At 38.9% G+C, this 60,948-nt stretch overlaps 2 protein-coding genes across 6 annotated transcripts in view; one reads left to right on the top strand and one right to left on the bottom strand.

Annotated features, from left to right (window-relative positions):
• Positions 1 to 380: 380 nt before the first annotated feature.
• Positions 381 to 25,807, bottom strand: LOC129438244 (NXPE family member 3). Of its 4 annotated transcripts, none has more exons than XM_073863115.1 (10): positions 25,006 to 25,807; positions 20,230 to 20,496; positions 20,077 to 20,126; positions 18,694 to 18,761; positions 17,666 to 18,088; positions 17,140 to 17,555; positions 16,932 to 17,008; positions 9,078 to 9,281; positions 8,529 to 8,866; positions 381 to 2,205 (listed from the first exon to the last, which is right to left on the bottom strand). In XM_073863115.1, exons 3-10 carry the CDS (start codon positions 20,123 to 20,125, stop codon positions 2,011 to 2,013), a joined length of 1,770 nt encoding a protein of 589 aa, XP_073719216.1. In that variant the 5' UTR covers position 20,126; positions 20,230 to 20,496; positions 25,006 to 25,807; the 3' UTR covers positions 381 to 2,010. The 4 variants fall into 4 exon arrangements, with proteins under 4 accessions (XP_073719216.1, XP_073719217.1, XP_073719215.1 ...); XM_073863116.1 differs by having other exon boundaries at positions 25,538 to 25,807; XM_073863114.1 differs by having other exon boundaries at positions 25,573 to 25,807.
• Positions 25,808 to 42,336: 16,529 nt separating this feature from the next.
• c4 (complement component 4) overlaps positions 42,337 to 60,948 on the top strand; it is an 86,798-nt gene continuing 68,186 nt past the window's right edge. Inside the window, exons 1-25 of one of the 2 annotated variants that reach the window (XM_073863110.1) lie at positions 42,337 to 42,599; positions 42,759 to 42,945; positions 43,052 to 43,223; positions 43,333 to 43,403; positions 45,737 to 45,822; positions 46,101 to 46,183; positions 46,331 to 46,418; positions 46,502 to 46,607; positions 46,682 to 46,808; positions 49,015 to 49,130; positions 49,278 to 49,457; positions 49,700 to 49,897; positions 50,011 to 50,196; positions 54,092 to 54,235; positions 54,393 to 54,522; positions 54,624 to 54,692; positions 54,773 to 54,973; positions 55,424 to 55,541; positions 55,656 to 55,726; positions 57,519 to 57,658; positions 57,737 to 57,940; positions 58,108 to 58,159; positions 58,241 to 58,321; positions 59,359 to 59,562; positions 60,388 to 60,463. In XM_073863110.1, coding sequence (XP_073719211.1) covers positions 42,517 to 42,599; positions 42,759 to 42,945; positions 43,052 to 43,223; positions 43,333 to 43,403; positions 45,737 to 45,822; positions 46,101 to 46,183; positions 46,331 to 46,418; positions 46,502 to 46,607; positions 46,682 to 46,808; positions 49,015 to 49,130; positions 49,278 to 49,457; positions 49,700 to 49,897; positions 50,011 to 50,196; positions 54,092 to 54,235; positions 54,393 to 54,522; positions 54,624 to 54,692; positions 54,773 to 54,973; positions 55,424 to 55,541; positions 55,656 to 55,726; positions 57,519 to 57,658; positions 57,737 to 57,940; positions 58,108 to 58,159; positions 58,241 to 58,321; positions 59,359 to 59,562; positions 60,388 to 60,463 — 3,173 coding nt within the window. In that variant the 5' untranslated portion in view covers positions 42,337 to 42,516. Of the gene's footprint in view, positions 42,600 to 42,758; positions 42,946 to 43,045; positions 43,224 to 43,332; positions 43,404 to 45,736; positions 45,823 to 46,100; positions 46,184 to 46,330; positions 46,419 to 46,501; positions 46,608 to 46,681; positions 46,809 to 49,014; positions 49,131 to 49,277; positions 49,458 to 49,699; positions 49,898 to 50,010; positions 50,197 to 54,091; positions 54,236 to 54,392; positions 54,523 to 54,623; positions 54,693 to 54,772; positions 54,974 to 55,423; positions 55,542 to 55,655; positions 55,727 to 57,518; positions 57,659 to 57,736; positions 57,941 to 58,107; positions 58,160 to 58,240; positions 58,322 to 59,358; positions 59,563 to 60,387; positions 60,464 to 60,948 lie in introns of those variants that run through there. The other variant, XM_073863109.1, reaches the window with a different exon arrangement.

The raw sequence follows: 60,948 nt of genomic DNA, 5'->3' as shown, positions 1-60,948 counted from the left end.
TACGCGCGGAGCGCCCGCTGATTATCTGGAGATCCCATCGCCACAAAACTCGAAGGAAATGTTTAAATAGGCGATATCTTTATGAACCTACTGCAGATTCTTGTTTAAAAAACATACATTCTCGACTGAAATGCTTTCAAAACTTTGAATTTTGGCACAATAACAGAAATATTTCCTAAATCCGTCTGCTCAGCGCTCACGACCTGCAATACAACCCGGAATGGTTTTTGATTTAAAACAGCTGATTAATATTACGTTGGGTTTATTCAGTATTCGCTACATGCGCAGATACACAATGATAGCTAAATCCTTCATAAAAACAATAAGTTGTTTTTATTCCAGTCATTTTTAAAGAATTTTAACACAAAAAAATTACAAACTACATGAAATTAATTTTATTAAATAAAGTTTACATATTCAATTTCATAAAATCTACAAACCTGCAGAATGACTTTTTACAGTGTATGAGACTGAGATGTTTAGCATGTCTAGCACTTTTTGTATGTTCGTGAATGCGGGTAGACTACCATTATTCAACAAAGACAAGGTAAAAAAAAAATTATTCTCTGTCCCCTTTAAATAATATATTTGTTTAAAATTTTAAACCGATAAAGCAACATAATTTCAGTTTGGTAAATATCAGTTTCCAGCATAAATATTCAACAGTTCATTAATCTATAACATCACAAAACATGAAGGAAGTGCAATATGAAAAATCAAATAAAAAAACGGTACAGGTTCAATATATCAAAATACTTTGTCAATTTATAACACTTTCAGTGCTAAAATAATCATCAACATTTCAAAACTGCTAATCCAGTAAATGACTAACAATTTAACATAACACTTAAAATAAGCATTGAAAGAAATCAAACTCTTAAAATAATTCAGACTCAAAAACAACACAAATATTGCTCACTGTTCTGGAGATGGTCTTAATTCTGATCATCAATTAATCTTTGCTCAACAGTTTTATGAAGAACTTCCAAAGCATCCACAGCCAAACTCATTAAATGTCCTTGCACGTTTGCTTTGTTTCATCGCTGTGCAGTTCGTGAACTTGTACTGTAGTATTACATTTTCTAAAAACACAACTCTGAAAATAAATTACAATCCACTAATCAGGCTCCTTCCAGAATGTTTGAAACATTTCTTTAATTAACACACTAACAAACTGATTAACTTTCTGAAATTTCTTATTTTCACTAATTCTCAGCTGTGCAAATTGAAATAAAATTAATAATTGAAAAATTCTAATGCAGGTAAACATTATAAATATCACAATTAAATGTCAAAAATAGTGCATTTTTATTTAAAAATTTTATACTGATTAAATCATATCTGTTATATTATTTTCTCTTTGTTTAAAAGTGTCAATCAACCAAAAGTTATTATTTTAAATGTATAAAGATGTATTTCAAGCATAAAATTATTTTGCCCACATAGATGCCATGAGGGAAACCCACATGGGACCCACATATATTGCCCATGTGAAGCCCATGTCCACATGTAACCCATGCTGTCCAGATGGGACCCACGTGGGGCCCACATATCAATGTTGGCTGGGATTAAATGCTGTTGGAGACTTGCTATTGGCTGTTGTATTTGAATGAATAAATAATGTGGTGAGTCTAAGAAAGGATAAGGGGCTTTTTTGGGCATGTTTTACTATAAAAAAAAGTTTCATTTTAATATGTGTTGTGTTATTACGTTTATGTAATACTAAATTCCATTGTGTCTGATATATATTTTAAAGATGCGGTTTTTTGAGCTACCGTCATAGAGAACAGTAGTACTTTTCCTGTGAGTTAAATACTGATGAAAAGACCTCCAAGGCTTGAATAAGCTAATCAGACAAAAGTAGGTGGGAGTTGTAAACTCTAGCGTTTGCCAACAGAAGATCTTTTTTGAAAGACTCCGTTTTTTTATGGTTGGCTGGACATTTTGGGGGGGCAGAAGGAAAATCTGAACCCAGCATGACTGTTGCTTTTACCTCTTGATATGACAAAATCATTCAGGGCAAATAAAAGAAAGGGAAATGTCCATCTCATTTTTGATAATGACAGGACCTGGATGAATCTCCTCTTTGTTGTAGTGACAGGCTGTCATTTGCCAAACATCCAAAATATAAACACCAACATCCTGAAAAGCCCACCGTAGGATTCTGTCCAACTGCAGAGAATACCAGTCACTGCCAAACACATCCTGTTGGAAAGACAGAAATACACCTTAGGCACAATATACACAAACATGCATACATGTCTATATAGGTCTATATATATTTGGACACTGACACAGGTTTTGTTGTTTCGGCTGTTTGCCAAAACACGTTCAAAAACAGTTATATAGTTGATGTGGGCTTAAAGTACAGACTCTCTGTAATGTGAGTGTATTCACATCAAAATTGGATGACGGGTTTGGGATTTTAACAGGTGTTTAATATGTAGCTTCCCCTTTAAAAGAGGTCAAAAGTAATGGGAAAATTTACATACAAGCTAATGGATATAGGTATTTTCTATTTGTTAAATAATTTCCTCATAAACAAAGCATGTTTAAGGTCTGGAGTTGATTGAAGTGTGGCATTTGCATTTGGTAGCTGTGGCTGTAACCCACATCATGTGGTTCAGGGAGATCTCCATGCAAGTTATGCAGCTTTCAAAAACATAACAAATACATCAGTCAGATAGGAGGAAAATTAGTAGTGATCAGTTCAACATTTGGTACATTCGGGCTTCGGAGGCAGCATTCCAAGGCAGGAAGGCATAAAGGCATGTCTGAATCTAATGTTTGGTTTACTTTCTAAATCCTGGGATTCCTTCATCGTCTTGTCCCACAATTCGTTGTGTGGGCGTGTGCGAGGAATGTTATTGGTCGAGCCCGGTCGAGTTCGAAAAAAATTAATGGCGGCCAAGAAACTGGAGCACAAATTTAGTGTAAATAAAGTTTTATTTTCACTTTTTACACCTTTTTATTGAATTTCTAGTGAGTTTTGTAGTTTTTAAATATGCGATTAGTTATCACAAAGTCTCTGGTAGTGTTGTAGTCAAGACCACCTAAACCGAGACCAAGTCATGACCAAGACCAAGACAGGCCGAGACCGAGACAAGACCAAGACTTTAAAGGGTCGAGACCGAGTCAAGACCAAAACAGGCCGAGACCAAGACCAGTGCAAGTCACTGAATTAACACACTTTTGATAAAATGTGATAAATTAATATGATTTGTCACTTTTTGTGTGTTTGTGTGTGTGTGTGTGTGTGTGTGTGTGTGTGTGTGTGTGTGTGTGTGTGTGTGTGTGTGTGTGTGTGTGTGTGTGTTTGTGTGTGTGTGTGTGTGTGTGTGTGCGAGTTTGTGTGACAACAGAGAAGTTGATAAAATAATCAAGGGCATTGCAGATATGTGGGAATTTATCTTTGTCTATAAGCAAATAAAAGTGAACAAACACTAAAGAGCTGAAATCAACTTAACCATTTATTCTGAACTGTATTTCCATAGCTTGCCATCCACTTAACACAATGCAGGTGTTTTTAGTAATAGAATTAGAAAAACTGTCATTGGGAGAAACTTAAACAATGCCAACATCATATGCCAAACATGAATAAACTGCATAAAATTAATGATAAAAAAATACATTTGTGATCAGTTGTGGTCTTGACCGGTCTTGAAATAAAATTCCGAATCCTCTTTGTCTGAGACCGAGACGAGACCGAGTAAAAATGCGGTCGATTCCAAAACGAGACCAAGACCTTTAAAAAGTGGTCTTGAGACCGAAACCGGTCTCGAGAACTACAACACTAGTCTCTGGTTATATTTCAAACTGAATTCCATTACGCTGCCTATGAAGGGAATGCGTTTCCCTTTAGCTGTCTTCATGCTGCCGAAATCATTGCCTCATGAGGCAACGAGGCAAAAGGTGACTAACCTGCCTAAACTTTCAGATGCAGCCTCCGAAAAAAGAAACACTCTGGTGAGCTCAGCAACAAAAAAAGTCCCGGATATCCATATAGGATAACAATGGTGGATTATCAAATTATCCTCTCCGTAATAAAGAAAAACCCCTTCACAATATCCAGAGAAGTGAACAAATTATCTGAATGCTTCTGTCTTCGATTATATCACCAAAAAGCACCAGCGACCCAGTGCCTCAGGAAACCATGCATGGAAATGCAATCACACTGCCTGAACACTATTTTATGTTGTCTGCTCGTATCATAACTGTGCTTTCACACCGCCACCGGCGAAAGCGTTAAAGCGTAACTAAACCCCTGGTCAGAGCCTGACTCCACCCACTGGCAATATTTGAAAAATGCAAGAAAAGTAGGCAGATCCCAACAGAGATAGAGGGGACGAACTAAGCTCGTACCAAGTGTGTGGTGAGATCGTAACAAGGGCGTGGTGAGCTTGAACCTGCTTACGTCACGAGTCATTTTTTGGACCCAACATCCAATAGGAAAATTCAACTCAGACGTTTTTACACCATATATTGTAGTATTGGAACACTTTATATACAAATGTCAAAAAACTTACTAAAATCAATGAACAGCACTAATAAACCATCATTCTTACAGATCAGTAACTAAAAAAAGTTGGATTAGGGTTTAGTTACTCTTTAAAGTGACCGAAAGTCATTCATTTTCAATGGGAACGGGCGGTGAGCTCGGGCGAGCAGCGGAGCGGCGCGTCATGTACTGTGTTAGTGTCGAGGAGAGTTGAAATCAGCTCAACTTTATGGTAATGAGCTAACCAATCGGAAGGCGGAAACCTCTGCTTGAAAGGAGTTCAGAGAATGCATTCGAGCATCAGAGCATCCACTACACCAGGGCTATTCAATTGGCGGCACGCGGGCCAAACCCGGCCCCCAGGGTAATTTTATCCGGCCCTTTATGTAGTCTGTAAAAAAGACATCTCTAGAATAAATGTAGTAAGTTAGACAACGGGCCCTACAGTTACGAGTTGATGCGCGTGCGTCTGTTTCATACAGCATGAGCTGCAGAGCGCGAGTCACGTGACTGGTGCTAGCAGCGGTGTCACGTGTTTATATTCGCGTTTTGGTCCACAAGTTCAACGCGATCGCCTCCCCCGCTCGCGCCCGCATCTCTAGACACGTTCGCTGACAATGGTGAGTTAAGAGACCAGACTCTATGGCTATTTTAACTTTATTTGTTGCATTTCCAGCTTAAAACACTGCCTCTTCCGACAATTGTTGTCTGATATGTTTATGCTTATCCACAATGGCATTAACGTTAGATGTCTTAATAAAGGAAACTCGTTGAAACGGTTTTGTGAACTAGACAAAAAGATCCTGCCGTTTCTCCAAAATTCAAAGCAGACAAAGGCTCAAATATTATGCGAGTCATCGTTCTCACACAAGAATGCAATTAAAACGAGTAAGTCGCCCATCGCTCACAGCCCAGCACCTGCCCCACTGTATGCGTGACAATCATACACCTGATTTTACTGCTCTTGCGCAATCTAAAAACATATTCTGTCTTATTAGAGCCTAATGTTTGCCAGTTATTAAGATGGCTGTTGTAGTTTAAATAGGGCTACTGTAATAATTAGCTTTGACAAAAAACAGCATAAAACAATTATGTTCCATATTATAAACTTTTTTGTTATGTGTACTGAAGTGAGTAAATGAGTTAAATTCTCAATCTGTGTGATATGGCTCTTATTTACTTATTTAAATGTAGAATAAAGCTTACTTGGGCATCTTACAATGTACTTATGTTGTTATGCAATTTTAAAATACAACATACGAACATGTCTGGATGTAGAAAAAGCCTACTTTGACATCTAACAATGCACTAATGTTGTTGAATGCAGTTTCAAAATACATGTTTGTAGAAAATGCCTGTTGTACAATGCATTGATTTTGTTTTTATGCAGTTTCAAAATATAACATTTAGTATGTTTAAATGTAAGAAAATGTATTCATCATCACTGTTATATCTCCGGCCCCTCAATTGTGAGATGCTTTTTATGAACTGGCCCTGAACTACACCTTTTCTATAGCGTCGTTGGCAGGGCAGCCAGAGCTAAGAGAAAACGCGGTAGATTAGCTCCACGGAAAAAACACGCATAGGGAACCTCAAGGGGGCGCTATACGGGGACCTAGCCAAACACAGGTTTTCTGGAATGCAGCTAGTGAGAGCCTGAGTGCCGATGCTCTGCAACATCAGCCCTCAAGGCAGAGGAGGAGAACAAAAACAGTTTTGCAACGTTTTTGCTCTAATGGCCTTTTATAGTGGTGCAAATGTGCAGCACCAAAACAGAGGTTGCAAGCCGACACACAAGCCAACCTTCTGTGTTCTCACTGCTTTGAAGAAAGAACCCGAGAGGTAGGGGGGTGCAAATTCACATTTGAATCGCGATTCAAGCTTTGCCGATTCTGAATTGATTCATAGAATTCCAAAAATCGATTCATAAATTTTTTTTGTAATGCCGTTTTACTATTGTCCTGAAATGAGTTTATCTCAGTATTCCCATCGATGGCGCTGTGTCGTATTCACTCTGATGCCTGCACACTCTTGTCACAGTGTTTCCCACACATTAACTATACTTGGGTGCGCTGCCCAGTTATATTAACAAGTGCCCAAGTATTTCTGGCATCAAATTTTGTCTTTTTTGTTTTTCTGTGATGATGACACTCTTTAATAATGACATTTTGTGTGCGACATGATGAGTTCGGTGTGCGATAACAACTGGCTCTTTTCTATCATTATTAATAAACCATATCTTTTCCAAAATCTATTGCACTGAACAAGCAAAGCTCAAGCTGACTCAAGATTTACAAAACGCAAAGCTGTAATGTAAAGTCCCCTGTCACTAGGACAGCAGGTAGACTTTTGAATCTGAAATAATGAGAAAATAGAGAGAAATAGAGAAATGAGAGAAATAGAAAGAGAGGCACTTTCCTTGCTTCTGCTCTATCTAATAGAAATAATAACCATTATAACGCCAGTCACATTTATAATCTATAGAACTGCACTGTCTATCATTAATATACTATATTATTGTATTTAATAGAGTTTGATAAAAGGGGTCATCTAATTGCTTCATATCAGTTTTTATTTTTGTATAAAGACAAAGTAATATCAAACTACATTTAATTTGTTGTGTTTCTTTTCTTTAAAATTGTATATCTACTACAATCAGTCACATAGGAAGAAGTAAACTACATTTACATACTGTAAATCGTTTTTTAAAATCAAGAATCGTTTTTGAATCGAAAATCAATTTTGAATCGAATCTTGAGCATAAAAATCAGAATCGAATCGTGAAATTTTCTGAATCGTGCACCCCTACCGTGAGTAAATCTCATGAGAATTCAGAGAAACAGGAAGTGTCTAATATCTAAGGCAAAAAATTTCTTATTGTGATGACACGTTGGGTGTTTGTTTGGCCAAAGATTCTGATCGCATCGATGTGCCTACAGGCGACAGGAAGTGTGTCAGTCACAAAGGTGGATTTTTTTAAAAGTTCCATCCGATGTTCTTTTAAATACTCCTTCTAGGATATTCATGCGATGGACACCAGAAGTGGTCAACATTGTGCCGAGACATTGTAGATGCCAAATTGCGAAGGGATTTTTGATATCTCAAACTCTGTTTCCATGGCAACGTGTCAAACTTTACCTTAATTTTTACACATATTTAAGACTGACAGTTACATGCTGTGAACTTTTAAATACTTCTCCTTTAGGATTCATGCGATTGACAACAAACATGGTCAACATTATGTTGAGACATTGTAGATGCTAAATTGCGAAGGAATATTTGATATCTCGAACGCTGTTCCCATGGCAACACGTCAAACTTCACTTTTTTTTCAAGCATATTAAGGCTCTTGGCGTGCTTAGATTAACTTCAAATTGGCACACACATCAGAGTTGTCGGCTGTTAAGTGTTGACAAAAAGGTCAGATAAAGGCGTGTCTATTTAGTGGCACTAGCACCCCCGTTTGTCTAAAATGTGGGGTTTGTTTTACCTGCAGTACCCAAATGGGTCAGTAACAACATTAAATAGCCCACTGATATTTACCCACTTGATGCACTTGCCCACCATGCATCGTTTTCTCTGAGGCACCGTATAGCAATAAAAAAAAACGTGCGAGGGCCCGCCATCGCTGCTTGCAGCTATATTTTTCTTTGTTTCCATTTAAAAGAACAAGACAGACTTGTACATTTTGTTAATGCTTTGATTTGTAATTGAATGTTTAATGTTTTCAATACATTTGAAATAAGAAAACAAACTCCATTTATAAAATGTTTGCACTTTATTCACTTTTATTAGTACACTGCTGTTTTTTTAACACCACTGTATTAAGCGCCTGTAACTCCTGAAATTCATGTAATTTTGATGTGAGAAGAGAGTCTGTACTTTTAGCCAAATATTGGTTATGTAACTGTATTTTGAATATGTTTTGGTAAACAGCTAAAATAAAAAAACATGTGTCAGTGTGCAAATATATATGTACCTAAATGTATGCAATGTATCCTGTTTATGATTGATATTATTAACTTTTTGCCTTATAGCCGGTGTTTACGGTCTTGATTATGATGGTAGTGTCTGGTGCCCGCTGTAACAAATCTAGAACAGCTTTGCGGATCCTCAACACTCTGTGGGTGAAGAAATCCAGAGGATATGTTGTGAAGTGTGGTCCCAGATTAAAAACAATAACTGTGTGAGGTCCTCCAGTCAGATCATCAATCTCATTACTGACGTAGTGCAGATTAGAAACTTCAGTTTTCAGACAGCGCAGAGGAAGACCGTGAGCCCTCCAGTGTAAGACAATGTTGTTCTCCACATCCACTGCTAGAAGAGGACCTGCCTGATATTCAACATGCAGGTTCATCTGCTTCAAGGCTGCAGTGAGAAACACCAACAACGATGATCCCAATGTGAAGCGTCTGAGGCATTACAGACCCAAACAAAAAATTTTTTGTCTACATGTCACATCACAGAACAAGGATAAATACTCCGTTTAATCATTCTATGTCACCTTTAAGCTAAAATTGTACTGAACCAGTAAACATTCAATGCTTTTTGATTTATATGGAGAAACTATCTATCTCACTTGGTACTGCTTTCAGCAAGAACTCAAACCATTGTCTCATGGTCGAGTCTCCCATCATGTAGATGTGTTTGTCTTTCAGGCACTGTGTTGTTGTTTGGGTAGTAAACTGACGGGTGCTACACACAAATGATGTCCAAACATCATTCAGGTAAAACCCAGCTGGAACTGGTGTGTGCAAACCAGGATGACATTTCTGTGTCACATCTGCAGGAAAAAGTGAAACAGTGACTCTAAGTTGAAATTGTAATTTAAAAATGTCAAAAGTAATTCAATGGGTTCTGTAAATAAAATGCATTTTTTACAAATCACAATTGAAACTGATTATGTGAAGCTTTTGTACAAGCCTGAGGTGTTTTTTTTTTTTAATGACGCTTTTACGCCAGGCATTTTACGTGTCGGTGTGCACACTCACATTGGTGCCCTTTGTTTAGTCACGAAGTGTTAAACGTCGGCAATAATCGCAAGATAATTGTAGTGGAGGACTTTTATTATGCTTTTATTTTCATATTATTATGTTTTATTTTTCATCCTATTTTTCATTTTTAATTATAATCATAAGCTCATAAATTGTGATTCATATGGAGATCATGTTTTTCTGCTAACGTACAGAATTATGCTCTTTCTGTCTTTTCAGCAAGATACAATGTCCAAGGACTTAAACATCATGTACCATCATGTGCTGTCCTATATGATGTTTAACTGTTTATGTTCTTAATCACTGACAAACTGAAGGTTATCTTCTAGATGACGTAGAAACGGATGATTGTACGTGTTTCAGCATCTTACTATAAATGTGTGTTCAACCTTGTAATCGGGGCTCTTGGGTTTAGATTTCTAGCACCAGGGGGTGAGAGCCTATTCTGCAGAATATACTAAATTCAGACAAAGAAAATTCTGTCCACAGTGTGTCTGTGTGATCCTTGACTTTCACTCTTAGTGAGTATTATTTGATGCGGCTAAAATTCCACGACAATAATGGCGATGAGGATGCGGATTCCACAGCTGAAGACTCCAGAAGGTTTGGGAGAGACTGACTGATCACCCCTGAGACAAGAGGTCTCGGGCTCTGTACCCAGGCCTAAGGGAAGGGAGAGTCTCAAACATTTCTGAAGTCAAAGCTGACGGAATCTGGAAAAGAACCGTTGTGGTGGCATCTGAATAGATAATACGGTAAGCGTTTTTCGTTCGTGACCATGGGTCAGGGTAATTCGAAAGAGAGTACAAAGTCAATGGATCTGGAAAATGGTGTGTATGCTCGAGTGATCAAATCAAAGGGCACGGGGGCGTTGGAAAGCGTAAAATCTGGGAGAAAAGGTATGATTTTCCTCCGTAAAGGAACACTGAGTGTAAAAGCACTCACTTTATTAAGGGAAAAAATCATTGCGGATGGCAGAGAAATGAGAGCACAGAGTAAGATAAAGACCAAGGACGAACTGACTCAGACTAAGTCAGAGCTAAACATTAAACATAATGTTTTCCTACATCAGATTCATTACATGATGAACCTAACTTTCTGTTTTTTCCTCCTCCATATGCACCTGCACGTACCCCACCTGGCGTACATTTCTCTTATACAAAGGTACCTCTTCTAGACGATGATCTCCAACCCCCTCCAAGAAGACTTCCACAACCACCCGCACAAGAACTACCACCTGAGCTAAACTCACCAATCCTCCTCAACAGCACTTTGGAAGAGGAAGAGGAGGAAGTCCAGATAAAAACATCAACACAGGAGAGGTAACATCCTGGGAATCCTACCTAAAGCAAATGTTCCTCGGGGGACTTCAACCTGAAATTCCAACGAAGGTGAAGCAAACCTGCATCGGATGGGAATCAGGAAAGCTGAGTGAGGTCATTACACATTCTCTACATGCTGAATGCCTGCATGACGAAGAAAAACGAAAGAAGCAGAGAAAGGCCGATCAACAACTATCTTCAGCTTTTGTCAAGATAGGCGAATGGGGCCAGCAACGGCGCTATCAGCACAGTTTCCTTTCACAAGGACAACGTTTTCCAGGAGAACTGGCAGCAGAAAGAACGAGAGAAGAGGAGAGGAAAGCAGTGGCCGGAAAATCCAAAAGAAAAAGTTTGCTGGTATTGCGGACAGAAAGGACACTTGAAAAACCAATGTTTCCAATTCCTGAAATCTCAAGCGACACCGGAATCCCAAGCAGACGCGGGAAACTTTGCGGGGTGTAAAGAAAAAGGGGACTGAAGCCAGGAGGGGGAAAGAGAGAATCAGACGGAAGGGGGTAAGTCCAATCTTGTTTTTTCTGCGGTTCAAATGCCATATTATCTGCTTGCTAATTCTGTTTTTTCTGATGTGTGTGATAGGGAAAGAAATGCTCTATGCAATGAAGGACTTGCTTTGCTTGATATTGATCGAGAGGCATACTCTAAACTGCCTCTCGAAGAAATAATGGTTGAGGGACAGGTATTGTTGTTTATGGTAGACTCTGGATGCAACTCACTCTGTCATACGCAAAGATGAATTCCCATTTGTCACCTTGAGTGGGCAGTTTAACTCATCTATGAGTGCTACGGGGCATATAGTGAGGGAAGAATTTACTGCTCCACTCTGTTGTATGCATGACGGTAATGAGTTTATGCATATGTTCCTTTTGTCTGACGCGTGTCCGGTAAACCTCATGGGGAGGGATTTGATGTGTAAAATGAATGCTAGCATCTTATGTAACAACCAAGGCCTGAGTATTTCTTGTTGGGATCCCAGAATGTTGTCTATGTGTGTGTCTCTGTTATATGTGTATGAATGGGCCTTTCAGAGTGAAGAGTTGCATGCTGAAGGGAAGATAAGATTGCCACAAGCCAGCAAGGTCATTCCAGCTGATAACATGCATGACACAGCTCATGTTTGTTGACATAACAAAGAGAGAGCGGGAAGAGAATTGGTTTTTCTGTAAAAACAGAGGGTTTGACTGTAACCCATATATGCTGGAATGACTCATGGTGTGTGGCACTCGTTAAATTGACAGAAAAGCAAGAACAAATTTTTGATGTTGAAAATTCGGTACCCCATGTTTCTATTGCAAAAAATACCAGTGAGCCATGGGAAAAAGCAGGTGAATTTGCAAAGGCCTGCAGCGAGGCTGTTGATTGGGAAATGTTGTCAGATAACGTGCAGTTCTCAGAGCAGATAACAGCACACCGGAGAAGTTGTGTTTCTTTTTCATTGCTGAGAGAGAGAGAGTTGTAATACAGAAAGCTGTTTCTGCAGACTCAAATACACAAAACATTTTGCCAGCGCACATGATGTGTGCTAGCATTGATTTACCGCAAGAGGTTCTTGACAAAGTACCTGATTACCTGTGGGCTAAAGATAAATATGATGTGGGTTTGATTAAAGGGTGTGAACCAGTAGTTATCACCCCAAAGAGTGATTACAGACCATGCAAACCTCAATACCCTCTGAAAAGGGAGGCGCTTGAGGGAATAAGGCCAGTATTTGAGGCCTTATTGGAGAAAGGGATAATTGTTCCCTGCCCACACTCACCTGTAAGAACACCCATTTTTCCTGTACAAGGTCAACCCCAAGGACACGAAATTACACCAATGGGTAAGTCTCTCTCCAAAGAGAATAGAGGCAATAGCTAACATACCAAAACCCATTACCAAGAAACAAGTAATGTCATTTTTGGGTATGACATCTTATTGCAGGACTTTTATTGCTAACTATTCTGAGATGCAACAACCATTGCATGACATGATTTATGAAAAACCTTTAGCACCATCAGAGAAGATAAGATGGACAGAGAGGGCTGAACGGCATTTGTGGAACTAAAACAGACATTACAGCAGGCACCCACTTTGGGGCTGCCATATCCAAAAAAGCCTTTTGTTCAAATGGTGGATGAAAGAAATGGCTGTATGACATCTGTTTTGTTGCAAGAACATGGTGACAAGTTGAGACCAGTTGCATATTTTTCAGGTCGCCTTGATGCGGTTGCCAGGGGCCTACCAGGATGTCTCAGGGCAGTGGCACCTGCAGAGAAAGCTGTACAAGCCAGCAGTGAGTTTGTGGGTTACGCACAGCTGCGGCTGCTGGTCCCTCACTCTGTGTCTCACATACTGCTTGAACAGCGCACATCTCACTTGTCTGCAGCAAGGTGGCTGCGTTATTCCTGTGCATTGTTACAAATGTCTAATGTCACAGTTGAAAGATGTACAGTTCTGAACCCGGCGACATTGTTACCTACACCTGATGAAGGTACACCACATTGTTGTTTGTCTGCCCTGCGGGAAGTATGTACACCGAGGCCTGACCTAGCTGACACACCCATACCTAATTGCACCCTCACATATTTTGTGGATGGTTCCTCTTCCAGAGATGACAGAGGCATGAATAGGATGGGGTGGGCAGGTGTGTCTGACATTGAAGTAGTGAAATCCGGATGCTTACCACCTCACAAATCTGCAAAGGTGGCTGAATTGCATGCACTAACACAAGCTTGTCAACTTGCTACTAATCAATCTATAACCATTTACATTGACTGCTGGTTTTACTGACAGCTGCTCTCCTAGAGCAAATTTTACTCCTTTCTCAAATAGCTGTGTGTAAATGCAAAGCGCACACCAAGGAACAGGACGTGGTGTCCAGAGGCAACGCACGCGCAGGTGGTGAAAGATGTGGGTAAATTTTTGCAAATCAATTTGACCAATCACTGCGCCTACCACCCACAAAGTGGAGGTGCAGTGGAAAAAGAGAATGGCACCATCAAGGCAAAACTAAGCAAAATGTGTGAAGAAACAAAATTGAATTGGGTTCAGTGCTTACCACTGGTACTCATGTACATGAGAATGAGGGTCAGAGACCGAACAAAATTGTCCCCTTTTGAAATACTTTTTGGAAGACCCCCACATATGGGGTGGGAACCACACAGGGTGACAGGTGATACCCTTCAAAATGAAAATGACATGTTGCAGTATTGTATTTCTATGTCTTCTATCTTTCAAAATATCTCAAAACAGGTTAAAGCAGCACTACCACGCCCCGCAGAGGGACCTTTGCACAACATCAAACCAGGAGATTTCGTGTTGGTGAAAAACCTGAGGAGGAAATCCTGGAAGGCGAGACGGTGGGAGGGGCCATTTCAGGTTCTGCTGACGACCCACACCGCCGTGAAGGTCGCGGAGCGTGCCACCTGGGTGCACGCTGCCCATTGCCGGAGGGTTGGTCCTGGACTGCAAGTTGTGAACCAAAGGGAGGACGACTAGTTGACTGCTACTGACCACTTTTCCGCCTTGAAGGGAGCCACAGACCCCTGTATCCTGCAAGTTTGTACGAAGAATGACACGAGAGAACGGCAACAGCTCACAAAGTATTGGAGGAGGACTCCAGTATTCTGGGTTTGGTTTGGACACACGCACACGAAATTTTTAATGTTGGTGACCGGAATGACGCATGCACCTTAATAACTGTAATTACAACACCAGCTTTGAGACCAGAAATTAATTTAGACACTAAGGTAATTTCATTCACACAACAAAGCAGAATAGCTTGGCACGAATGCACCGTGGTCCTACCAAACCCGAACCTACAAAGGAAATTAATCAACAAGGGCTCACGACCCCAACTCTAACTGTGCTCAGGGCTCACGACCCCAACTCTAACTGCGCTCAGGGCTCACGACCCCAACTCTAACTGTGCTCAATCCGAAACCATCAAGGGCTCACGACCCCAACTCTAACTGTGCTCAATTTCTCCAAGAAAACGAACTATTTTTCTTCTTTCAAAAATGAGGTCCATGATCATATTATGTGTGTGCATTTTTGCTTTTGCAACTGCACAGAACTCTATGTACACTATGGTTAAGGGTAATAACCAGAGCTACGTAACGATGACAGTAAATGAAGTTATGAATAAATCATAAAAAGGGAGGAGTGTAGTGGAGGACTTTTATTATGCTTTTATTTATTTTTCATCCTATTTTTCGTTTTTTAATTACAATCATAAGCTCATAAATTGTGATTCATATGGAGATCATGTTTTTCTGCTAACGTACAGAATTATGCTCTTTCTGTCTTTTCAGCAAGTACAATGTCCAAGGACTTAAACATCATGTACCATCATGTGCTGTCTTATATGATGTTTAACTGTTTATGTTCTTAATCACTGACAAACTGAAGGTTATCTTCTGGATGACGTAGAAACGGATGATTGTACGTGTTTCAGCATCTTACTATAAATGTGTGTTCAACCTTGTAATCGGGGCTCTTGGGTTTAGACTTCTAGCACCAGGGGGTGAGAGCCTATTCTGCAGAATATACTAAATTCAGACAAAGAAAATTCTGTCGACAGTGTGTCTGTGTGATCCTTGACTTTCACTCTTAGTGAGTATTATTTGATGCGGCTAAAATTCCACGACATAATCATCCCGGTGTAATCGTACGAGCCTTTAGAAGCTAAAAATTAAACTAGTTTTCTAGGTGAGTTTTCACGATAATAAAAACCTGAAAATACAGTGTAAAGCAATTTAAAAAAATCAATAAAAAATAACAAAACATTACAGTGTCCTTTGCCTGTGATCCATCATAGCACACATATTTATGTTAAACATGGAAAAAGTCAGATTTTCATGATATGTCCGCTTTAAATCACATACAAAAAGCAACCATAAACCGTAGCTTAGACACTCCTTTTTCATCGACGCGAGGAAAAGTATCCTAGATGTAGTGTTATGCACAACCATGCTTTAGTTAGCCAAGCAACTATAAAACTTCAAGTTTACACCGTAGACTGGATAGATTTAAACGAAAATGCTGAATTACCTGCGGAGAAGATTAAAAGCAGGCAACCTCTGTGTCCCTTGAGCCTCATGAGCTGTTTCCATCTTGGAAAACTACTCCAATATTGACTTTGGTCTTGTTGTTTTTTCTGTCGCGGTTGTCTTTCTAAATCTCTCTTTACGTCTTGATGACGTATTTCGCCTACAAATGCAACCTCGGGAGGCTCGGGAGTGTAGTCTGAAGCGCGAAAGGCGGAGGTTGAATTTATAGGAATGTCAATCGTCTGCGAATGTATTTTAAATATGGAGTCACAACATGGATTCATCCATTCGAGCGACTCACCCGTAAGTATTCTAAATAGCAGATTCTACACGAGAATACTTTGATTAGTGGGTGAAAGTAATTACACATGAAAGAGCACATATTTTTGAAAGAACACATGGGTTTTTGCTAAGAATTAACTCAAAAAACTACACAGTGTAGCTTTAAGCCTTAAAGTCCTGCATAATTAAGTGAAGGGTGACCTGCCACTGTTGGTTTCAGTAACCATCCACTCAGTTTCACCCACGTCCCGCCTTTTTACCCATTTTCAGTTATCTACGAGTGATGCACGGTGACGCACTGCCAAGATGCCGAAGGCAGGCTCCGCCCACTATTGGCTTCAAAAAAGCTCCATACTGGGACTACATGAATAATTTGTGTTGTATTGAAGCAATATTGCTAAAACTGGGTGGGGATTTCCAGTTCCCAGCATGCTTTGCATGAGACTGAATGATGAGAGTAAATGTCAAAATAAATGGTTATTATTTTATGCATTTTTAATTAAGATAAGAAAAGATGGGAACTTATAAAGGTTAAGTATGTTGTTATATTAGTATTTGAAAGGGTTTCTGTTTTATTGTTGAGATCTTAAATGTTTAGCATTGTGCAGACAAGTAGAGCATTTGCTAATGTATCAGCATTTGCTGACATATATCAGTTATTTAGTGTTGTTTTGATATATGTATTCAATTAAGTTCAATTAAATACATCTAAATTTAGATAATTTAATTGCCTGCAACCACTTACCTTAAAAAAAAGTATCACATCAGGTATAAAAGGTTAACATACCAATTCCCACTGATCCTTTGGAAGGAAGAATCTTGATTGGTGTTGTTTGTCCATTGATGCCTTTGTCAGATTGACTCCTGTCAAAAATAACATTATACTGATTAGTTTTTCCATCGGTGTTCAAACTATAAACTCGTTAATTACTGAAAAATGCTATATAGGATGCACTTTAAATGCAAAAATGGAACTAAAGTTCATTTATTCTTACATAAACATTGCTTCATTGACAGTCACACGGTTGTTATACCCGCCCATAGAGTGATACACGCGAGCGCTGCATGGCAGTGATTTGGGTCTCTGACAGCTCCATTCTTCTCCAGTGCGAGAATCTTTGTAGTCACAACAGCAATCTCCAGTCCCCATCCTCTCCAGTCCATTCTCGTCCCACTTCACATTACACTTCACTGTTTCTTTCAACCTTGTCCCATTTGGTCCCGGTCCTTCAAAATATCCATTAAAGAAAACTCTGTCAGAGTCTGTGTCTCTGTGATGCTTGAGGACCTGCACGGCTTCACTGGAGTGGATCAGACGCACAGCCACCTGTGCCTCTCCAACCCACGGCAGAAGAAAATGCACAGAGTAGGAGCCGTTGAGCAAATCCACCACCTCCCCAAACACACTGGCCTGTGACAGAAGAACATTCTTTATTCTCAAATTAATGCCCATGAAGATTAGATAAAGATAAGAACTCAGTAAATATCACTGATACAGCAGACATGTAAGAGATACAGTACCTTTTGGGGCTGTGAGAAAAGCTTTGCTTGAAAGAAATCCCCTCCATAACGTTTAGATTTATTGTTAAAGTCTCTGGCATGGATAGTAACAAAAAGCTCCTCCCCTATTTGGTAGCTGTCTTTCAGGTTCTGAATGATGAAAGTGGAGTGATCTGGACTTGTACTCAGAGACACATTTGTGATTGTTGTGTCTGGTCCAGCCCAGTAAAGAGTTTGCTGTAAACTGAAGTAACTTTGTGAACTGATTCCAAATTCAGAGTAAAATGAACTTGAATTTGACTCTGAGTCTTCTGAATTGAAATCTAGCTGAACATCTGCAGGAGAGGTGGAGGAATTTCTGGAGTTGTAAAGTTTTGCAAAGGGCTTAAATAAAAAGCTGGTTAAAGGTTTCTCTTCTTTACTTCCCACATAAGTCCATAAAACCTGCAAAGTTAGATACCAAAAGTTAGAATGTTTAACATACGTTACTTGTCATGAAATCTCTCAGGGCTTTAATTCATCACACGTTTAAGAACAATAATTAACAGTGCAAAATTAAAAAAAACAAATCGCACCTTGCATTTTTATTTAAAAACAAATAAGTAATGAACTGATTAAAACACTGATTGAGATGTAAAGGCTACAGAGCCTTGCTTAGTTTTAAAGCTATGTACAAAAACAAATGACTGAATATACAACTACATGAATGTCATAAGTCGGACATTTAACTCATTGCTAGGCTGTTTCTCAATATGCGTTCTTCAGCGATCTTGCGTCCGCGTGTCCTCGCTCTACGTCATCATTAACGGTCGAAGTTCATTCCAATTCTCAAGAACGCAAGGACAGAGGACGCATGAAAATACCCGGATGTGTTCTTGATATCGAGGATGCATCGAGTGCAGACTTGCTGAAATCGCTTTACGCCCCAGAAGTCATTGCGGCAAAACTTCCGAGTTCGTTCTTCCAAGGTCGCCTGGCAAGACCGATCTCCACGAGGACGCAAGTCCGTTCTTTGCGTTCTTGGAATTGAGAAACAGCCCTAGACTCACCAGAAATCCTGTAATTCCAAGGCACAGTCCAGTAAACAAAATCTTTAAACATGGTCTCTCCCTGTGAACTGTGAAATAAAAAATTGTCATTGACATAATTTCCATTAATTAGATTTGTTATTTAAAAAAAAAAACGTTAAAATAAAGAAACCATTCAATGATAATAAATTTGACATATGCCATAGCATTTTGATTATAAGGTCCTGACGTGTTTTTGTTTACAAACTAAGTTTACAATGTCTAATACTGATGAAGCAGGGTATTAACCTTGTCATGGCACATACCATTACAATGGTAAAATGATTCAGATGTAATTTCTAATTGCTGTTGCATGACATAAAAATGTATGTATGTTCTAGCAAATTTTTTTGCTTGCTAGCTTTCTCTGGTTGCATTACTTTGTGTTTATAAAACACATTTGTTAAAGTAATGTAAAGTTAGTGCAGTTCTGTAGTGGTTGGTACATAATTGGAAAGATCAGCATTTAATTAATTTACTCATCAAGTTTCCTTTCTGTGAATAATGTTTGTGAGATACAGCATTCTCACAACAGATTGTCATTAAAGATTCCTAGAGACTTAGATGATGTCTTGTAGAAAACAGTAAATCTAAAAATAAATCACTTTAGCTGGGTTTTCACAGACACAATTAAAAATCAAAGGGCACCAATGGGTTAATTATAAGAACTAGAACAACAATATAAATTTGCATCAGAATGTTAAAATATAAAATATATTTCATATTTTTTTTTACATTTTTATTATTATAATTTCCATAGATACATTTGTATTATTCTGTATAGGTGAGTTTACTGTTTTAGAGTTTACATTTACTCTATAATGTGGACAAAATACTTGCACTTCATCAGACATTAACCTTAAATTTTTTTCTAATTACAAACCATTCGCACAGTATGTTTTCATTTAGTGAACATGGTCCATGTATCACCTGTTCATTGCACATAGTTACTGATTGAAAATTGGGAGCGATGCACCAATAGAAATTGTTTTCTGGCTGGATAGTTCAAAGAACGCAGACTTTGAAAGGCGAGGACTCTGTGTTTGAGAGAAGCCACAGCAGAAGTTCACCAAGCGAACTAAAACGGTGAGTTGCGTTACCTGCTGTTCCCGCGCATCGGGACACAACAGCAGAGACGTTTTAGAAATAAATATGGTGGTAGATTTTTTTTATTTTATAGAATATGACGCGTTGATACAGATTAAACTACCCAACAGTATATCAAAGATACCCCTGCTCTAAAAAGGGTGATTTAAATAATAGGCTGGAATAAATGTTAGGTTTACTGTATAAGTAAATAAAACATGTTATGCAGAAATCGTCTGTAGACATATCTTCTATAAAAAAACATCCTGAAAAGCCCACCGTTGAGTTCGTTCCAACTGCAGAGAATTTTATTCACTTCCGAACACATCCTAATTAAAAAACAGAAATATATCTCTGAGGCTCGATATCAATCTTGAACTTGAAAATAAAACAATGGCAGGATGGCCTATTTTTTAATACTTAACCTCTTACCTTAGCCAGTATATTCAGTGTTAATTATTACTGTAGGTGCCCAATGAAACAAATCTAGGACAATTTTGTGGATCCTTAGCACTCTTTTGGTGAAGTTATCAAGAGTGATGTGAAGTGGATTGAGGCCCTCCAGTCAGATTATCAATCTCATGATGTAGTGCAGATTAGAAATGTTTTATGATTGTGCAGAGGAGCACAGTGACAATGTTGTTCTCCACATACACTGCTATAAGAGGCCCTGCCTGATATTGAACATCTGCTTCAAGGCTGCAGTGAGAAAAAACAACAGTGTTGATCCCATAAGTAGTAGTAAGTCGGTAACACTTTAAAATAAAGGTCCATACTTAAGAGTTAGTTATACAGGAACTAATGCAGAACAAATGATTAGTGCTGCATTAACACTGAAATCACCACTGATAACTTATAAAGAAGAGCGATCAACCAATCAGCAGGCAATAGCACACCAATGCTTGGGCCGAGCAACAACTATTTACATTAACTACTGCATGTTGAAAAATCCTGGTGAACAATACATTAACTGAAGCCCGATTTATAGTCGTGCGTAGGTTCTACGCCGTAGCTACGGCGTAGGCTATCCGTAGCCTGTGCGTAGCCTGATGCGCACCTCACAAAAATTTTAACAGCGCGTCAGATCTACGCGGACCGCAAGCGCTGTGATTGGTCCACCAAAACCCCTACCGTCAGGTAAAAAAATGCGTCATAGGTATTTCCGTTTGTGACGGTGAAAACAAAGATGAGCCAAGTTGAGGAGTGATTTAACTCAAACTGCATTAAAAGTCGTTGTTTATTTACTTCCATCATTGCTGGTCTTCTCAAATTATACACAACAAGTTGGTGTTTCTTCTTCGTTTGTGGGTTAACTAAGCTTCTTCTTCTTTGACGTTCGCGCTGCTACTGTGGTTACACGCGTGGTTACTGCCTACCAGCGGTCTGGGCGTGTGTTTGCACGTCGACGCGGACGACGACGCAAAAGTATAAATGAAAACCAACGCGGAACCTACGCCGTCGCGGCTATGCCGTAGGACCTGCGCACGATGAGCCCTTTAGAGTTATTTAAAGTAACTATGAATTAACTACATATCACAATAAATAAGCTCTGATCCTGTATACTTTTTCGGCGCGCCGACCCCCTTTGTGTAAGGTCTCCCCCCTAAAAAAATTCTAAAACCTATTAATTTTGTATTATTGTATTAAACAAAACATATTAAATTGTACAATGTGATGCTGTTGGTTAGCCTTATTTTTCTGATGTTTAATTACACAGAATTTATTATAATGTACTTTACAAAATGTTTGAGAACCACTGCTGTAAACTATAAATAATACACTCTGAAAAAAATGATGTTTACTTAATTACTTTTAATTACTCGTGTTACCTATCATCACTGAAAGGGTAAAATATGGTAACTCTTAAGGATTCAATTCTTATGTTACCATATAAATTGAATTCTTTGCATTTTTATTCTGTTTTCTATCTTATTAATTTAAACAACTTAAGGAATACACCTATTTATCTCTAGCCAACTTATCTCACAAAATACAGATTCCATGTTTTCAACCGTTGTTATATTCCTCCTTATTGATGTTTATAAGTGTGGAAGACTGACTTAATATTAAGAAAATCATGGTAACCCATTAGTAATTATTCAAGTATTACCACGCTATTCTTAATGAATTACTTAAAATTTTGACCATTATTTTAAAGTGAAAACATTGTAACTTATTACCCAGCTAACAATTTATGATTCCCAAAACAAACATTCCCCTAACATTAGTTTTTGGTTCCCATAACGTTATTTTTTTAAGGTTTGTTTTTGGTTAATTTAACGTTTTTCTAACGTTACAATAACGTTAGGGGAAAGTTATTTTTAGGTTAGTTTAACGTTTTTCTAACGTTGCGGTAACGTTAGAGCAACGTTAAGCCGAAAGTATACTAGGGACGTCCGCGTATGCGCGCCGTCCGCATGACATCATTTTCGTCATCAGGAGGGTCCGTCCACGTGCAGCCCAAAATTTGAGATTGCGCGGACGGTGCGCGTACAGTCCGCGTACAACAGCGCATGCGTGTGAAAATATTTTGACAGGACACTTCACTATAAACAATTATACAAAGGAAATAGACAGCATTTGCACACACACTATCGTTTTTCTTCTTTAAAGCGTAACTTAACCCCTGGTCAGAGCCTGACTCCACCCACTGGAAATATTTGAAAAATGCAAGAAAAATGGGCAGATCCCAACGAAGATAGAGGGGACGAACTAAGCTTGTACCAAGTGTGTGGTGAGATCGTAACAAGGGCGTGGTAAGCTTGAACCTGCTTACGTCACGAGTCATTTTTTGGACCCAACATCCATTAGGAAAATTCAACTGCAGTAGCCACCGTTCAACCTGAAGAGGGCAGCACTCAGACATTTTTACACCATATATTGTAGTATTGAAACACTTTATATCCAAATGTCAAAAAACTTACTAAAATCAATGAACAGCACTAACAAAGCATCATTTTTACAGATCATTAACTTAAAAAAGTTGGTTTAGGGTTTAGTTACTCTTTTAACTTTTACTTCTTCCAAGAACAGAAAGCTGTGGAGCATGTTTGTTACCATAATGTTTGATTCCTGTTCTTTGTTGTCTTGTTGTTTGTACTAAACTGTATTTGCAATGGTGGATCAGTTACTTTTCTTCACCTATCCTAATGTTTTAAAGTAATAATAATAATAATTCATTACATTTATATAGCGCTTTTCTGCAGCAGAACTGGCTCGTTTAATACCGTTTTGTACGTTTCTCCTTCGCGATAAAGTTTTTTTCCTGTGAAGAAGCCTGCTAACGTAACATGAAAAGTACTGAATAGTTCGATAGCCTGCTGATAGACAGACTGGCGTTTGATACATTGACCATGATAAGGCGCTATTGTAAATAGTGTGTAGTGCAAAAGTACAAAATGTGGCTAGTGAACAATGCAGGGATGTCTGTAAAGTTGTGCTTTTTGGATTGGACATTATGAGCGCGTTGTTACATGGTATGTCATTGAGAGCAGATCGAGGGGAGCTCGCTCTGTGTGCGTGTGAGGTTAATACAAACTGTGTGTGGACGAGAGAGAGAGAGAGAGAGAGAGAGAGAGAGAGAGAGAGAGAGAGAGAGATGTGAAATATATAAAGCAAAAGAGGTTCCTAACGCCCTGCTAAGGAGAAAACTGAAATGGTGAAGGGAGTAATAGCAAGTTAGTTATGTGTAATCCTGTTTATTTCATACTGGCTCTAATGTATATCACAATCTGAATAATTTACTTATTCATTTATATGAAGAGTCCCTGAGTATATGTTGCATGTTCTCTTATTTGTGTTTTTTGTTTTTTTTAAAGAAAAAACATCAATTTATGGAAAAAAATTTATAGCGTTTTGAATTTTTTTTACTTTGAATTTATAATCAACAATATTGTTGTTTGATTTAATAATCATTATTCAACATGTTCAGACTGAGCAAAAAAAAATTTTTTACAGAATAAATTGAATATTCACAAAAGGTGTGGGTCTAGGTAAATAAAATTTACTTTTTCTGAAAACTGAACAAAGCGGAAAAGAGCTCTTCATTTATTTAACATGTTATAATTAATAATGACTATTAAATAAGTAATAAGTAACTAATTGTTACTCAACCCATACATTAGTATGCTATACCTACTGATTAGTTATTCGCTCTTTTATATTAGTTACCACCCAGCCAACATTGATATGCGGGCCCCACATGGGTCCCATCTGGGCAGCATGGGTTACATGTATGGGCTTCACATGGGCAATATATGTGGATCCCATGTGGGTTTCCCTATGTGGGCCCCATATAGGTTTGCCCATGTGGGATAATAATGTGGGGCCCTCATGGCACCTATGTGGGCAAAATTATTTTATGCATTTATACATTTAAAATCTTGATATAATAACTTTTGGTTGATTGTCACTTTTACAAAGAGCAAATAGTATAACAGATATGATTTGATCAGTAAAACATTTTAAATAAAAATGCATTATTTTTACATTTAATTGTGATATTTATAATGTTACATTTGTAATTTATTTTCTGAGTTGTGTTTTTAGAAAATGTAATACTCACTGACTGCACAGTGATGAATCAAAGCAAACGTGCAAGGGCATTTAATGAGTTTGGCTCTGGATACTTTGGAAGTATAAAACTGTTGAGTATAGATTAATTGATGATCAGAATTAAGACTCCTTCATGTTTTGTGATGTTATAGATGAATGAACTGTTGAATATTTATGCTGAAAACTGATATTTACCAAACTACGGTTTTCAATTTAAACAAATATATTATTTAAGTAAATTACAATTAAGCATTAAAAGTATAGTTATTACATAATTGGGGACCAGTCCAGTACCCATTAAAAACCCATACTGGGCCCTGGTAAATAATGTGGGCTTCATTAGGTGGGGCCAATATGTGCCCCACATAAGCCCCACTCAGTTTCTATATCAAATTCATGTGTGCAACCCAGGTGAGTCCATAGTGGAACCCATGGACAAACCCAAATGTGTTCTGTCCTATAGTTACCCAGTCCTGGGTTAAAAACAACCCAATCTTTTTTTAGAGTGTAGGAAGCCCACATGGGCCCACCTTGCAATGTTGGCTGGGCAGTAGTGATAGTGTTAATGCAGCACTAACCATCTGCATTACTATTGGACCATTATTTTTAAGCGTTACCGGTAAGGCTATTTATATACACTACATATTCAAATACCTGGTTTAATGACGCGTGCAGACTGCAATGCGACCTCCGGAAGATGCAGCCTTTCGTTTGAGAAACGGTTTTTTTCATACAGCTGTCATAGCTGTCCTTTACAATAAAACTTTATTGACCAGGCGGATATGTGGTTGTAGCATTTATTTTTGTATATTATCAATACGAGGACGTGTATGGGCGTAAATTGTATCTGAGAGTAGAGAAACGTAAAATTTCTCAAGAGCAGTATTGTGGGTGGGACATTAATAATACAACTAGAATTGTACTTTTAAGGATATGTGTACACAGAGGAAAGCCTTCTTCTTTAACTATTAATTTATTGCAGTGTTTTTGAAGCCGTTTACAGTCAATAAATTAAACTAGAACTTAACTTTAAACGTAATGTTAGCTAGTCTTATCTATATAGCGGACTCGTCGACATTTTTTGTCATGACTAATTTATTTAAAAAGACTCGGCATTATCTCTATTAAAGAGAAAAGAATCACTTTATCCGATGTTTAAAGTGAGTAAAACTGACTGTCTACTTACTGGAGTTTCACTGTAACTAAAACTTTGTTTCTCACCGAACTTATGTCTGGGTAAATTCCAATCGAAAGAGATCCTCCATATGCCAAATTTTCTTGGACGTTCAAAATTCTTGAAGAAGAAATTTTAGATGAAGTTGCGAAGTTGTGTCTTATAGTCTTGCTGTGGCCGATTAAATACACTTTGCGAACAGAGTAATGAAAAACAACGCAATTTTCTCTTCACCCGGACCTACTGTTAATGTGGCGTTCCCCTTAAGTGCCCTTCTGAGGGGAAATATATCCGTTTAGAACGCATCCTGTGGACCAAACCACTGTGAGGCAAGAGAGGGGGCATTCAATGTTTAAAAACTTAAAAAACAAATTATCTCCGTTTGCATTTGTATTGTTTTACTGTACTTACACAATGATTTAAACTATATCTTTATATCTGTGCTAATACGCATAGTTACATGTTATTTCTTTGGGGGGGGGCAACCCTCAGATGGGGGGAGAACCCTCAAAAAGGGGGAACCTGTCCCCCTGGGATTTACGCCCTTTAACGTAAAGATTTTATCTGTGTCCTCGCAAACCAAATAACTTAATAAACATAGCAAATTGTGATTTTAAAAATGCCTTTGAGAAAGTTTCCTTTGAGGGTTAGGTTGGGGAAAGGGTATAGAATATAGATTGTAAAGTATAACCCTTACGAAAATTAACCATGGTTTTACTTCAGTTAAAAATATGGTTTTGCTAATAGTAATCAACAATACACCCCACCCCCAAAAAACTACACTTTTAAACATGATTCATTTTCGTAAGGGAAAAGTAACGGTTGAGGTGTCCTGAGGATGAAGGAGGACGAGGAAGTAGATAAACAAAAAAAACCTTTAATTATTAAACAAGAAAAAGGGCAGGGAATCCACACTGACACAACGGTAAATATAAACTTGGCTGAACACGGTACAGATCGGACAAGACTGAAGACAGGCAGGGCATAAGACGGATAATTATCTAAGACACAGGTAAAGACAATAAAACAAAATGAGAATTGAGATTGAATAATTAACAAAATGATGATTAAATTAACATGAGGATGAATACAACGAAAACACATGATGAAAACACAAACCAATATTGTGATGTATGCTGTTTCTTACCACTAGGCGGTGCCCTGTATTCATGTAACCTGTAACCAGAGATTCAGAATAAGAAACATGTGAGAGTGAACAGTTCTTGGTGTCGTGTCTTTATTAAAAATCTTGGTACTCCAAAACTAGTAAGCCTCAACAGCTAACAGAGTTACTAAAGATATCACATGGTGTCAGAAGTTAAAGATGGATCAGCTAAAACCTCCAAACGAATTAAGTTTTGAAGGAAATACTGCAGAGAATTGGAGAATTTGGATTCAGAAGTTTGAGCTATATCTTGTGGCAAGTGGAACATCTGAGAAATCAGGCAAGATAAAGTGTGCTACATTTCTTCATGTTGCCGGGGATGAAGCACTGAAGGTATTTAATACTATGGATTTTACTGAGGAGGAAGCTAATGATTATGAGGTACTGAAAGAAAAGTTCAGACGGTATTGTGAACCAAGGAAAAATCTAACATATCTAAGACACATGTTCTTCACTCGTGCACAGGCACCAAATGAACTGATTGATGCATATGTGACTGATTTAAAAAACAAGGCGAATTCGCACAGTTGACAGAATCACTGATCCGAGACCGCATAGTGTGTGGTGTGAACAATGATCAAATTAGAGCTAGACTCTTAAGAGAACCGGATCTGGATCTGAACAAAGCCATAGATATCTGCAGAGCTAGTGAAGTCACAAAAAGCCAGATTAAAGCCCTCCACGAGGAAACTGGAGTGATAGTAAACAAAATTAGTAAGATGCACCTTACAAAGAAGTCACCTGAGAAGAATGCTTTTTCAAGTGCAGTGTCCAAAAAAGAAGGAGAGGGTACTAGATGTGGCTACAGCCACGAGCCGAGGAAGTGTCCGTCCCGGCCTGGACAAATATGCAAAGTATGTCGCAGAAAAAATCACTTTTGGCAGGATGTGCAAAACGCAAAAACAGAAAGACAAAACAAGGTTTGCAATGAAGAAAGTTCATGAGATTGAACAAGAGGATTACACGGAACTGTTTGTGGGTGTTATCGAAGAGAAGCATACTGGAAACAAAGAAGAGATGGAGGTTAGAGTAACTGATGCCACGTACTGAAGAAAGACAAATGGACTGAAACACTAAAAGTAAACAAAAAAACACTTTCCTTTAAATTGGATACAGGAGCAAAGTGCAACGTAATCTCGTACAAGGATTTTCAAGTTGTTTCAGGAAAACCAGAGTCGCTGTGCAAGTCAAACTGTATGTTAGTTTCATATTCTGGCCACAAGATGGAGCCAAAAGGTACAACAAAACTCGTCTGTCAGTTTAAAGACAATGAAGCTGAGATTGAGTTCCAAGTTATTGAGAAAGACTCACCTGCCATCCTGGAAAGATCGGCATGCACAGAGTTAGGACTTGTCAAAAGAATCTACAAAGTAGAATGTGAAGGAAACACACACATCCTGAAGGAATTTGAAGATGTGTTTGTTAGATCTGGTCTCCACACCACAGACAAAATAAAAAACGATCCAGCCCCTGACACCAGATCACGTCAGAAAATATAAGTTTACTTTGTTAAAACATCTGTCAGATACAAGACTGATCAATCGTTGCTAGAGGAGAGCATAAACAGAGTCGTAAACAGAGTCGTGAGACGGAGGTTTTAGATGATAAAATAGAACAGAGTTTTATTGATGGACAGTTAGTTTCAGTTGCATATGCCTCAATGTTCAAACCTCGTCCACCCCAGGAATACAGCATGCACTTGTTATATCCAAATTTGCTCAGCTGCATCATCCCTTAGACCTTGGGCTTCCATAAACATTCTCTTTATCTATCTTGTTTACACACAGACAGAGCAGCTCTATGAAACTTCCCAAATGTGAAACTGAACCACCAAGAGACATAAAATATAGAAATACAATGAATTAATGAATGATATAATAAAATACAGAAATATAATAATGAATAAATGAATAAAAAACAATAATGTAATAATAAAAATGATAATAATGAAATTGATAACGATAAAATAATATTAAATAATCAAATACAATAATTAAATGGATAATAACTAATGATTATAAAATGATTATGATGATTGTGTCAATAAATGATTAAAGATTTAAAACACACAATAATAAAAACATTCTGCACGTGAGGATCTAAGGTAGGATCCTTCATAGAGCAACCCCTAAATATTAGGGGAGAGTGGGAAACGAGGGCCAGTTGCAACATGGCTTATTCCACCAATCAGGAATGAGCTAAAGTGTTGATTTTTATACTGAACACACTCAATCAGACCCTTCCCCACGCCTGGAAGAAATCAGCCACATGTGCCAATTCCTTCCACACGTTTCATGGTAAAAAAAAATATTTTTTTATGATCAGAGTTTTTGTCACACCGTTTGATCAGTTTGTACAAGGAATTCTAAAGTAATATAATTTTAATCTGAGTTTACTTTGCTTCTAATTGGTATAGCTATCATCAGGGCCGGTGCTAGCTATAGGCAGAGTAGGCAAAATGGAGGGGGGCCTCCATAACTGCTAAATCAATGTGTGCTAATCCGACAACCACTACTGCAATAAAGTTTTAAGGTGAGTTTGACTTAATGCGGAGCCGCCGCCACAAGAAGCGCAGGCGAATGACATTAAAGTAACGCAAGATCGATTGATAAGCAGACTCTTCTGTATGGTTTCTCCTTTGGCTCTCGCGGTGCTTTGATGTCATCCGCCTGTCGGTTCTTGCAGCGCCGCATGAAGTTGAAGAAGTCCAGATGAACAGCATTCAAATCTCTGCAGCTGACTGACTTTAAGTGATGCTGAAAGCGGCTATCACGTCCTTTGTTTCCTGCTTAGCAACACATGATGCAGGTATTTTGAAATAATGCATTTGCTTTTTTCTGTGTATCAATGTAATTTCAGGACAGATCAAACTTGAGCGTTGCTGACTCTGTTCAGACACTTTGAATGCGTGTGAGCATCACGTGGGGAGCTGACTATCAAAATGGTCAAGTTAAAAAAAGTTTGTATTTAAAGTCAAACAGCAACACAACTGCCTTTACCTAAAGTAAACTGTCTGTATCTTGTAAGTCCTCTATACTTTTTTTAGTTTTCAAATCATGAAACATGATGCATATATATTGAAAAAAAAGTATTATTCTGCTTAGTAGTTTGTCTGTTTGTGATTTGTATGGATATTTAGGGTAGCCTCTAAAAAGGGTTTTGCAGTACATATGAATATATCCATAGTCTAGATAACTTTATACTGTATATTGGTTCAGTAAGAGGGGAATGTCTCTTAATACCCAGCTAAAATAAAAAACAATAAAACAATTCTAAGAGGTGTTCATCTGTTATAGTTATTTATGGTTAGGGTTTTTGCAGTGTGTTGTATTTTTAATTTTACTTGTTGGAGAAAGCAAAACTGTTATATTGTGTTATCCCAAAAAGGTGATGCTTTAAATAAGTTACCACATCCACAACAACAACAAATTTGATAATTTGATAGTTTTGCATAATTTCTAATCAAATTTTAACATAAATTTAATCAATTTCTTAACTTGATAAAAAGAAAAGTAATGGGGAAAACATGTTTAATAACTGTAGTGCTTAAAGGCGGAGTCCACAATGTTTGAAAAAAGCTTTGGAAAAGAAGACGGGCCGACTACCAAAACACACTTATAGCCAATCAAATCAAATGCCGGGTTGCGTATGTGTGGGGCGGGTCTATCAACAGAAGGTCCAGATTCTATTGGGGTAGGGTCGTGTTTGTTTAGGTGATTTCAAATATCAACATTGGCTTTCAAACATCATGGACTCCGCCTTTAATTATTACTAACAGGGTAGAAAAAAACACCTTCTCACATTATTATGAAAATTAGAGGGGTGTGAGGGGCCTCCAACATAAATTTTGCCTAGAGCCTCCAAATATCTAGAACCGGCCCTGGCTATCATGTATCTATTCTGTTAAGCTAGTATAGCAAGTTTTATCATAGCTGTCAGTGTAGGGACAGTTGCAACAGCATGTTGAAACTGTCCATACAATAGTTACTGATGTAAAAGCTCACCATAACATAACAAAACAGTAATATTACCACTAACATAGCAGACTTAAATAAAAAATAGGCTATGCTACATCATTCTTTTCATGAAAAATGTATTAATTACACTGCAAAATTTTTCGTTGTGAATTCACAATAAATAAATGGATACATTTTGCATGACTTTCACAGCAAGCATTACAGAAATATACTGTGAAATATACTCACAGCAATTTACTGTAATGTTATATCTGTGAAATTACAATGCACTGATGTAAAAGCACAACTGTATACTGTAACTTCACATCTTCAATGACAAAGCAATTACTGTGATATTACAATACATTACTGGGGAATTACAATCTTTTGCTGTACATCATTACAACAAGGCCATGTACTATTACAGTGTGTACTGTGAAAGTAATGTACATGTTGACAATAATTTACTGTGAAAAGAGACGTTTGATTAGTAAATTAATTAGGTGATGATTTTGTACCATTATGTACCAATCACCACAGAATTACAATATTAACTTAACATGTTCATAACAAATGTGGTGTATTAACACAAAGTTAACACAACCAGGGAAAAAACTAGCAAGCAGAGAGTCAAGGGTCAAGAGTCCAACTAAAACAAACACTAATCACAACAATTGTGACTTAAAATGAAACAAAACATCAACATCTAAACCTAATAAGTGAATTGTGTTTTCACAAATAATGTGTATTCAGAAATAATGTTTTATAAAATAATAAAATGCAATGTTTCTCTATAATTTACATAACAATCAAGTCAATATAATAAACAGTTGTTGTTTTAAACATTGTGTGAACATTAAAACATGACATTGTCATAACGTTTAAAAATGGTAAAATTTAACATTCCTCTAACGTTCAAACAACACAAAAACATTCTTAGAACGTCAAGAAAACTAGACACTTTTTACGTTGGCAGAAAGTTTTTGGGAACCTTGGGAACTTTCAGGGAACGTTCTTAGAACTTTTTTTCTGTTAGCTGGGTTAATCTACATTAACGTGACATATTTTTTAAAAATAAATTTATATTTTTCTGATTCCATATTTATTGTAATAAGTCAGACTATGTCCATGTTTTTATACAGTCTATGGTTCAAAACAGTTTGGTTATGTAATGTGACTTCCAGGTGTAACGTGGGTTCCCTGTGTCCTTGTGTTCATTTGTGTTGTAGTTTATAGGTGTGTTCGACTTCATGCGGCGCTGCGCAGACCGATCGGTGGCTGACTTGAAGCAGTGCATTCCGGTTAGTATTTTTGTCCGACTTCAGCTGGCGCTGCAGGCACGTGATTGTGTCATATGGTTTTTAAGTACCGCGAGAGCGATTCGAGATCAGCCGCCTGAGTTAGCCAGTGCAGTTCGCGAAGAGGAGCTGCACGGGCTGTAATGACGACACAGCTGTTTCACGACTGGTCGGATTCACCACATGACAACAATCACGTGTGTTTCGTGCTTATTTTCACGCCCCCAGTTCCACAAATGCTCACAAATCGGTATTTTTTATAACAGTTAAAGCTCTTTTCATGTAGTTACGATGTTATATTGTGTCATCTTCATCAAAATAAAATGGAAATAGAAATGAAAAAACGTAGACCCCACTACATTGGTATTTAAATAATATATGCTTATGTTGAACTCTTTATTCTTGTAAAAACAGATGCTGTAAGCCTCTTCAGTTCCACTCATACATGGACATTCAAAACAGTATAATTCACTTTTTATGTAGTTTACATCTTACAAATCATGTTTAATGCGATTAAGCAAGCAAACGGCACGTGATCAGCCATGCCTGACGTAAATGCAGCAAGCTACGGGAACCACAGCGCGTCCGACTTCACGTCTCCGTTTTCAGCTCCTCCCCGCCTGAACGCGGCTAATCTCGCCGATCGGTTACATCCAGCCACAGCCGATGTCGAACACACCTTATGTCTCTGTGCAACCTGTGTTTGACTTGTGCTCATGTATGCCTTTCTCCCTGTGTTGATTAGTGTCTCCGCCCCCTTGTTTGTTACCATGGACATTCATTGTTATCATGCTCCTCCCCTTGTTTGTTGTCATAGTCCCTGATTGTATCTGCTCTGTGATTGGTCTTTGTCTTGCATTTATACCCTGCCTGTTCATTCTGTGTTTGTGGTTTGTTAGATGATGTTGCCTGTGTCTAGTGTGCTCAAGTTTATGTTTAGCTTTGTTTACCTTTATACTTTTAAGAATAAACTGCATTTGGATCTGTATCTCGCCTCATCCTGTCACACCCAGTGTTCATCCATGACACCAGGACCCTGTCCCGGGTCCAAAATTTCTTATTTTGACTTAATATAAAATATTCTTTTAATTTTTAATGGTCTGTCATGGACCCCAGTAACACATATGAGATACTGAATGAGAAAAAATGAGTCCATTCACAGCATTTTCTTTGGTTGTGTGCATGAATAATCCCTTGCTATTTATTATATGTGCAAAACAAAAAATTAATATTTATATGAAAAATTTATTTCACACCCTTCAGTAAAATGAGAATAACTTTTAAATGCGACATGCTAAAGAGTTCACTTTTTTTGGGTGTTTACTGTCTGCTGCTGCTAACAACCAGAACTGCAGTCTGCTAGAGCACCCAGAACCAGAGTTATACACTATCAAAGGCAGTGTTTACAACATAAAAAAAGACAATTTGTGTTTCATCATGAAAAACAACATAAATAACTAAATTTGTCACAAACAGCAGCTTTTTATGTAACTTCAAAGAGTTTTCTTTAAAATGATATAAAGATATTGCATTTATTCCATTGTATGTGGTTATGGGGACACTTCAAATGTTTTTAGGCAGAAATCAGTTGGAGTAAAATAACTTTTTAAAAAAAATCATTTTTCCTCTGTAAGCTGACAATTGCTGGAATCAAACAAAACTGTCTGCAGGTAGCTTGAGCACCCAGGTCCAGAGTTATACACTTTCAAATAAAAACTAGAAAAAAAACATCAAAAAGCGCCTATTTATTTTTGTGTTTATTAGAGGACTGACAACACATACAACCATGTTTAGCACTTTCAACAGTGTTTTATGTAATTACAAATGGTTTCCTGTAAAATGATACCAAACTTTTGTATGTAAATCTCTGCATTTGGGTATGGGAAGCTTTTGAAATTGGGTAGGCCAAAACCTGGCGAAAATCCCCAAAATAGCTTCAGGGTGTAAGAGGTTAATATTGTGAAATAAGACACTCTTGATGACATATGCAGCCTGGAAATGTGAAACTCTAGTAGACTGTCAAATTGTAATTTTTTTTTAAACATCGGATGATTATTTTCTCTTTAATAGAGATGATGTAATTAATGGAAGTACACTGTTAGAAATTACCAGCATTTTACAATCATTAACAGTGTTATTTTACCATAACTTGTTGTAATTAAGTTTCCCTGTAATATCCCAATGAATACCTGTGAAAACTATAGTATCCTTGGATTTTACAGCATTTAACTCTTATTTTACAGTAAAATCTTGCAATCTAAAACCTGCTGATATATCACAAAAAGGTCTGTAATATCACAGCAACACAGTAAAAAAATTAAGGATTTCACAGCATTAAACTGTATTATTACAGTGAAATATTGTATTTAACAATTACAAAGTTGACTATAATTCTTAGTTAATGGTAAAGTGTTGTAATGTGCTTATGACTTGCGAATGTAATGCTCAGTTAACTGAAATAAACCAGGTTTGATGCAGTGTGGAGGGCACCCTGCATATGCGACCTCCGCAGGCTGCAGCCTTCGGATTGAGAAACGGTCATTGTGTGTGGTCCTATAGGCTATATTTCCGTGAATATATATCCTTTATTTACGTCATATTTATATTTATGTCATATTCTTGTGCATATTCATGTCAGTGCTGAGTAATTTATTACCACTAGGTGGCAATATTAAGAAGTATAATACTGATGATGTAAAGAACCATTTTACAACCTATGTCCTGATTATGTCACCACGTTAGCTGGAGACTAAACAAAAGGAAAACTGAAAAAAGGAAAACTGGAGGTGGCCAATACAAATCCACAACAAAGAATGCAAATATCATGGATTTTGTCTAATCACTGTTTAAAAAATGGTAAAGGTTGTATTGTTAACTTTAGTAAACCCAATAGCCTAACTAACATAAACTAACAAAGAACAATATTTCTACAGCACAAACTAAATTCCCCTGACTTATTTTTAATCATTGCATTTATTAATTTTAATTCATGTTAATTTCAGCCAAATCAAAAGTTGTATCTGTTAACATTATTTAATGTAGCTTGCCATGAACTAATATAAATATGTATTTAACCTTTATTTCAGGCAGACCTCACTGAGATTTACGTATCATTTACGTATCCTGACCAAGACAAGCAGCAGAACAAAGTGTTTCAAGCCCAAATAGACAAAACAACAGTTTGTTTCAACACACCAAAGGCACTTGAAAACAATTACACATCATAGAGTCATCTTCAAGTTTTTGAATCAATAATTTAAAATGATCCAGTGACAGCAGATTTTGTAATTTCAGTCTCGACTAAAGAATGTTCTAGAGAGAGTTGTATACAAGAAGGCGGTTTTTCCCAGATTCTGATTCTGGCAAATGGCACAGAGAGCGTAAAACAGTCATGAGATATATTGCCCAATATGTTTTCATTGGGTTAAACAACTAAGGTATGAAGGCAACAACAATAAAATGGATTTTAAAATTATTAAAGAAAAATTTATTTTCTTCTCATGGATAAAGAAGGCCAACCAACCACATTATACAGTGCAATGATGCGGAAAGAAAACCCTCTAGGGGTCTACCACTAAGGTGATGGATAAAAAGACACGAGGTCTAAAATATACACTCTCTTAGCAACACTAGAGAGGCACGGAACGAACTCCGCTAAGGGAAACGTGGTAAATCAGAAACTTTCCACGGAGATACTCACAAAGAAACCACTAGGGGGCGCAATGTGGGCGCTAACCTCACCCAGATTGTCAAGGGTACATCTAGTGAGAGGCTGGCAGCCGATGCTCTGCAACATCGGCCACCAAGCGGTGGATTTTGAGGGTGGCCCAAATCAAAAAGGGGGCACGGGGGGCACAATTTATATGGTTTTAACAATATGATGTGTTATAGATTAGTATCAAATAATATAAGTGATTATAATGGAAAATAGACTTTATAACAAGATTTAGAGTGTGACAAAACTTCTTAATATTCTATATGATTTACATGCTGAAGCTTTGAATCCATATTTGCAATTTTGAACAGCCTCGCTTCCAACTCAGTCTTTTTAAAAAAAACATTGTTTTTTATTTTTTGTCGACAAAGTGTGCCAACAACAGCAAATTTGGTGTTATTTATATTAGATCTCATCGGGTACTCATTAGACAATCACTGTAATTCTAAAAATGTTTGTTAAGTTGTTAGCACAAGAAGATAGAGAGCAAATCATCCACAAAAATACAAAAACATAGGAAAGCCGAGAGAGGTCATCCATATTTTTATTTTTGCTGCTTGTTTTCTCATGATCTCGAGATAACAAAAGTTGTTTTCTCGCTATCCAGACATAATAATCCAAATGCCATAATGTAATTTCCTGTCCATAATATTTCATTTATTTTGAAGTGGACTGCTGATGCACATGGAGTCTTCGCCGTTACCACGCGTAGCTAATTGTCAATAGACTTAATAAATAAATAAAGTTTGATGTTCGTGAATTTAGGGACCATCTCTAAAGTGCACTGTACAAGTTTCTATCTTCAATTGTATTTAACAGTTTATTTGAATAAATATAAAACATCTAAAAAAGTGTGCATTATAGTTGACAACCACGAACACTTTACAGTTGGTTTTGTGACTGTTTGTTGACTAAAAGTTATTCCATTTTAATGCTGTTTAAAGTAGAAACGTATATGGAGTACTTTAAAGACGGTCCCCAAATTCACCGCGCTATCAAATGGTCAATTATTGGCAAATATGTTTTATCTTGAGCGAATCCCTGATCCAAGTAAAATCTCATTTGTTCATCCATGCTAATTTGCTAAATATGCTTTTGCTGTCTAAAAATTATGTTCTATTGAGTACACGTTTGCTTTAATCACACCTGTGAATACAACTTTTGTTATGTCGAGATCACGAGAAAACAAGCTGCTGTTTTCTCGAGATAACGAGAAAATTAAGTAGTGATCACTAGAACACAAGCAAGCAAAAATAAATATAGAACACGACCTCTCTCGGCTTCAGACTACCCAAATTACTAATTGAGCAGCTCAACAACTGAGGTAAAATAATGAATCTACCTGTTAATACAACAAACTGTCGTCTTCGCCCTTCAAAAAGTGGACACAGAATGTGAGAGATGCTGCGGAGCGGGCGGGAAATCACGAAGTGGATTACCAGAAACAGTGGATCTTTAGACGAGCGGTAACAGAACACTTTGACTGGGGTTGGCGAGAGGGGCACCTCAGCCGATTAGGGCAGAAGGGCAGTTGCTCTAGCCACCGGGCCACCCCCCTGTGCACGGCCCTGGTGACAGCATTCCCCTTCTGCTGACCACCGTAACAAACAAAGAGCTGTTCTGAGGTTCTAAAGCTTTGCGTCTGAGTTACATACACACGTAGCGCACGCACTGGACATAATAAAGCCACGGCTGGGTCTGCCACCTCCGGGGGCAGCGCTTGCGAATTCACCACTTAGTCTCTGAATGGAGTAGTGGGAATTTTGGGCACGTAGCCGGGCCGGGGTCTCAATATTAAAATGAATTCAGCGGGCCCGAACTGCAGGCACGAATCATTGAACGAAAATGCATGAAGATCCCCTATCCTTTTTATCGAAGCCAAAGCAAGGAGTGTTAAAAATTTTGAAAGTTAGAAAGTCTACACTTACAGAATGCAGAGGCTCAAAGTGGATGTCCTGTATAAGTCCTTTCAGCACCACGGACAGGTCCCAAGGAGGAATAGAGGGAGGACGAGAAGGATGCAGCCTTCGTGCGCCTCTCAAAAACTTAACAACCAGGTCGTGCTGACCCACTGTCCGACTGTTTATCGGAGCGTGGTGTGCGGATATCGCAGTGATATCCAATTTAATGATATAGGGAGACAGCCTTCTGTCCAAGCAAAGGAGATAAATAAGCACGAGTCTGATCGAGCATTTTCGGATGTCTTCTCGTGAGAAGCACACCAATCAACGAACAGATTCCATTTTAGCGAGTACGCCTGTCTCGTAGACGGCGCTCGCGCTGCAGAGATGGTGTTAGATACCGAGTGTGGTAAATCACCTAAAACCTCCGCGCCCCGTCCAGAGACCACACATGGGGGTTCCACAGATCGGGACGCGAGTGCCATAATGTGCCAGGGAATCAGCCAGGGAGGGACTGACGCGAGGAGAGTGACTCTGTAAAACCAATTCCTAGTTGTCCGATACGGCGCAACTAATAGAATGCGCTCCTCGTCCTCCCTGACTTGCACAGTGTCTGCGCAATAAAGCTTACTGGGGGGGAAACTCCGTGGCCAGCTGTGTGCTAGTGCATTCACGCCGAGTGTTCCCTCGGATAATGAATAAAAAAGGCGACAATGGGTTGTCTCTGAAACAGCAAACAGATCTAACTGTGCTCTGCCGAAACATTTTCAAATCAGCTGAACTGTGGGGGGGGAGTCGCCACTCGCCAGGGCGCGCTGCTCGTGACCCTGACATGTGAATGGCACGAAGAGACCTCAGATACTTCTGACTCCAGAAGAGGAGAGACGGGCGAGATGCGACAGGTGACGAAAGCGCAGACCGCCTTGGCGATAGATATACGCTACTGCCACAGTTTGTCGGTGCGCACTACATCTTAAGCATCGAATCACGTTGATGAAACGGACGAGCGCAAGATATACAGTGCACAGCTCAAGGCAATTTATGCTAATGTCGCTGGAATGTCGACCAGACCCCCAAAGCGACGAGCCCGCCGTACGTGGCTCCCCACCCCGTTGTAGAGGCATCTTTGCCAACAATAGCATGCATGGAGACCTATCTCAGTGGCATCTGCACCCTGAGAAACGCTGGGTCTGACCACGGGGTGAAAGTGTGACGGCATCTCGATGTAATTATAATACTGTGAAAGCCGGTGAGCCACGCTCTCCTCGGGACTCGGTCATAAAGCCAACACTGAAGCGGTCTCATATGGAGCAGCCCGAGCGGTGTCACAGCCGCAGCTACTGCCATATACCCCAGAAGTTTCTTAAATTAATTTCAGTGGAACCGCAACCCTGCCTTTAAATTTTGAGGCAAGCCAGAATTGACTGAACACGCGCTTCTATGAGACGTGTTGTTAAATCGACCAAATCCCGTTACATTCCGAGAAAAGAGATCCTCTGCACGGGGCAAAGTTTACTCTTTCCCCAGTTGACCTGAAGACCGAGACGAGCGAGGTGTTTAAGTACACGATCTATGTGTGTGCACAGCATCTGACGAAACTGAGCTATTATGAACCAATACGCCAAAACACAAACACCGCTCTCTCTCTCAAGGGCTGCAGTGCGCCATCCGCAACTTTCATGAAGACACAGGGGAGAGAGAGAGAGAGAGAAAGCCCGAACGGTGAGACTTTGTACTGATATGCCCTCCCCTCGAACACAACGCGGAGAAACGCCTGTGTCGGGGGAGTATGGAAACATGAAAAGTATGCGTCCTTCAGGTTGAAGGCTGCGAACCAATCCTATGGGCGGATGCATTAAAATATGTTCCGTAAACATTTTAAACAGCATTCTGTGAATGTGAATTCTGTGAATTCTCGATTCAGTACGCTCAGATCTAGGATCGGACGCAACCCGCCACTCTTCTTGGGTACAATGAAGGGCTGTAAAGCCCCGAATTGATCTCGGCTGGAGGGACCGGCTCGATCGCGTCTTCACCAATAGGACAGCAATCTCCGCACGCAGTATGTGCGCATCGACAGCCTTCACCGTGGTGAAGCGAATGCCTGAATATTTGGAAGGTAGCCGGGCAAATTGAATGCGTAACCGAGACGGATCGTGCGTAAAAGCCAACGCGACGGGCTGGGAAGCTCTTCCCAGGCCCCCAGATACCGAGCGAGAGGAAATTAACGGCACGATATGTGTACCCGTGGCGAGCGGAGACGGGGAACTCAACGACGCGTGCTCTTTGGCCGCATTGTGAGATGATGTGTGTAATGAAACACTCACCCGAAACCGCTGATGGATGCTGAGCAAAGGCTCCTTTGTAGATGTCCCGCTCGATACATCCGCTGGCGAATGAGGAAGAGGAGAACGTAGGGTTTTGAGAACGTAGGGTTTTGAGCCCGTCCGAAACTCCTATATGCCTCCGGGGATCTGGAGAAAGAAGAGGAATTCGCTCTTTGAGGTTAGTGGGTGCCGATTGAAGTCGGCGGAACACAAAAACGAAACCAAGGATTCCCCACCCGGCCCTCCTCCGGGGTGGGGGGGGGAGAATGATGTTTTCACCATCTCCTGAAGAGCGATCCTCTCCATCTTCAGATCGCCCGACTCAAAGCCGCTAAGTTTCATTTTCCACCTCTGTAGCGGGCTGAGTGGGCGGGTGTACTGCTTACGACAGGTTCCTCAGAGCTGCCGGGATGAAGGAACAAAAAAGCCGTAGCAGGACGCCCTCGGCGAAAAGCAGATCAATATACTGACGTAACGGAGGGGGCAGCTAGGCTCCGACGTGGCATGATGCCTCAGTCTGCTCTAAAGCGGCCGATCATTGTTGGACACTCTCAGCCGCGTCACCGAAATGGCTGGTCTAAAATGGAACATTAGGATGATTACTAACGACCTACTTAATGCCCGCAAGACGCAACCAGAGATGGCGTTCCTGGACCACCGGGGGTGGGCATAGCACGTCCGGGGGCCTGTGGGGTGAACCCAGTCGCTCGTAGCGCTAGGTCAGAGCCACACAGGATTCTTTAGTTGCCGGACCGTGACCTCGCCTGTGCAGATCCTTTAGTGCCTTAATCTGGCGGACCTGCATCACGCCATGGCGCGCACGGCAGAGGCCGCCTCTCACAAGCCCGTGGGTCTGTGAGGGGAGGGAGGCTGGTCTCTTGGAGCAGCATAACCCTTAGCGGCCCCGCCGTCAGGAGAGGTGAGAGATGATGGCTGAACAGTCGGTTCCGGGAGGAAAACGAGTTTTCCACGACCATGTCAACCAACATGCACCCCGGGAAGAAAGGCACAGAAGGTTGGGGCTGTCTTCGCAGTCCTGAAGTGCCAATCATCTAGGCGGGACGGTGCGGTGGGGGAGGAGCTCTCCGCTCCACACAGACCGTCTCCGCGCTCCCGAGCGTATATGGCCGCCACTCGGGGTCGAGCACGGGAGCCCCTACCCAACCCGAAGGCGGGTGTGGGTCCGAGTCGGCGACCGAATAGACGACCCCCTCTCCGATGCTGTGACAGACATAGAATCCTCGTGAGGACTGAAAGAGGACGAGAGCGCGTAGAACACGCGCCACCCGTCTCTCACGGCACCTCTGGCTGTGGATGGGGGTGCTGAGAGTCACTGGACGCACCAGCTAACCGATTCAGCACCGTTTATACCGAGATAAGATTTCCGGAGTTTTGCCACCGCACCTTTAACGGGGCTCCGCAACGGAAAAAAAAGGGGGTGACGTTCCCGGAGGTACGAAACCCGTCTCCGCCATCCAAGAGATTCATGCTCTCTTAGGAGTATGAACCCTCCACAATCGCAGCCTCAGCATGCACTCTTGCGCACGAGAGAAAACGATCGTGGCCACCCGGGGACCCATACATTTGCCGCATCCGGAAACACGGACGGAAAGACATCTTTAAAAAGACGCTCCCGTCTCAGTGCAAGTGAAATGCTGTCTTTAAAAAGACGCAGAACACCGCAATACTCTTTTAGAGGAAATACTCTTTTAATGTGCTGATGTTGATGAAGCACACAGGGGAACGGCTACGCACACACTCAACTAAGAGTGAGAAAAAGTCAAAAATTATAAAGAGAGGTGGAACACCCGCGAGCCTCCGCTGAAATGTCTTTGCCCAACCAAATCGAACACGCAGAGTTCTCCAAAGAGCAGAGAGTAGCTTCTCGTGAGCAGTCAGTCTGCCAGCTTTCGAAGCTAAAAAGCTGATTTAATAACTGCACCTGCCGCTCATTAAATACCTGTGCGGCGGGGCGGCGCCGGCAGATGCAATTATCTGCATGCCAAGTTCATTGGCGTTTTAAAGGTTTCTCGAAGCAGATAGGTCACCCGCGAAGCGGTTCCCAATTCGTTCCCAAAACGTGACGTCGTAGTGACCGACTGAAAGGGAACTTGTATGAACACTGACGTATTTGACACTGATATACACAAGTCCAATTGTTTTTTTTTTTCTTTAAGAGTGTTAATAAGTCAGAATGCATGAAAAAGCATTAGCCCCCCAAACAAATACAACTTTATTGTAAAGTGTTGTCTTCACACCAATCGGCCAGTGGTCTTTCTGTCTCCACCTAAACTCCGCCCACAATAAAACATCACAATGTTTACTCACTAATAAAGGGTCTAGATATTGACATCATACACCAATAAATTACCCCAAAAAAGATACTGGTGTGTTGTGTAAATGTTCAGTTTAGACTGTGGATTTTTTTTCTTATTGCCTTATCTCTAAACAGCTGCTGTCCATGCTGAGTTTCATTATGAGCAAGATCCAGGCTTCTTAGAAATCACATGACTACAAAATCTTTTCTTTTTTATTTCACTGACAGTAAATGCTGGGGGTTTGTAATATTCGGTAAAAACTCAATTCGCTGAAGTGGAGAAATAGTTCAACACAGTCTAAGTTAGGGATCATGTCATATCAACACAGAAAGTTGATCAGCTCTCTGGTTTTTGTGTTTTTTGTTTTTCTTGTAGTGAATGCGCAGAGACCCACGTAAGTAGAATTATGGACTGGACAGCAGTTTACATTTTTAAATTTTTAATGATCCAAAAAGTTTGCTTATATTGATGTACTGCATGGGTTGCATATTTTTATCTTTTCTTTCCAATCGATGTCAGTGTTTCTTTGTACTTTGCTTACTGTTTACGCCACATGCCTCATTGCTGCTCCGAATATAATTCATCTGGGAGTGGAGGAGACTGTTAGTGTGCAGATCCATGGAGCAACAAGAGCAATCAGTATGGAGCTGTACTTCAAGGAAAAAGTCTCACTCGTCTCTGTAAAGAAATCTATAACCCTGAATGAAGGCAATAAATACCAGGCAGTGGTAAACCTTAAGGCAAGTCTGTGCAATTCTCATTTTTTAAAAGGGGACAACCATTTCAATTGTCTTCAATAATTGTCTACAGTACATTAAACTTTCCAAACATGTTTTTAACCTTAAGGTTGACCCTAGCCTGTATGGAAGTGTAGGAAAAGAATCATATGTCCAGCTTGTAGCTGATAGCGAGGATGTATTTGTTAATAAAACCAAAATGGCCAACATTTTGGTGTCTTCAAAAAGAGGGTATATATTCATCCAAACAGACAAGCCGATTTATAATCCAGGAGAAAATGGTATGGCTGTACTTTGCTACTGTATAAGCACGCACAGACAAATTTCAACAATAATTATTTATTGTATTAATAATACTCTGTATTTCCTATTTTTTACTCTTTTTTTCAGTCAAATATAGAATCTTCACACTTGACAACTTCATGCTTCCCATTGACGATGAAATCCATGTTCAAATAACTGTAAGTTTCTCATGTAAGCAATAAGATCTGAGAGGCTGTGCTGCATAGTGAAATAAGTCATGACTGAAGGACGCTGTTAGGCGCAAAGCGGAGTTGCAGCATTAGCAATAGTGATTTTTGCTTTTAGAAAATGGTTACCACAAATATTAAAGCAAAACATATATCAACGCAACTTTCATAAAGTGTACTATAAGCCTTACATCCGCTGGAAAAATAGGTCCTGACCGACAGTGAACAGCAAGAATGTATGATTACTTTGCTAAAGCTGGCCAAGTAAAGATTTTAAGCCCGATTTGCACCCTCAGCAAAAGGGGGCCTTACCCGAGTAGTGTTTTACCAACGCTATCTCACGTGAATTTGTACATATTTTAAGAGTACATATTTTACGGCTAATTCGTATTATAACATGAGTCTGTTGAATGCTGTATTCTGATTGGCTGAAAAATGTTTCATGGGTGTTGATTATTTTTCTGTAAACTGCACACTTTGGGCTCTATTATACACCCGGCACACTGCGCTATCGCAATTGTCTTTTGCTAGTTTCAACCAGGCGAAATTATAATTTTCACGTTTAGCGCCACATTGTTTAAATAGCAAATGCATTTGCGCCCAATGTTTCTCACATGGGCGTTCAGGTCTGAAAACGAGGTGCAAGAAAAGTCTGTACTCATTTGTAACAAACAAGAGATAAAGAACTTACAAACGTGCGGAGAGTGTTTCAGCACTCGGACAGCACCATGGGATTTTTAAAAATTATTACTTAAAATGTTTCTCATCTCACCGTATCCACAGGTACAATGTCATCATATACCATAAATCCGTAGGGTTTAAAGCAAAGCATTTATTTACTTACCAGGCTACAGGTGAAGCAGCTCTTTACGCCTTCTAACGTCTCATAATCGGTCCCCATTTGTGTCCAAGAGACTCAATAATAATCTTTTACAGTTAAATCCTTTAATTTTTCTTATTTAAAAGCTTTTTTTGTGCTGCTGCGCATCCATGTGTGTGATAAGCAAACCCGCGTTGTCGTACCGTTTATAGGCACATATTTCTAAAGCACTCATTAAATAACAAAAACAATATTGCGCCATAGATATTAGACTTTAGACCAGGTTTTAGTTGATCAATGGCATAGTCTATTTTAGTTGCCTCAAAATAGCAACGCGCCATCAATGCGCCTGAACACACCTCATTTTCAGACCAGAACGCCCATGGGCGCAAAATTGGGCATAAATGCATTTGCTATTTAAACAACGTGGCGCTAAACGTGAAAATGATCATTGTGCCGGGTTGAAACTAGCAAAAGACACTTGCGTTGCACATTGTAGCCCAGATTGTTAAAATAGGGCCCCTAACCTTTCAAATGGCTTAAAAATGTTTGTGGTAACCGTGGTCTAAGAGAAATAATTGACTCCGGTCCTTTGAATTTTTGGAAAATAATGCACACGCGCGGGTATGGCCCGTCGTCAATTATTCCTTACCTTATTGACCACATTCGTAAGTTTTGGTACGATTTGCCTTGACCCCGTGATGTTGGGGTTAGGTGCATTAATACATATAATCAGGACTTGACATGAACTTTTTTGCTCACCAGCCAAAGTGGCTAGTTGTTTTCCACAGTTACTAGCCACTCAGCATTTTCACTGGCCACAATTTTGTTGCTGGTAATATAAGTTTTATATGATTAAACCTGACTTTGGCATCCTAAAATGACTTTAATTCGAACAAATTTACTTGGTTTAGCTACAGTAAATTAGATGCAGATTGAATTTCAAATGCAGTTTGACCACCTAAATTAAAACAACATTTATTAGCTGGTATATAGCAGATATATCAGTATAGATCTCATATATCTAGGTGCATGAAAACATGCTTAGTACGCATAAATAGATTAACTGAATATATTAAAAATAGAGCAGGGGTGGAAGATTAACTGAAAAGGTAAACACAAAACCCCTCGACAACCACTTTAAATATTTGTTAACAACAGCAGTAAATACTGTCAAGATATGTACATGAATTTTACTGTCAACTTGTTTATGCAGATTGTATTTTATATGCTTGATCATTGTTTCTGTTAAATGGATTGGCTGTCTTACCCGCCACAGCCGAAATCTACCCACATTTGGCGGGTTGGCGGGTTTTAATGTGAAGCCCTGCATATAATCATTGGTTGCAGAGCTCTAGCTGTGTTTTATTGTAAATAAGACACAGCTATTGACTAATCAAAATCAAGTACTGGAACACTAAGCATTTTTTAATGTTTATGATGCATATTGTAAACAATAAATGAAATTACCAAAATTAAAATGATTTTTTATTATTTCTTACAGAACTGCAAAGGCTTGACTGTTTACAATCATATTATTGTTTCAAAACAAATCCTGGCAAAAAGCATCACCATTCCAGACATGGAGGTGTAAGTTTAGTACCGATTGTATTAAAGCTTTTGGAAATATCAAACATCATGCTTATATTTATATAGTGCTTGATTATATCACTAATAATTTAAATCAACGTTTAAGAAAAAGGGGAAAATTAACTTTGAATAAACTGTTGCCAGTAAACAACATAAATTTAAATCTACAGTCAGTTACTGGCAACCAGCTGCATAATTACATCTAATTATTTACATTGCAGTTATCTTCATTTATAGAATCCTGTTCATAAATTAAATTGAGTTTCTCTGTGCTTCAGGGCAGGCCACTGGAAAATCACTGTGATGTTTGAAAAAATCCCTGAATCTAAAACAACGTTAGAATTTGAAGTCAAGGAATACGGTAAGTGCCGCAAAAACGCAAGAAACCTTCTCACCAACACTACAGAAAATAAAACAGTGCTTTTCTTTCTATAATAGCAAAAACTAACCAGCTGTATGTACAGCGTAATAAGTGAAATAATACAATAATACATTTTACCGTTTCTAGTTTTGCCCTCGTTTGAGGTTAAGATTGAGGCACCAAAGCCATACCATATTTTAAAGAGTGAGTCCTTTCCATTCACCATCTCTGCAAGGTATGTAACACTGTCACATGTTGATAGGACCTCTGTTGATTTACAATACTTTGTAACTTACTGCAGCTCTCTGTGTCATTCAGATACACTTATGGGAAGGGGGTCAGCGGCCTGGCATACATTAGATTTGGACTTCTCGATGGAAAAGGAAACAGGACGTATCTGCCAGGCACTGAGAAACAGACAGAAGTTGTAAATTTTTTCATTAATAAACAACAGAAGAAAAAAACACAAACCTGAACATACTTTTTTCTGTTTTATAGGTTGTAAATGGCACTGCACAAACAGCGGTACTCACTGTGGAGTTACAGAAGGCCGCAGAAATGAACAACATAAACCACATTGAGAACCATTATCTTTACATTGCAGTCACAGTTTTGGAAAAAGCCAGTGAGTAGTGAAATGTAGTTGAGACATTATGTAGTTGTAGATGTAGTTTTCATAATTAGAAAATATATTAAGTAATTGTATTAGATGCTCAGTGTATATTTTAACATGCACTTTACAGTAATGTAGTATTTTTTTAACAATACAATGTAAAGAAATTTTGTAGAAATTACAGTATTACAGTCAGCTGTTTGCCAATAACTCACTGTAGATTTGAGTTTATGTTATTTACTGGCAACAGTTTGTCCAAAGTTAAATGGACTTTAAACATTAACACGTCTTTATCTTTACAGAAGAAAACTAAAATAACACTTTTATGCAAAGCATTCTGGGAACCAAAATCTGAAGGTAAAAAACTGAAAAGGGTTGATGAGGATTTCTGGTTCCCAAAATGCTTTGCATGAGGCTGATATTTTATAGTTTTATTTTGTAAAGACAAAGACTTGTTAATGTTTAATAAAGCAATAAGCATATGAAGTAACCGTTTTATAAAAACAATAAGCCCTGCGAAGCAGTGGGTTACCAGTGCATTTTATAACAGCTAAGGGGTGTTGCTAAAAACCCCTTAGGTGTAATAAAATGCACTGTAACACCACTGCTTCGCGGGGCTTATTGTTTTTATAAAACGGTTACTTCATATGCATAGTAGGGTTTCATAAAAAAACACAGATAAGTTGTAATTATATTAGTACAAATACTACTCTTCCGCCAAAAAAAAGTAGTTCCTCAAAATCAAGTGTGGCTGCAAAAGAGCGCACTTCTCAAGCAACACAGATGCAGCAAAGACACAATGAAAATATGATTAAAGACTGTGGTATGTATTTTTATAAATCAACATTCATCTAATATATACATTAACATTTATATCGTGCAACTGTTGAAGTGATGATCTAATATGCTTGGAAGCATGTTTAACTCTTTCCCCTTCAGCGTTTAAAAAAAAAGTTGCCACCCAGTTTTAGTTTTAAGCCTTCCAGAAAAATTATCTTCTTTAAATAAACATAAATTATCAAATGAAAGAACAGACTATCGCGTGCACAGATGAAAGCGAAAGTTTCACGTGCGCACGCGAAAGTTTCACATGAGCATGCGAAACTAAACTCGGTAGTTTCACGTGTGCATGCGATAGTTTTACGTGCGCACGCGAAAGTTTCACGTAAGCACACGAAAGTTTCACGTGCGCATGCGAAACTAAACTTTATTTAATTTTTGCTCCATGTCCTCTTAGGGCTCCGTACAAATGTTCGGCTAAACGCTGAGATAATTCAATTTTTGTGAAGAACTTTTGTAAGAGATCAGATTCAGATCCATGTTCAAAACTTATGTTGTTTTTAATGTTGAGTGAATGCGTCATTGTTTAAGTTGGGTAAGATCGCCATCTAATGGATAATAGCGGAAATATGGATTTGATGTTACAATAAAGAGAAGCGTTACTGGGGTTTTTGTATCACAGCTTTATAGAACGGGGCGTTTTATAATGTTCATTTAACTTTGAAGTAATCTGTTTTCAGTAAATAACATAAATTTAAATCTACAGTAAGTTACTGGCAAACAGCTGCATAACTACAGCACAGTATAGTAAATGCATTAGCTAACATGAAGTAACAATGAGCAATATAGTCTTACATTTATTAATCTTTGTTATTCTTAGTTAATGCTAATAAATTTTTCGTGTTAGTTTATTGTGCATTAGGTAAGGTTAAAAGTTACAGCATTTAATTTTAAAAATGTATACTAAATACTGAAATTTACATGAGATAAATGTAATAAATAATAAGTGTTGGTTCATATTAGCTAACGAATTAACACATTTTTAACAAATACAACCTTGTTGTAAAGCTGAAATGATGCGAGAGTAGGGCAGGATCCAAATGCAAGTCCTTAATTAAGAAGATATGAAAAAGATATCCACAGACAGAAATAACTCAAACCTTGAACGGGGACAAGAATAAATTCACAAACAACGAACATCCACGAACATCCATAAACAACGACTGACAATAGACAACTGAAAAACTAGGGAAATACAGGCATGGACACATCTGAAGAGACAATCACTAGGGAACCAATGAACAAATGAACTACAGAGAATAACAAGCACGAGACAGAAAACAGGAACTCAAACATGACACAGAACATAATCATTACAAAAGCTTTACCTTTAATGTTCATAAGTATTTATCCATTTGATTGTCTGTTTTTATTATAGGTGGAAATCTGGAAGAAGCTGAGAGCTCTTCTGTAAAGATTGTAACTTCACCTTATGTCATTGATCTGTCAAAGACCAAGCAATATTTCACCCCAGGTGGCATGTTTTCGATTGTGGTATGTGGCCTGAAAAGCTCCATCTGTTCCTTGCTTTCGTCTCATGTTTTTTTTTTTTGTTTGTTTAAACTAGCAGAAAGGATGAAGAGATGGATGTTAGTGATCAGATATGTGCACACAAAAAACAAAATGAATGCTTTTTTGCAGGCTACTTCTACTTATCCAAATGGCAACAGAGTCCCTTTCCTGACATTCAAAGCCACTGTTCAAGTGAAAACAGAAGGATCAGCGGACCAAATTCTGAATGAGGAGGGTTTGGGAAATGACATGGGAGATATAGCCTTGTCCTTTCAAATACCACCACTGGCCAGAACGTTATTCATTGCGGTAAAATTTTATATATCTCTTTATCACTATTTGTTATTGGCTGCTTTGATGATTATTGCTGTTCCGTATATAATAATATACAATTACCTTGTTTTTGAATATGAATCTTCCATGTATTTTGGTAATGTATTAAGCATTATTGCTATAATATAGAGAAAAGCTGTGCTGTAGTGTGAATATGAGTACAGTTAAAGGGGTGTGTTGCACATGATATTCTTTAAAAAAAAACAATATTTTGTCAGGTGTTTGCTGAAGGGAGCGACAAGGATGTTATTCGTAGTGATGCAAAGATGACTGTCAATGCAGTTATGGCTGACAAAGGCAGATATCTTAGTTTAGAAGTGGAGCATCAGATTCTACAGCCTGGTCAAGATTTGAAAGCCACGTTGCGGGACATTACACCCCAAAATGAAGCAAGACCCACTTTCATTTATTTGATGGTAAAACAGTCAGTTAATATTCTAATAAAAACATTAATTGGCCTAATAATGTTTTTCTATACATTAGTCTTATAAGGTATTTTGCTCTGAATTTATTAATTTTTTTATTGCAGATTTTGAGTAAGGGCAGAACTTTGCGGGTGGAAAGGGTGCAGAGAACCGAAAACACAAACTTGATGGTGCGTTTTAGTGAGGAGCTTGTGCCCGCCTTTCGCCTCATTGCCTATTATTTTACAGAAGATCGAAAAGTAGTTGCTGATTCTGTGTGGGTCGATGTGAAAGATGTCTGCACAGGAAAGGTAAAATTAAGATTATTATTATTATGAACTATTATGCAGAATTTTCAGGCTGGTATCAAGGTGTTATAGAAGCATAGTTTCTAGCTGGCCATTAACTTCTGCAATATTCCCAAACCAACTTGAGCACTTGGTATGACAGGTTTGTTGTTGGTCCAGGTCAGTTGACCAGCTAATGTTCAGATTAGATCATCTAAAGCAGTGTTTCTCAACTCCAGTCCTCGCAACCCTTCCAAAATGTTTGACATGTTACGCCTGAGATGTATCCCTAGACGGTTTCATTGGACTCACACACGTTGTCAGAGTAACGCGTCTGGGCAGAATTTAACTTCTTAAAATGCATTAAACTTTCGTTTACAAAGACGTGAAACTCACCGAGTGGTCAGGGGTGTTCACTGATATGCTCACACAAAAACCGCTCCAAAAGATGCTTTCCAACAGGTTTTATCGTAATTTTTGTCCAACTCCATTGACTTGTATTAGATGTGCTGTGAGGTGGTATTACTCCACTGCCAGGAACGTTGTTTGTATTCTTGCAATTGGCAAAGGTGGATTATCGCCACCAACTGGGCTGGAGTGTCTATTATTCAAGCTCTCAACGAAAGAATGTACGGGTGTGAGGCGTTTGGAAAAATAGGTTCACAAGTTTACAATGAATGGTAATTTTTGTGGGAACATATCAGTGAACACCCCTGACTACTCGGTGAGTTTCACGTCTTTGTAAATGAAAGTTTAAAGCATTTTAGGAAGGATTGTTCCAGTGCACTATGCAGCAATTGTAGAGGAAGTGGGTGGATACAACAGAAACCGAAAATTCTCGGGCCAGCATCTGTCCACATATCAGTCAAAACCGTTCTATTTCATCATAAACAATCTGAAAACAGGGCTTTAAGTGTAAAATACCGAACTTGTCCTTTAAAGATGAGAGAATATGGCCAATATATCACCACTATGTGAAGGTAGGTTCGGCAGCTGATTTGTAGTTAATTTGTATACATTATATAGTACACATTTTACACAGTTAGCTCAGTGTAGTTTGATACGCTTTAGATATGATTTGAACTAAGGTCATCTACTTATTTTTTATTTTTTTGCTTGTTATCAGAAATGAACTACTCTAAAAAGACTCTGTTGTTACTGATTTTTTGCGGAATTTTCCCAAAGTTATGTTTGTTCCACGAAAGCCATTTGTTCTGTGATTTGATTTGTCATCTGGGAGTCAATTTGACTTTATCTTACTTAATGGGGCGCAGCGCAGACCTGTTGGCTTGTGACATCACATGACCATGAGATCGCTTTAAATGCATACTGAGTCATTTACTGTTGAATCGGTCTCGCGGTGCTAAGACGTGACATGCAGATCGGTCGTTTAGCGTTGGGCGTTGGGTTAAATAAGACAAAGATGAAGACCTCAATGGTGGGTACGGCCATGCACATGAGTGAAAAAAAATACAGCAGAGAAGAATGTCTATTTTAGCGCGAGATTTCTTTTTTGAGCGTGAGAGTGTGATATTAAGGCTGAATGACAGTCACGCCAGATGCGTGAGAGTTGGCAACCCTGGTTATTACTGCCGAAACTGTCTATATAAAACATCAGCCCTGCACAGATCGATCGGGGTATGACATCACAGGCGCGCAAGAATGATTTGAGAGCAGAAAGGTTTGTTCGACCTCATGGGTCACCGAAAAAATATCAAGTATACCGTGAGAGGGATTCGAAAAATCATACAGAGATTTTTAATTTCAAGTTGCTCTCATGGTACCTCATCGTCGCTCTCATGGTACGTCATCCACCTGTTCGTTCTTGTGGCGTCGCATGAAGTTAAACTAACCTTTGATGTAGCATGCACACCAAAGCATTTTCAGCCTCAGACGTCACGCCCACAAAATGTTGGCTAAACGTCCGATGTGTATACTTAACTGGAAATTCTGTGGGAATGTCAAAGTCGTCTTCTGATTTGTTGAAATTAAACCGATTTCCGGGAGATGCGAGTGTCGCGATTTTTTTGGTCCCTCTGGAAACAAAGCTCTATCGATCGATCGATGAAGAGCAGCAGTTGTTTAAGTGGGTAATAACGAGCAAGTATTGTGATCAGCTGAACGCTGCATTCTCAAAAATATGCGAAGTTCACGGCAAAGACTCTCTAAAAGACGTCCAGGAGTTTTTCGTCTCTTGACTTGTTGCACGCTGGTCTGTAATTTTGGGGAGACTTCCAAGACCCGAAACCTGATGCTAGACGAAACAAACTGTGATGTCGGTCAAACGGCCTTGTGGTTGGGCATTGAAGTATTGAAGGTCTGGCTACATAAGACTACCATCAGCCTGGCGTTTTCAGCCATATTTAAATGCTTTGGTGTACACTCTTTCTTAAGCTGCGTTCAGACTAGCAGCAACTAGCAGTAGCAGAGCGACAAAATCTCATTGATTTCAATAAAAGCTGGCCAACTTCCGGCGACATGAGTCTGTTTCTTAATTCCAAGAACGCAAAGAACGAACTTGCGATCTTGTGGAGATTGGTCTTACCAGGCGACCTTGGAAGAACTAACTCAGAAGGTTGTAAGAACACAGAACGCACTTGTGAGAATTGAGATGTGTGAGATCTTCCTGTTGGTCACCTGACCTCTGCCATTGTTTTGCCACAATAACTTATGGGGTCTAAAGCAATTTCAGCGCACAAGTCTGCGCTTGATGCATCCTCGATATCAAGAACACATCCAGATATTTCCATGCGTCCTCTGTACTTGCAGCCTTGAGAATTGGAATTGAACTTCGATAGTTAATGATGGCGTAGAGCGAGGAAGCAAGATCGCTGAAGATCCTGCCTACTGTGACTCCCGAGAACCCTGCCCTGTCAGTCAGCCTGCGTGCTAAGCAAGGAAGGAGGATTTTGTCTGTTATTTTTATTGTCACACCCCAACCTATTTGTTGTCATTGCTTGCCTGCCTCTTTTGATTTTGTACTGTTTTCATGGTTTTTGTCCTGTATGCAGTCTGTCTTTTCTTGTCTCATTGAGGGTCGCCAGGTGGGGTCCCTTGAGGGGGGGTACTGTCAGGATCCTGCCGGAACCTTGTTTTGTTTTAATATTTAGTCCAGTATAGCAGGGTTCTGACATTACAATGTTTTGTGTGAGGATTGCGTGGTCTGTATTGTGGATGCTAACCACGAATTTCCCATGTCTTGTTACTTTTTACCCGATCCCTTACTTGTTATGATTTTTTACCTGTTCCCCTCCTTAGTTCTCCTTATTTATAGTCCTTGTGTTTGGTGTCCTGTGCTGGTTCGTTTTGTGCTGTTACCTTTAAGTATTGAGTCAGTTATATTCAAGTCTAAGTCTAGTTTAGTGTTATCTGTTTTTATTAAGTTTAGTCCAGTTTTGTATCAGTTTAGTGTGAACCCTGTTATTTATTCTTAAGTCTTGTTTGCCCCATCGTGGGTTTTTGTTTTCGTGTTTTTTTTTTTTTTTGTTAATAAAAGTTTCATTGTTTCATCTACATCTGCGTTTGGTTTCATCTCTGTCGAATTCCTGACACCAATGAGAACGAAGCAGTGGAGTTCACGTCATCCGCCTCTCGTCACTTATTGGAGTGGACGTTACTCATTTGTTTATGACAACCAGATATAGAAACGTTTCTTTTGAAAAAGACAAGCGACAGTGACAAAGTCAATTATAATGCGAATGTACCTTTATGGAAGAGAGTTGAAACATCAACAAGGTTCTGTGAGGTGGGCCGCGAGGACTGAAGTTGATAAACACTTATCTAGAACAAGCTGTCAATTTTTAAACAGCCCCAGGCTGGATTGTCCAGCAAGCAAATTAGATGCTTAAATATTTAGCTTAGTGTTTCAGTGTTACATTGAACTTGAATGTAAAATTTAAATATATATTGTTGTGTATAGGTTGAAATTCTTCCATTTGCTGAAATGAAACCTGCAAGCGAGTTTGATGTGCTGGTTAAAATGGATCCAAATAGTCGAGTGGCTCTCAATGCAGTGGACTCGGCAGTTTACATTCTGAACAAGAACAAATTGAGCCCACAGAAGGTAACATGATTATTGTATGTACTAGAAACATACGCCAAAAGTCTCCGCCAAATACTTAAAAAAATATATATTTAAAAAAAATCATTCTTGAAGTCATCTCCGAACCCAACTGTTTCTTTTCAAAACAATAATAGAGGTCATTTGTCTTCATCCACAGATGTTTGAGTACATGAACTCTTATGATCTGGCCTGCTCTGTAGGAGGGGGAGAGGACTCGAGTGCAGTTCTGCAGAGAGCTGGCCTTACTTTCATTTGTAACTGTGAGCTTACAACCCCAATACTCTCAGGTACAGTAAAACACCTACTGATTATCATTATTATTACTCAGAAAAAAAACATGAAAACTGTTTCTTTTAGAAAACATAATATGTGTTTTTTATTTTTCCAGAACATAAATGTTACTCTAAGCGGCGCAACAGACGAGCAACAGATAATGTTGCAGAATACAATAAACTTGGTAAGTTACGAAACAAGTCTGGTGTTCCTCACGTTTATGGTTTTCAAATGACAGTAAGCCTAATGATAGCATGTTCATAGTCAACAACTACAAGAACCAGGATAGGAAATGCTGTTATGATGGTATAACGCCAAGCAAAATGCAGAAGACCTGCGATGATCGTCTGAAAAATGTCAGAGGCTCAGCGAGCTGCCGTGCTGCTTTCGCAGAGTGCTGCAAAGCTGCAGATGAGAGGAGAAAAAGAGATAAATTACAGAGGCGTAAAAGCGGCTTTGGAAGAGGTACAGAATATATTATCTTGCATAACTTCTTGGAATGGGTTTTGTTACTTGTTGCCAGGTTGATTGTGCAAGTCTAAAGTTTATTCAAGCAAGGCTTCTGATTTATTCCTGACTAAAAGAAAAATGTTTAGGATTTATATAGACAAATTTACAGATATTCATCTGAGTTTATATTATGCTTATGCATTTAAAAAAAATACACTATGGTACAACTGTGCAATAAATATTATAGATTTATAACAAGTATTATGTCACCCATTTTTCTGATTAACTGAGTGAGGTTGGGTCAAATATTAAAATCAATAAGTGAAATCTAATTACCCTGGATATCACAGACAGGGTCACATTTTGCATTGCACATTTCTTGCATTGTATATACAACATGCCAAAGTGGTGAAACTGTTTATTGAAATCACAGTGTCTTTTACTATTTTCCATCCCATGCTGTAGCCATTGAAGACTCACTGGAGGAAACTGTGATTAATGTGGACTCTATCTACCTGCGTAGTTATTTCCCACAGTCATGGATGTGGATACTCACCGACTCAGATAATGCTGGAAATGTCAAGTAACTCACCTACCAGCTGCTCATGTTTTGTAGATAACGTTTCAATGTCATAATAATGAATTGTCACAATATTGGTTAAACCATTATATAATTTTCTTCTAAAACATCATTTAGACATCGTGCTGTTGCTCCTGATTCCATAACTACATGGGAAATCCAAGCTGTGGGCATCTCTTCCAGAAAAGGTGCCTTAATGGGATACTTCACCCAAAAATGAATATTCTGTGATCATTTACTTGCTCTCATGTTGTTACAAACCTGTATCAATTTTTTTTGTTCATGAACACGAAGGAAGATATTTTGAGGAATGTTTGTGAGCCATTCACTTCCATAGTATTATTTTTTCTACTGTGGAGGTGAATGGGACTCACGAACAGTTTAGTTACAAGCATTTCTCAAAATATCTTCCTTTGTGTTCGTCAGAACAAAGAAATTTATACAGGTTTGTAACAACATGAGGGCAAATGATGAGAGAATTTTCATTTTTTGGTGAACTCATTTATTCATTCTTAGTTTTTGATTTTCTGTTTACACTGTCAGACAAATTGGTCCCTAGTTGTCACTGGGGCGGTCCCCTTTCAAAAAGTACACCTTTGTACCTAAAGAGTTCATAGTAGTACCTTAATGTATATGTACAGTCACCTAAAGGATTATTAGGAACACCTGTTCAATTTCTCATTAATACAATTATCTAATCAACCGATCACATGGCAGTTGCTTCAATGCATTTAGGGGTGTGGTCCTGGTCAAGACAATCTCCTGAACTCCAAAATGAATGTCAGAATGGGAAAGAAAGGCAATTTAAGCAATTTTGAGCGTGGCGTGGTTGTTGGTGCCAGACGGGCCGGTCTGAGTATTTCACAATCTGCTCAGTTACTAGGATTTTCACGCACAACCATTTCTAGGGTTTACAAAGAATGGTGTGAAAAGGGAAAAACATCCAGTATGCAGCAGTCCTGTGGGCGAAAATGCCTTGTTGATGCTAGAGGTCAGAGGAGAATGAGCCGACTGATTCAAGCTGATAGAAGAGCAACTTTGATGAAATAACCACTCGTTACAACAGAGGTATGCAGCAAAGCATTTGTGAAGCCACAACACGCACAACCTTGAGGCGGATGGGCTACAACAGCAGAAGACCCCACCGGGTACCACTCATCTCCACTACAAATAGCAAAAAGAGGCTACAATTTGCACAAGCTCACCAAAATTGGACAATTGAAGACTGGAAAAATGTTGCCTGGTCTGATGAGTCTGGATTTCTGTTGAGAAATTCAGATGGTAGAGTCAGAATTTGGCGTAAACAGAATGAGAACATTGATCCATCATGCCTTGTTACCACAGTGCAGGCTGGTGGTGGTGGTGTAATGGTGTGGGAGATGTTTTCTTGGAACATTTTAGGCCCCTTAGTGCCAATTAGGCATCGTTTAAATGCCATGGCCTACCTGAGCATTGTTTCTGACCATGTCCATCCCTTTATGACCACCATGTGTCCATCCCTTTATGACCACTATGTACCCATCCTCTGATGGCTACTTCCATCAGGATAATGCACCATGTCACAAAGCTGGAATCATTTCAAATTGGTTTCTTGAAGATGACAATGAGATCACTGGATCTCAACCCAATAGAGCATCTTTGGGATGTGGTGGAACGGGAGCTTTGTGCCCTGGATGTGCATCCCACAAATCTCCATCAACTGCAAGATTCTATCCTATCAATATGGGCCAACATTTCTAAAGAATGCTTTTAGCACCTTGTTGAATCAATGTCACGTAGAATTAACGCAGTTCTGAAGGAAAAGGCGGTAAAACACCGTATTAGTATGGTATTCCTAATAATCCTTTAGGTGAGTATATATGTATACATGTCTACCTAGATAGGTAATAAGTACTGTCCCAGAGACACCTAGGGACCATCCCTTGCCCATTTTTCACACGGTGTAAAGATGTTGATCAGTTGTCCTTGTCATTTTTTTAGGATTCTGCATTGCAGAGCCGAAGCCCCTAAAGGTCTTTCAGGACTTTTTTGTATCTGTTACTCTTCCTTACTCTGTTAAAAGAAACGAACAGCTCCAGGTCAAAGCTGTAGTGTACAATTACAAGCCAGAGGGTTTAAAGGTAAACTTAAGTTATTTAGACGGCATGACTATAACTAGCAGCTCTTAACTTAATATTTGCATTAAAACGTGTCTATAGGTAAAAGTGAGGATGGATAGAGCAGAGGGTCTGTGTACAGTTGGCGGGAGCGATGTCGAACAGGTGGTTACGGTTCAAGGTAACTCCGCATTTGCCGTCTATTTCACTGTGGTTCCAGTGGTAATTGGAAACATCCCCATCACCGTGCTGGCCTACGGCTCGCCCACCGCCCAAGACCGGGTGAAAAAAGAGCTCCGTGTGGAGGTGAAGTGTATAGTTATCATCTACTGTGTTTTAAGGCCATATAACTAAAATATCACTGAAATAAAAAGCAAATCTTAAATAATAAAATGCTTTATTATTTGCCAAAACTATAATGCAATTTTTATGAGCGCTCTGCAACACATTTCCTTCTAACCATTCATATTTAGGAAGAAGGGCAAATCGTCTCTGTGGACAAGGAGTTCAACATTGATCCAAAAAGTAAGAATCCAGCATATGAGCAATTGTTTGGTAATCAAATGTTTGGTCTTACCCATAAACCTTTTTTTTTATTTTGCACAGTCAGGAAATTAGAAATCGATATCCCAATCCCTGCCGATAAGATCCCCAACGGGCAGGACTCCATCTCTGTTGGATTTAAGGGTAAGGTAAAGTTTTATTGACTTAAAGGACAACTAACAGTACTAAAGCCCATACTGTATTAATAAATCTAGATGGGCGGAGCCTCCTGAACATGTTTTTGAGCCATTTCACTGCACTCCAAAAAATGATTCATTGGATTAACTCAATAAAATTGTGGGCAGGATTTCCATCCAATATGAATGTGTACCCCTAACTCATAAAAAAACTGCTTTACACAATAAAAATATATTGAGTTAGTCCAACTCAATTTAAAGTAAATGGCAATACTCAATTATGTTGCCTCAACTCAATTGAGTGTAGTCTGAATAACTTGATTTAGCATAGTTTGAATAACTCAATGTAGTGTTGTCTCAATACCTCAATTCTGTTATTTTATACAAAACGTTTTTATATCATACTAATTAGCATAAGCACATGTTAGCATGCTAATAATAATATTATATAATACTTTGGATGAGCATGTGAGAAGAGACTGATCTCCAAACAGGCATTAACACAGTTAGTGCTCATCGAGAAAAATACGGCACATCCACAACCTAACCACAAGCGCCACTCTTCTGCACGATAAACAAACAATTGGAAAAAAATATAACATAAACACTTCTAAATCAATAAGATAAACGGACATTAAACACTATTAAGTCTTTCTCTTTACCTAAAAATGCATAAAATAACACTTAATTAAAGAAAATACTCTCCAAAAGCAGTTGCATGCAAAGCATGCTGGGAAATTCTTTTTCCAGAACCCAGACTCAAACTAATTGTGTTAATGCAATTAAAAAGAAATCAATAAATTATAGTACATATTCATTTTGTGTTAGACTAATTAAATATATATACTTATTGCTCTTAATGAGGTATTTTAAATTAATTGTAATGTTAAAAAACAAAATTTTAATGTGTCATCTCTAAGAAGGGCTTGAATCATTATTATTTTTTTGAGTGTGTGATGGTCAGCTTGGCCTGAAGTAGTGATGCTATAAAGTGTGTATCGGTGTTGTGTTGATGTTTGGATAAATAAATACGTTATGTTCCAGGTGGGGTGATGAGCAAGTCAGTAGATAACTGTCTAAACCTGGAAGGTGTTAACAAACTCATTAAGCTGCCTAAAGGATGTGCAGAACAGACTATGGTATTGATGTCTCCTGCTATTCATGCCATAAGATACCTGGATGCCACCAACCAGTGGATATCACTAAAAGCTGAACGAAGGGATGAGGCCCTATCAATGATTGAGACTGGTGCGCATGCAACACTACATATACTGTTACATTTAAAGGTGCAATTTGGGACTTTTAGAAGGATCTCTTCTGGACAGAAATGCAATATAATATACATAACTATATAATCAGTAGTGTATAAAGACCCTACAGAATGAACTGTATTGTTTTTATTACCTTAGAATGAGCCAACGGTCCCGTTACATGGAAATCACTGCCATGTTTCTACAGTAGCCCTAAATGGACAAACTGTTCTATAGAGTGTGTTTTGTTACTACAAAACTGATGCTAAATAGTACTAAGTTTGTAATCATAGAGGAAACATTTTTAGGGCTATATAGCACCTCCGTAGAACCATAAGTTGTGCTAAATCATAACTATAGCACCACTTATCGTTCAACATAGCACAATATGGTTCTACACAGGTTCTGCTGTTTAGCACTAAAAATGGTTCCCCTATGATTACGAGCCAGTGAACCACTTTTAGTGCTATTTAGATTTGTATGTTGTTTCAGACGGTGACGTCTTTATCCTGTAGTGGCTACCGTAGCTTCACTATGCATTTTGAAAGGCAGAGGTGAGCTGTGGATCTTACTGCTAGATGACGCTAAAAGTCCCACATTGCACCTTTAACAGGCTAGCGATAATCTCTTTTTTATGAAAGTAGATTTGTCAAATGGTTTTTTGACTGTATGTCTAAAGAAGTAAACAATTGAGCACCAGCATACAAAATGTTCCTAATGCACATACCGTATGTCTGACAAATAATGCAAAGCAAAAAGTCATCATAAACTGTACTGTTCAGCTATATACATCTTGCTTTCTTAATGTATGTTTATTTACCAGGCTACAGCACAGTTCTCACCTTTAAAAAACCTAATGGATCTTATGGAGCATTTCTGTCGACTCCTAGCAGTATTTGGTAAGTTTTCAGTTCCTGTAGTTTAACTGGTAAGGAATAAAGCATATAAACCATATACCTGGCTTAAATCCTGTGGTCCTGTTTAGCATGGTAGAGCATTGCATTAGTAGCGCTAAAGGCCATGGGTTCAAATCCAGGGAACACACCAGTGGAGGCCGGTAATTTCTTTTTCGAGGGCGCACAATGCGAAGCTCATCACAACATGTATTTAACCCGCCATGTGTGTGGCTCATCATGTCAAAATATGTGATTGGCGCATCATGTAAACTTATGTGCATCACGTGTCATGTCAAAATAAGTGCCTGCTGCAGACGCTTAAAATGGGTTTATGATAAAAGAGACACTCATGTATCATGCCAGATACTCACTTAATCTCATGTGTAATCAGAGTTTAGTGTTAAATTAGTGTCCTGCGAATATTTTGTGAACATGAGCGTCTCTTTTTATCATAAACCCTTTCGACGCATGTGCAGCAGGCACTTATT

This window comes from Misgurnus anguillicaudatus, chromosome 24 (genome assembly GCF_027580225.2).
Source record: "Misgurnus anguillicaudatus chromosome 24, ASM2758022v2, whole genome shotgun sequence".
Taxonomy (NCBI): domain Eukaryota; kingdom Metazoa; phylum Chordata; class Actinopteri; order Cypriniformes; family Cobitidae; genus Misgurnus; species Misgurnus anguillicaudatus.
This window is presented reverse-complemented; position numbering and strand designations above follow the sequence as displayed.

What these genes read in the sequence shown, in the direction of transcription:
- LOC129438244 (XM_073863115.1), bottom strand. Translation starts at nt 20,125, where the DNA reads ATGTGTTCGGAAGTGAATAAAATTCTCTGCAGTTGGAACGAACTCAAC. An exon ending in CAGTTGGAACGAACTCAACG is followed by an intron (nt 18,762 to 20,076) that starts GTGGGCTTTTCA and finishes TTTATTTCACAG; the next exon opens with TTCACAGGGAGAGACCATGT. An exon ending in CTTGCTGAAAGCAGTACCAA is followed by an intron (nt 8,867 to 9,077) that starts GTGAGATAGATA and finishes TTCTCACTGCAG; the next exon opens with CCTTGAAGCAGATGAACCTG.